Source organism: Euprymna scolopes, chromosome 4 (assembly GCF_053919585.1).
Source record: "Euprymna scolopes isolate OS-2025 chromosome 4, ASM5391958v1, whole genome shotgun sequence".
NCBI classification, from domain to species: Eukaryota; Metazoa; Mollusca; class Cephalopoda; order Sepiida; family Sepiolidae; genus Euprymna; species Euprymna scolopes.
In genome coordinates, this window is record NC_136485.1 from 62376720 (window position 1) to 62448808 (window position 72089).

The 72089-nt window shown below is 38.3% G+C and overlaps 1 protein-coding gene and 1 non-coding gene across 3 annotated transcripts; one reads left to right on the forward strand and one right to left on the reverse strand.

Moving 5' to 3' along the window:
• Positions 1 to 318: 318 nt before the first annotated feature.
• On the reverse strand, positions 319 to 522 carry LOC145275030 (U2 spliceosomal RNA). The gene has a single exon (XR_013867040.1). It is a non-coding gene; the product is annotated as a U2 spliceosomal RNA (small nuclear RNA).
• A 2376-nt stretch (positions 523 to 2898) lies between these two features.
• LOC145267823 (arrestin domain-containing protein 17-like) lies at positions 2899 to 39910 on the forward strand. Of its 2 annotated transcripts, XM_080123328.1 has the most exons (6): positions 2911 to 3229; positions 11984 to 12115; positions 16918 to 17141; positions 30786 to 30968; positions 35164 to 35349; positions 39638 to 39910. In XM_080123328.1, exons 1-6 carry the CDS (start codon positions 3109 to 3111, stop codon positions 39785 to 39787), a joined length of 996 nt encoding a protein of 331 aa, XP_079979454.1. In that variant the 5' UTR covers positions 2911 to 3108; the 3' UTR covers positions 39788 to 39910. The 2 variants fall into 2 exon arrangements, with proteins under 2 accessions (XP_079979455.1, XP_079979454.1); XM_080123329.1 differs by lacking the exon at positions 35164 to 35349 and having other exon boundaries at positions 2899 to 3229.
• The last annotated feature ends 32179 nt before the right edge of the window (positions 39911 to 72089 follow it).

Sequence of the window (72089 nt, forward strand, 5' to 3'; positions counted from 1 at the left end):
GCACATACAGCACCTGGAAGTCCCAAATGGTCACCTATTTAGTATTGACTAGGTTTAACATTTCTTAACTTCGGTGATCCAACGAGAATCAGTGTGTCAACGTGATTATGCCATATATAATTAAGTATATAATTGATATTGTTTTAAATCCTTGGAGAATCGCTATTAGATTTAGCTAATTAATTAGGATTTTTTTTTTTAAAAAGCACAGCTCTCATTATTTTTAGAAACATTTTTTACATCCAGAATTGCAAAAGCATGGGACAAACTGCTTGAATCAGTTGTCAGCTGATGAGACACTGCATCTGTTAAAATTTTCAATATTCCCCAAAATTAACCAAAACTATATCTGGTTTTTGAGGAAGCGGGAATCTTGCTTCCCCTCAAAAAAGGCCTTCTGGATTAATACGAAAATAAGAAGTTATTTTAGAAAGACCTTTTCTCCGACGATTGAGGAAAGAAAATATGAAGTATCAGAACAGATACTACACTGTGTTCTGAGCCAAAAGGCTAAGAATTGCTATTTAGGTATAACATAAAAAATCCAATAAGATAATTTATATATTAGATCGAGGCTTTCTGTAGCTAAAATAACTAACTTTGAATTGAAAGAAGATAATACAGGCATATATTTACTTTATCTAAAGCTCTAATCTTTCATATTTTGTCTACTATAACAACCTTAACATTTAAAAGAAAACATTGCAGTTAACATAAAAAAAAAAAACAGAAAATATAAAAGTGTGCTAAAAACTAAATCTCCATGTGTCAACTTAGTACAACAACCAAACATTAAGATTAAACTGTTTCTAAATTCCTTTTTCTGAAGTGAACAAACACTAGCTTTAATAATACATTATATTATGAGTAATAATCAAACCATTGTTTAAATAGTATTTCTCCCATATAAAATTATTAATACACGAAATTCAGATTCTTACATTTGTCTAAAAATTTGAAACAGTACGGTAACTTCACTTAAATAATTATAATTTGTAAACTGATAATCGAGTTGGGCTCAAGTTTTTATATATGACAGTTGAAGGTTAGTACTTTATTAAATTATATGGATTTTTATTATTATTATTGGTGCCACCTATATGCGAGGCCTAAGACTTATTGAATGGTTTATTAACTCTCAGTATTACTTGGAAAATAACTTCCCCAACTATGGATTTATTCGCTACCCACTGTAACAAAGACAAAGCAAGAAATAGGAAGAAAAAGAAAAAAAACAGTTCCCCTGAGGTGAAGGACAGTAAATCAATTACAATTCACTCATTTGGAACTCCCATCCTGCTCCAAACACTGATCGCCTGAAAACAATCTAGAGACAAGCAATCAACCACATACAGTCCATAAGACACCTACCATGCTTCTTTATTTAGGCTGGAGTTTATTGAAGTTTCTATGTCTAGTATCTGACATGGTAATCACTAGGGCTATGACAACAAAATATTTTTATCATTGTTTTGACTCTCGAGTATATATCCGACACAATTGGACACAGTTAATCGACCGAGAACCACATCACTCTATATAAAAGCATATAAGATATCAATGGATGAGAGACAAAACAATGAAAAGAATATGCTGTTGTCCTAGCCCTAGTAATCATCCATTATTATCAATCTTGCCGCCGTCAACACCAACAACAACAACAACAACAACAACAACAATCTTGAGCACTTTTATAGCTTTCAGTATCTAATACACATGGATATGCCTATATAGTAAAAATAAAGTTATATGCCTATAAAGAAAAAAGTTATATGCCTATAAAGTAAAAAAACTATATGCCTATAAAGTTAAAAAGAATTATATACCTATAAAGTAAAAAAAAGTTATTTGTCTATAAAGTAAAAAAAAAAAAACGTTATATGCTCATATAGTAAAAATAAACGTTATATGCCTATAAAGAAAAAAAAGTTATATGCCTATAAAGTAAAAAAAAGTTATTTGTCTATAAAGTAAAAAGAAAAACGTTATATGCTCATATAGTAAAAATAAACGTTATAAAGTAAAAAAATGATATGCACATAAAGTAAAAAAAGGACATGCCTATAAAGTAAAAACCATTATATGCATATTATGTAAAAAGGGTTATATGCCTATAAAATAAAATTTTTCCTATAAAGTAAAAAAAAAAGTTATATGCCTATAAAGTAAAAAGGTTATGTCTACAAAGAAAAAAAAATTATATGCCTATAAAGTAAAAAGCCGTTATGTTGCTATAAATTAAAAGCATGTTATATGTCTATAAAGTAAAAAAGTTATATTTCTATAAATTAAAAAGAAAACGTTACATGCCTATAAAATAAGTTGTATCCCTATAAAGTAAAAAAAAAAAAAAAAGTTATATACCCATAAAGTAAAAAAGTACAGCAGAAACATTTTTTCATGCTCAGAATTGTTGAAATATGGAACAATCTGCTTGCATCAATTAATGACTGCCGAGGCACTGTGTCCTTTAAACTCTCGTGCTCCCTGTAATTCATAAAACCTACATCTGATACACATATATATGAACACTTGTAAACCATTATGAGTTGTAGTGCAACCCTAGGGCCTTGCACACAATAATCTTCATTATTATTATTAGTTTTTAAATGATAAAAAGAACTCAATTTTTGCTGAGCTGTCCTCTTAAATAGTCGAATTCTTCCAAGTTTCCACTACCATTGCCATTATCTGACATTCATAAACCATTATCCTCGAGTGGCTGCTAGCCTTGATAAGTGATTAATTGTGGTAAAAATAAACAGTAAAATAAAATGAAAAAATTTTTTTTTAAATATTGATATACTTATCTTCAAATACAATAATTAAATGGTTTAAAAAATGTTTAGAAGACGAGATTTCATTATCAACTTAAACATATTGAATAACTCATTAAAATTGCCAGATTAAAATAAAAGAATTTTGATTGCAATCATGTGACTATCGTCAGACTGAAACAAAGACAGACGAGTAATTCAGTTTCATTTTTAAAACAAGTATAAAAATTAATAGCTATTTATCTTTTGTGGAGTTTGAACCGTTGAAAAATGTTAAAAGCATAAAGCTTGTTTTGTTCATAATCATAGGTGGGTGTGTTGTCTTGGTAAAATGAATAAGTTTGAAACATTCAGCATCTTACTGCATAAGAATGCCTCCTGCGTTTATAATGCCGGGGAGAAAATAGAAGGTTCTGTCCGTGTGGTATTAAAAAAATCAATGAAAATAAGAGGTAAGCATTTTTTTTTTTTTCAGATTTTGTTTTTTATTTTCATTTTCTTTCTATTTTTTTTTTTTTTAATCCTTATTTAAATGTGAACACATTCTATGAAAAATGAAGATGGAGAAAAAAATATCCTTTGTCAGTTTTCATACTAATGTTCATTTTTAAATACATTTGTCTTTATCGCCGAAGTTAAAAAAACAAAAAAAAACAAGAACATTTTTATGTACGGCGTTAGTTGATGTAACATCTCAAAAGCTAAACAAAATGTTTTGGGTTCCAAAATAATGTGACCACACGGGTTTGGTATTTGCAAGAACCCGGATCTTTACTTCATCTCTATTATTAATTTAGATTTTGTATCTGTCTGTCTGAAACCGAAACTATATTATTATTTTTTTTTAATGACCAATTCAGTTCAATCTACTATTTCAGACTAATGTACCATCTTTCAATGCTCAATTCAAAGGAAAGTTAGTGTAGTATCTGTTCTGTTATCACTATATCATCCTCTCAGGTATTATCACCTTCTTTTTTAGAAGGAAGGGGGTGTATTATCCGTTCTGTGGTTATGATACTATACTCACAGGGGTAGGATAGTATCTGTTCTCTGATCATGATACCATACTCCCAGGCATTATCTCTTCCTTCGTAAGGGGTTGTAATGCATGTGTTCCGTGGTTATGATACAATACTTCCGGTGATTACCTCTTCCTTTTTGGAGGACAGTATAATATCTGTTCTGTGATTATAATACTATACTCTCAGGAATTACTTCTTCCTTTTTGGGGGGAGTAGTATCATATCTCTTCTGCTGTCATGAGAACATCCTACCAAACATTATTCCCTACTTGGGGGTGGGGTAGTATTATGATATCTGTTCTGTAGTTACGATACTAAACTCCCAGGGATTACCTTTTCTTTTTTTGGTGGAGGGTAGTATAATATCTGTTCTGTAGTCATGATACCATACTCCCAGGCATTATCTCTTTCTTCGTGACTGGTAGTATATGTGTTTTGTGGTCATGATACCATAATCTCAGGGATTACCTTTTTCTTTTTGGGAGTAGTATAGTACCTGTTCTGTGATTATGATATCATACTCCCAGGGATTACCTATTCCTTTTGGTATAGTATGGTATGGTATAGTGTATGTTATTTTGTTATTATACTATCCTATCAAACATTATTTTCTTCTCCTCGGGTATCACCATGTTTTGTTTTTGTTTTTTTCACTAAAATTTTCTGTCTATCTATCTGTGAACTATTTTGAAGTTATCAGACCTAGAACTTGAAATTTAGTAATGATCCCTTAGCCATAAAGATTGTCCTTGTGAGTCATGATCATCCCCTCTCAGTTTGAAAATCGAATTTTAATGAGTTTCAAAACATGGTTATGTTACACAAAATTTGTTATATGAAAGGGCTGTCCCTTTCTTATGTAAAAAAGAAGCAGACTAGATAAGTGAAAATGATATTAGGAAAAGGCTAGAATCGAACCCTGTAGGCAAGTGTTAATGATAATAATGGAAATTGGAATCTTAAGGATTTCGGTCCATTGTTAATTCTATTAAATAGTTAAATATTGTTTATCTTGGAAAAAGAGTCGATTGTCCATTCTTTTAGAAATCTGGATATTAAATATGTCAGTTAAAAGAATGGGCAATATGGGTTAAAAAAAATATTGTTTAAAAATAGGTTAGATATTAAACAATTAGAATTGATTCTTTGTTTGCCAAAAGTGTGTTTGGACAAACATTTGTAAATCCACGTGAAAGTAGTCACGTTGGTAAACACATTTCTGACGTCATAAACAAAGGAGATTTCTCAATATAGGAATCTGAGGGTTCGAAGTTAGAGAGTTGATGAGGATCAGATAATCAGAGCAGATCACACACGGTGATAGGCAGGTGGAGAGTGGGAGCCCTTTAGAGGTGAAGGGAGGAAAGTAGACCATATAGATCCAAATTTGATTTCCTGACATCACCGATCAGCCGGTCGAATAATAAAGGAACCATCTATGTTTGTAACTATTTGTCGCGTGTCGTCACTCCTTACAACGAAAAAAGGTAAATGTGTTTTTATCATCATCTTATAATGAACTCTTGTATAACCCCCTTGCAAGTAATGTGTCTCCATCAACAATAATGTATCTCCTCCCCTTCTATGTGTTAAGAACAGTTGCATCATATCATCCAGTCTGTCATAATATGAAGTCCCCAAGAATCATCCCAGCCAGATATAAATGGCTCTATCTTTATCATCACAGTCGTCATGATGTTCAAAAAACTGTTATAAATGTCCCCCTTAGTATTGTCATCACAATCGTTATATATGTGCCCCTAACATGAATCCCCGTTATACATGTCCCATTATGTCCCCAATAGGACCCCCCACAACACAACAACGCAAATAAGTTCTAAAAAAATTTAACAAATGTTTTACCATTCTTTAAGTTAAAACATTCTATGTCCATAACTTCATGCTTGTAAGCTGTATTTTTACACGGTTTTTACGATATTTCTACTGCATTGAAGTAGTGGGTACACGAAATAATTTCTAACTTAATAGGTCTCATACTTTCTACTAAGTTCCAATCCCTGTCACCTCCCTGCAGAGTTGCATCCCATTGCTTGTATTGGGGACCAGGATATAAATACCCTAACTTGCTATAAAAGAAAATAATGAAACGAATGGAATGAAGGAAACAAAACTCAGTTGCTGAATAAAATAAACATGTTGTTTATTTTCTGTCGAAAATAAAATGGTTTAGGTGAAACACGTGTTCATTCAGGCGTTGACGACTACATGCATGGAAAAGAAAGGAATGAAGTCGAGGACGAGAAATGGCCGTCCCACGCGTAGAAAGTAAATAGAAAGGTAGTGTTTGCCTCAGCAAAACCGTGCGTTCATGATAGCAGTCGTCCACGTGGAAAAGTTTTCAAACTAAGAGCTATGGACGCCGAACTTGCCTGGTTGACGAAACCAGGCAAAAGGGAAGAAAGAGGAAGTTGAATAGTGTGGTGGACTTTTATATCGGGGTGAGTGTTCTGACTGCTCATGTCTAAAATTCCTTTCGGGGGAAGTGACGTTTCCCATGTGTGCGTACATATGCACGTATGTGTGCGTACATGTGTGTACGTTAGCGTGTGTGTGTGTATGCACGTGAGTGTATATATGTGAACGTGAATATATGTACGTGTCTGTGCGTATGTGCGTGCGTACATGTTGGCGTGTATATGTGAGGAAAACATGTTCGAACACTTGTTCATAAAGCACTTCCATGGAATGTGGTCCAATGAACTTCCTGCGCCTCCTAAATGAATATCCGGGAGACCGGCATGCAGTAGTAATAACTTGAATTAATTGTGACATCCCTTTTCTTCTTTCTGTAATAAAAGCATTCTCTCTCTTCAGTTTCTGGTATCTGTTTCGTTGGGTCACTGTAATTTCTATGTCACCACGTGGTGACCGCTGCTATTACATTTAAGAGGAGGAAGGAAAGAACCAGAAACGCGTCCGTTCACGTCAAATACTTTATTTAGACTCCCCCTGATATTAACCAAGGGCAAGTAACTCTTTATTATTACACATTTCCGTTTGTCGAAATCCTTTTTTTCTTCTTCTTCTTTATTTACAAACAGTTTTAACCTTTATTTACAAATAGTAACATTTATTATCTTTGCAAACAAAGTCTTTCAAGTAGTTCGGTTTTTTTTATAATCGTCCTCTGCTTGATACAGTTGTCTCCTGTTTTTGCTTAACTTCGCTTCTTCTGGAGGAGTTGTCTACGTTTTCCAAAATAGGTAGTAAATGTTTTCTGTTCCTTTTTAGACTTTCTCCAGAGTTCAACTTTACTGTATATGTCCTATTTTTCTTATTTGTTGCTGTGACTATACCAGTATTCCTCCACATTTTCTCTTCATCCGTTTTCTCTCGGATTCTGTCTCCCACTCTTAGTGGTTTCAAGTCTTTACTTCCATGTCTTTTATCATAATTTATTTTACTTTTTGTTTTGTAAACCCCATCTCTGTTGCTGCGTTTCTTTTTGTGGATAATTTTGTTTCCATTCGTTTTGTTTTACTGCGTCAACCAATTTTTCCTTCATTTCAGCCATTTGCTGTCTCACTTGTTCGTAGCTGGGTGCTATTTCTATAGCCTTTTCCAAGCTTAGGTCGTCTCTAAGTTGTAGTTTTTCAGATAGCTCTCCACTTCTTAACCCGATGACCAGCCTGTCTCTTATTTGGTTATTTTTGTGTGGAAAATCACAGTTTTCCGATAGTTCGTGAAGTCCCCGAATAAATTGTTCTATCGATTCGCCTTCCCTTTGTGTTCTGAGGTGAAATTTTGCGCGCTCGTGCATAATATTTTTTTTTCGGCATGAAGTGGCCTTCAAATTTGTTCAGTATCACGTCGAAACTCTTTTCATCTTTCATTTTTCTTGAAAGAGAACGACTTATATATCTGTTCGGCGTCCGGTCCCATACAATACACAAGCGTGCTAATTTGTGCATCGGGCGACTCTTCATATAATTTTGTCGCACTCCGAAAACGTTGAAATCGCTCTCGCCATATCCTCCACTGGTTCGGTTGCGTAAAGTCAAAACGCTCTGGGGCTGAAGTCTAAACATATTTCTTTTTTTTTTCTCGTTATAAGGTTTCCTTACCCAAAGAAAAATATTTATCCCAATCCGACACCATGTTTCGTCGGGTCCCTGTAATTTCTATGTCACCACGTGGTGACCGCTGCTATTACATTTAAGAGGAGGAAGGAAAGAACCAGAAACGCATCCGTTCACGTCAAATACTTTATTTAGACTCCCCCTGATATTAACCAAGGGCAAGTAACTCTTTATTATTACACAGTATCAGCAGGCAATTTTATGGCTTTGTTTTTCTTTGGTATCCCCCATTGTTCTGCGAGACTGTGAACATGGCAGTGTATACGAAAAAATCGTCCCCGATAATGTTTTACGTCAAACATCAATGTTAGTTTTATTTTTTAAAAAAAAACAAAAAAAAAACGAGATGTTTTATTTTTTTTTTTTTTACTTACATTATAAACTTTATTTGGACTTTTTACCAAATTTTTGCATACATAAAAAAATAGACTTAATAGATCTTTTATAATATTTTAGATGCATAAAATATATTTTGGGATCAATAGAGGACATTTTTAGGTAAATGTGTAGCAACGTAAATTATTTGACAAACAAAAATTTATAAAAACTATGTTTATATCAAACACATTATTAGACACGAAAGCTGAAATAAAAAAAAAAGAAAAATTAATTTTTATTTTTTCATCATTTTTTATTAGACTAAATGTACGACATTTGAGATCGCTGTATTGCTTTTAACATTTGGCCTTTCTAAGGTTTGACAGATTGGCCTTTTTAAGGCCAAATTTGGCGTTTTTTGCGCTCTTCTTTCAAAAACATAGTTCATGAAAGAGCGTAAAAAGACCCAAATTTGGCCTTTAAAAGGTCAATCCGTCAAACCTTAGAAAGGCTAAATTTTCAAAACAATATTGTAGTACATTTAGTTCCAATCATCAGGGGTCCCTAAGATAAAACTTTTGTGCTTATTAAAAAAAAATGATGCCTTGGATTTTTATACTTTCTGAAAAGTTGTAACTAACTGATTTTTATATAATTGTATCTTTCTGTACTTCACGATAACTCTTGGGTGTGCTCCAGGGGCTCTTTTAGGGCTAATAAAAACACTCCATTTTTGGAACTATTTTACCATATTTATCCAAAATTTTCTGTGTATATCTGTTTAGCAGTTTTGCATGGTGCTGAACTCAAATTTAAATATGTTAAGGCCTTGGACTTTTGAGGCTAAATGGGGGGGGGGCAAATACTGAACTTAGTCATTTTTTATGCCTCGTTCACTGTGCACTTACGAGGACCATGAATACTTCACTTGTTTAAATAGAAATCGCTCATGATAAGACATACAGCCACTTGTTGTAACAAGAATCAAAAATGATCATCTCATCAGGCCAGGAATCAAAAATGATCATCTCATTATAGTTAAAGATTATAGTTAGGAGGAAAACAGTCAGCAGGAAAAGAGTTTTATAAACCTGTAGTTTTTTGAAAAAAGCTACTGAATAGGAAGCTGTATTACAATAGGAAGCTGTATTACAAAACAGCGAATTGATGAAGACCACTAGACAAACGAGTCAAACGAGCTGGAATAAATGAAGCAGGGAATATATCAAATAATTCTCAAGGACACATGCTATAATAATATTTATAGAAAAGACTGAGACTAGCAACATCACGTCTGTGTAAGAGAGAGCAGTCAGAGAAGAAGAAAGGGTGCAACCAATAAAATTACGGATACGTTTCTGCACCTTATTAAATGGGACAAAGATTCACCAGTCTAGATATGACAACGATGTTACATACAAAGTCTGATAGTAGATTTATAGAAATAGAGAATAGCCTCAGGTGTGCAAAAATGTTTGAAGCGATAGAGAAAGAAAACAAATATGTATATAAAATATAAATATATAAAAGAAATATACATAAACAATATATATAAAAGAATAATTTGCATAGGGAATCATACTTATAAAAATACCAATGCTGATAATAATGATATACATTGCTATTGTTATTATTATAGTTAATAATGATATACATTGCTATTGTTATTATATTTAATAATGATATACATTGCTATTGTTATTATTATATTTAATAATGATATACATTGCTATTGTTATTATTATATTTAATAATGATATACATTGCTATTGTTATATTTAATAATGATATACATTGCTATTGTTATTATATTTAATAATGATATACATTGCTATTGTTATTATATTTAATAATGATATACATTGCTATTATTATTATATTTAATAATGATATACATTGCTATTGTTATTATATTCAATAATGATATACATTGCTATTGTTATTATTATATTTAACTTGCTATAATTATAACTTTTATAATTATAAATAAAATCAGTGCCTAAACCTAAACGTAAATTCTATGAACAAAAGCTTCTTTCTTAGAACTGCACACCTGTGGAACTCTCTTCCATTTGCCTGCTTTCCGTCTGACTACAATATGGTCGTCTTCAAGTCCAACACAAGCAAGTTCTTGATGAGCCGTTTCCCTTAAGTAATCCAATTTGCCAAATTTCCACTATTAACGATTACTACATTGTCCCATTGACTACTGTACACTCTTTAACCCTTATCCTCGAGCGGCCTCTAGGCCTTGATAAGTGCTGACTCCTATGTAAAAAAAAAACTATATTACTGTACAATCACAACAAAACATATAGAATAAAACAATCAACACAAAAGATTCAAGTCGACTAATGTGCTGAATGTGAAATAGTTTGCATTGTATGCATAGGAATGTATACGAGAAAAAAATAGATTTAATGTGTGAAGTCAAAGAAAGATTGGATGAAAAAGTTTTGGCATCGATTTTCCGCAAGGGCAGAAAAAAATAGATTTAATGTGTGAAGTCAAAGAAAGATTGGATGAAAAAGTTTTGGCATCGATTTTCCGCAAGGGCAGAAAAGAGAAGAAAATAGACACACGATTGAAAGACACGAATAGAGGCTTTTAGTAATATTAGTTATATATGTTGAGGTGAAAACATGTAGCAGTAGTATTTATTACAACAACAACAACAACAACAATGGCAGCAGCAGCAGAATTATTTCAAATATTTTCTTGATTCGAATACTTTCCACTAATTGGAGCAAATACTTAATTTCGATTTGTTCCCTATGCAAGACGAGCACCAGTTCCAGATAATTAAGACAGTGCATCTACACTTTTCAACCTTTTTAGCGATAAAAGTGCTAAGCTGCTAACCTCCCCACGTCACTCGGAACAACTACCAAATCCCTTTATTGATGCACAAATAAAACCCGCCTTGAGTCTCAGGTTATCAGCATTTCTTTTTTTTTTTTTCATTTTATTATCAGTTTGTTCAATATGGGGATGCAACATCCTATAGGATGCCAAGCCGAGAGATCTTTTTAATATTCTGACCGTCCATTTAAGTGCAATTTTTTGCATCTCTCTTGCACTTGATTCACCGGGTATATTTGCCAGGTAGTTTTTGAAATTCTTTTCCATGAGTGCAGTTAATGATTAGAATGATAGAGATCTTCTTAAGATTCCCGTTTCTTTTAATGTGAATTCAACTTACACAGATGATGATACTAATAATAATCAAATTTACCAAATTTCCACTACTAACGATTACTATTATATTGTCTCTTTGACTACTGTACATTCATTAATCTTTATCCTCGAGTGGCCTCCGGGCCTTAATAAGTGGTGACTCCTCTGTAAAAAAATAAATAAAATAATGTGTTTTGAAACTTTTCAACTACCATGGAATTTCCACAGGTTCTGCTAGTTTTACTAATTTTCATTATATATCACTATTTCTTCTTCTTCTTCGTCTTATTATTATTATTATTATTATTATTATTATTATTATTATTATTATTATTAATTATTTACTATTTATTACTACCTACTTATGTATATATATATATATATATATATATATATATATATATATATATATATATATATATATATATATATATATATATATATATAGTAGTGTTTTCCTTCCTAAATACTGTTGAAAGTTTAATCAGTTTTTAAAAGCAATATTTTAAAGCAATTTTTTTTTTTTTATTTAATCAATGATTTTTTTTTTATAATTTGCTGGAATGGAATTTTCGTTTTATTCCAGGAATTTTAGTGAAACTAACTGGAAAGGCAGAACTTGAGTGGAGTGAAAATAGTGTTCAAATTGGTTACAATCCGACCTATTACAAAAATCATGAAACGTATATTGACTTGGCAATTATTCTTTTTGGACAAGGTAAAAAAATCTTTTTTACATTTTTCACATACAAGTTATTTGTGTATAATATATATATATATATATATATATATATATATATATATATATAAACATCATATTATATATAAAATTATATTATATATTATATAGTATTATATAAAAGGAAATTTGTGTGTGTGTGAGTTCATTCCCTACAGACTCCGCAATGACTGCGTTGGTTTTTATGAAATTTTACACAAATGTACTTTATGCATCTGGCAGTGTTCTTAGGTTTTGTATCGGAATGTTTCTGATAAGTAGTGATAATCGAAATAATCCGATGAAAGAAAGAACAGGCGATTTTGACCAAAGTTAACACCTTATACAGCCTAACATCATAAGTGTATTTGAAAAGTTTATTACGACACAAGCAGTCTTTGATATGATATGAGCACATTTAAACGAGTGTTTCTGTTTAGATCACAATTGAACTACGATACTCGACTTCCACATTTTAAACTTTTATTCAAGCCATTGTATATAAAATAATTTTATAAAATCAACAGTATGTTCTCTACAGTGCAATGTATAATTTATGTTATGTTTTATTGTGGACTAAGTCTCTGCAAGGAGCTATTTGAAGCCTGCTCCTGATGCACTGCGATGGTTATCCAACCAGAAGAGGCAATCAATTGATTTGATGGAAAAATAGGTGAGTTCACTAATTTTGATGACAATAAAAATATGAGATTGTGAAGTATGTATGTATGTATATATATATCTGATTTTAAAAAACCATAAAGCAGGAGACCAGTATCCGCATTAAGATGATCTGCAGTTTAACTTGTTGCTGGCTATCTTGTTCTTGCTTGTTGCTAGATCTCAACATTTTGAACCGAGAAAGAGACTTAGCTGTCATACAAAGCTAAGACTCTGTAACATCGTCTGTGTATAGATACTCCCTCAGGCATTTGTCTATTAAAATGGTTCTGTGGCGATGGAAGTCATTTTTGGGCTCATGGACTTTAAGTGTCTGAGAGTGTGGCACTCGTCTGACAAGACGTTGCAATCATCATATATGTATGTGTGTGTGTGTGTATATATATGTAAATTCATATATATGTATATATATTTTTATATATATGTATGTGTGTATATATATGTATATATATATGTACGTATATATATATGTATGTATGTGTATCTATATATATATATATATATATATATATATATATATATATATAACTACTTAATTTACTCACATAAAATTAATATACGAAAGTACAGATTTATGCGTAAACTTTAATTTACTTCAAAAGTGCTCAATACGTAGGTAGAGCTAGTTAGTAAGTCATAAAATGTATATGGCGATTAAGCTACACTGAATATTCCGCGTTTCATCCACTCTAGGATTCTTCAGGCTTGAATCAGCCTGAAGAATCCTAGAGTGGATGAAACGCGGAATATTCAGTGTAGCTTAATCGGCATATACATTTTATGACTTACTCTATATATATATATATATATATATACATATTTCAAGAGTAATGTTTTCTAGTTATGGCAAGATATTATAATATAATAGTATAATAGATAGTACTATACCAAATATGCTAAATTTGTCTCAATGATATTCAGAGCGTATATATATATATATATATATATATATATATATATATATATATATATATTTTAAATTGGGGATGTGGGGTGGGCATCAGAATCGGAAAAGACTGTGCCTATTCTCCTTTGCTAAAAAACCGATCCCTTTAATTTTTTTTTTTAATTTCTTTCTTCAACTTAATTTTACCATTGTTGGTAAATGTAATGTTCTGAAACAATGAAAATGAGATAACCTTGTGTGTTGAGAGAGTTACGTCCCCTGGGACATCCGGGTTGGGATCTCTGGAAATTTTACCAAACGAAGAAGTACATGTTTATTTTTCTATCCCTTCTTAATAAAAGCCTATCCAGTTGTCCCATTGCGGTAATAACTGATATTTAGCACATATCGATTACCTCATTTACTAAATATGGCAGTAAGTAAAAAGAGGCACTCTAAGTAGGGAGTCGAGCAGCAAGATGGCTGTTCGAATTACATTTATATTCATATATGTTAGTACAGACGGGAAAGCAGGATACAGTGAAGGTGTGGAATTTTACTGCCGATTGGATTAGTCTGGAGTATAAGTTATGGTGTTTTTGTGGGTTTTCTGTTCATACACAAATCGAAACCTGCAATTGATTGACAAAAGAGAAAAGGCAGAGTACACACCTAAAGTAATAGATTTTATAATGTTAAAACCTGAGTTCAAATCTCACATTAGTCTTTCAGATTTTTTTTTTTAACTGGATATATGTTTTATAACCTTAAAGAAATTAACATAACAATCGCTTTAAAATCATTGCATAACTATTTTTTTTTATTTAAAATGGAGGCGGAGAAACCTAGAGGCCTCCATTTTAAATTTCATATTGTTGGATTTTATCCATTTTAATAATCATAAATATTTTTTATAAGCTAAGTGACTTTCTTTATTTTTGTCTTTGTTTTTTTTTTTTGTTGTTGTTTTTGTTTTTTGATAATCCACAAAAAGGTCGACATAAGAGTATTCAGCATTAGTTCAAAGAGAATTATTTTTGTATAAAAGCATAAATTTCTAAGGTTTTTTTTCCCCAATAACAACGTCCATCATAGTTACATACTCTCTCATCCAAATTGTTAGGTCTCAGATATGACCTTAAACTATATCCAATGGTGAGGCCCTAGCTTGCAGGTTTTTTGGGGAGTATGGAGCCACCCTTTAATTGCCATTGCTCCTAGGTCCATTCTGACCCTGAGTGGTAGTACCTGCTAGGGTCCCAACTATGGGTTAAATAGAAACCTACTAAAAAAAAACAAATATACTCTATGAAAAAATTGTTCTTCAAAATCACTGGATTCGGCATTAAATAACCTGAAAAGAGTTGATATGCCGTAAAACGAAACCAACCAACCAAATTGTTAGTAGCAGATTTTCCACAAAAATTTATAATTATTTTTCCCCATACTACCTATAACATGACGATTTCAATGATGCATCTCTGCTACTGATTCACGTCCATGACAGAAGTTGCTTTCTTAGAGTCTCACACAGTCAATATCTGCAACAGAGTGATGAAACTTTCAGTTTATGAATACATCAGTTGAATCATCATAACAATTCAATTTGCTATCCCCTCTGATCCATTCTGGTGGGATAAAAAATAGGCAACATTACTTTTGGAAGTATGTTATTTTGTAATCTTATTACATTATATGTATACTAGCAGTGAGACCCAGCGCTGCCCAGTCTTGAATTAGGATTAATGAATGTTCCATGCTTCCAATATTTTTATTTTCATCAAAATCGGTGAACTTGCCAATTTTTCAATCAAATCGATTGATTACCTGCTCTAGTTAGGGAGTTAATACCATGCATCTGAAGGAAACTTTACCACATGCCTGCTTTCCAGCTAACTACAACATGGTTGTCTTCAAGTCTGATGTAAACATGTTTTTTCCAAGTCGTCATCTTTTAATAATCAAATTCAATCCAATTTCTACCACTACCATCACTATGCTGCTGTCTCGCTGGCCACCACTTTTATTGCCATCAAAAGCGCCTATTTTTCAATCAAATCAATTAATTGCCTGCTCTAGTCGGGACCCACTGTGGTGGATTGCAAGGAAGCTTCACATGCTTCCCTGCAGTAACTTATTACACTATACATCGTAATCTGCATTGCACTGTAGAGAGAATACAGTTGATTTTATAATGTTTTTCATATACTGGCTTGAAGTAAAGTTTAAAATGGAAACGTTAAGTATCATGATTCAATCGTGTTCTATGCAGAAACATCCATTTCAGACACGCCCCTGCCTTATCAAAGCACCCACTGTTGATTCTATATGGCAGTCCCCTCTGCTTGTGCGGTGATAAAACTTCTAAAATGCACTTGTGCATCAGCATGTACATTTGGGTCAAAATCAGACTGTTCCTTCTTTAATCGGATTTTTTTTTATTATCGTGTTTTTTATACTTATCAGTGTAATTCTGAGACAAAACCTATCTAAGAACACTACCAGACACATAAAAGACATTTGTGTGAAATCTTTAAAATAATCGTCCCAGGCGTTTCCGAATCCATAGGGAACTCGCACGCACACACACACACACACACACACACACTCACTCACTCACTCACTCACTCACAAAGTTCCTTTTATATAAGTAAAGATTCTTACTTGTGCCTTGAAAGAAGTTATGCATAAGAAGTTATGCATGGTATGATATTTTGGGAATATTTACCATCATCAGATGTGTGTTCAACTTTAATTCAAGCGTGCATATGGAGGCTGTTGTTTATGAAAGATTTGGCAAAATTTGAAATCGTTTGGAAATTAAGTTAATGTTTTTTTTAATTTTGCTTCCTCTAAACTTACTGCTCAATATTTATATTTTTATTATATATGTTTCTAACTTTGAAATTTTTATTTTCAATTTAATTCTCTGCGTTCTGTCTGGCTAATTTAATTGGTTTCAATTATCTAGTTAAAGGGAGACAATTCTGCCAAGACAAATTATTGCGTGACTATTTTCCTGTTCAAATTAACTTGACTATTTTAATAAAGAGCGGCCATTTTTTTTTAAATTAATCTTGCATTGAAAAGGCTTCTACTTTCAATTATTTAAATATTTCAAACCTATCAATGCTTCTGAGTATTTTTTTAAGTTGTAAATTGATTCATTTATTTTAGTAATAAATTTTGGTATTACATCTAAAAGGTTTTATTATACTTCTTTCTTTTTATCTAGGACCCAACAGTAACAAACAAATCGAGCTCTTGGAAGGTGAACATAAGTTTCCCTTCAAGTTTCACTTACCAGTAAACATTCCATCATCATTTGAACATAAATACGGCAAAATAAAGTATTTGCTAAAAGCGGTCATAGACAAACCCTGGACCTTTGACTACATACGTGAAATTCCTTTGACAGTGAAAAGTGCACTTGACTTGAACACTCAGTATGAAGCTAAGGTAATTTCTCATTTTTGATCTATTTAGGGACAAAGAATGAATAATTTTTTTCTTAATATTTATTATTAATTTTTCTTAGATACTATTCATCCGGGGCAACGCTGATCAAGAAAATACTAACTTTGTGGTTCTTTGCTTTGTCATTCTGACTTTTACTTGGACGTATAAACATACACGCAGACATTCAGATATTCCAACAAAATTCAAGAACGGTATGTCATGAAGGTTCTCAGATTTTCTTCAAATCTTTAGCATCTCAAAGACAATCGATTATGAACTACTAATCTACAAAGATTAGAGTTTGAGTTGTATTTTTTAAATTGCAATATGGGAAACATCTATAATATAAATCTCACCTGTCTGTTTAAATGTATGTATGTATGTATGTATGTATGTATGTATGTACCAAAGGGCGAATGAACCCTTTTTGGGGGTTAACGGCCAACTAGCACCGTGTATGTTTGTGTGTATGTATGTGTGCATTGGGGTGGAGAGGGCTCCCGTAAGCCGTGGTGAAGGCAACCTTTCTAGGAGAAGCAAATCTCTAATTTAAAAAACCATAAAGCGGGAGACCAGTACCCGTATTAAGCTGGTCTGCAGTTTAACTTGTTGCTGGCTATCTTACTCTTGCTTGTTGCTGGATCTCAACATTTTGAACCGAGAGAAAGGCTTAGCTGTCGTACAAAGCTAAGACTCTGTAACATCGTCTGTGTATAGATACTCCCTCACGCATTTGTATATTAAAATGGTCCTGTGGCGATGGAAGTCATTTTTGGGCTCGTGTCTGCGGGAGTGGCACTCGTCTGATAAGGCGGTGCAATCATCATGTATGTACTACTGGGTTACATGGTACCAGTAGCATATGACATGTGGAAAAGTTGTGATGCGTGTAGGTCTGAAATGCTGGAAGCATGTAGTAATTGGTCTGCCATTATTACATGTATCTGTGTATATATATATATATATATATATATATATATATACATGTGTATGTATAGGTGTATGTATAGATGTATGTATGCTTATGTACATGTGTATGTGTATGTGTGTATATCTATGTTTATATGTATGTATATGTGTGTTTGTGTGTATGTGTGCATGTATGTATATGGGCGTGTGTATGTGTATTTATGCATGTGTGTATGTATGCATATATATGTGTGTATGTGTGGGCATGTATGTATATGTGTATGAGTGCATATTTACGTACATGTATGTATATGTAGGTAAGTGTGTGTGTATATATGCATGTGCGTATGTGCACGTATGGATGTATGTATGTATATATGTATATGTGTGTATGTATTTGTAGGTGTGTATGTATGTATATCTGTATGTATGAGTGCATATTTACGTACGTGTATGTATATGTAGGTAAGTGTGTGTGTACATATGTATGTGCGTATGTGTACGTATGTATGTATGTATATGTGTATGTATTTGTAGGTGTGTTTGTATATCCCTTTTTTTTTTCATTTTTCTTAAACTTTTTCTTCTAGGGGATGGGACATCCAACCAGATGTCTGACATTTACCCCTATTTTAGTGAGTCCAACCAAGAGATCTTTTCAGGATTCTATGCATGTGTGTCTGTATATGTATGTTTGTGTATTCATGGTGTATGTACATATATGTGCATGTTTACAGATATGTGTGTATCTGTATATATGTATATTTGCGTTTAAATATATATATATATGTGTGTGTATGCATGCCAATGACCGTCTTGTGTATGTTTATGTATAAGTATGTCTATGTATGCATATATGTAGTGTGTATTTATGTATGCATATACGTGGGTTATTTGTATGTGTGTATGTGCATATGTGTATGCATGCGTGCATGTATGTATATGTATATATACCAGTGACCGTCGTCTTTAGTGTCATGTCTGCTTGTGCGTGTGAATTTTTTTTTTTTTTTTCCAGCAGGACTAAAGTTAAGGTTATCTTCGGGCTCATGGACTTTCAGTACCTGAGGGAGTGGCACTCGTCTGACAAGACGTTGCAATCATTACTACTGGGTTACATGGTACCAGTAGCATATGACATGATCTGACATACCTGCCTCATTGTCGGGTCACCGGCGACTAAACTGGTTCCCCCACCAGACTTGTTTGGTGAGGAGGGTGGCTAGTTTCCCTGAAGGATTAAAAATAAGACCTTCCAAGGGGTGAATGAACCCTTTTTCGGGGTCAACGGCCAACTAGCACCGTGTGTGTTTGTGTGTGTGTATGTGTTGGGGTAGAGAGGTAGAGAGGTAGAAGACAATCTCTGATTTAAAAAACCATAAAGCGGGAGACCAGTACCCGCATTAAGATGGTCTGCAGTTTAACTTGTTGCTGGCTATCTTACTCTTGCTTGTTGCTGGATCTCAACATTTTGAACAGAGAGAGAGACTTAGCTGTCGTACAAAGCTAAGACTCTGTAACATCATCTGTGTATAGATATACTCCCTCAGGCATTTGTCTATTAAAATGGTCCATGTGGCGATGGAAGTAATTTTTGGGCTCATGGACTTTTAGTGTGTGAGGGAGTGGCACTCGTCTGACAAGATGTTGCAATCATCATGTATGTACTAACCATCATTGTTATCATTGAATACTCCTTCATGTATATTCTACATGTATGTGTATGTGTACATGCATATGTATGTACATGTATATATGTATGCGTGTATGTGTGTATGTGCATGTTGGCATGTGTGTTCGTGTGCGTTTTTCTAAATGTATGTTTGCATGCATCTGTATGTATGCTTGTATGTGTACATGCATGTGTTTATTTCCATGTATATGTGGGGTGGAGAGGGCTCCCAAAAGCCGTAGTGAAGGCAACCTTTCTAGGAGAAGCAAATCTCTGATTAAAAAAAAAACATAAAGCGGGAGACCAGTACCCGCATTAAGATGGTCTGCAGTTTAACTTGTTGCTGGCTATCTTGCTCTTGCTTTTTGCTGGATCTCAGCATTTTGAACAGAGAGAGAGACTTAGCTGTCATAGTCTATAAAAAATAGTCCTGTGGCGATGGAAAAGTTGTGATGCATGTAGGCATGAAATGCTGGAAGCATGTAATAATTGATTTGCCATAATTCTATGTATCTCTGTAGATATGTATGTATATGTTTATGCATGTTTACATATGTACATGTGTATGTATATGTATGTATATCTATGTATATATGTATATATGTATGTGTGTATATATATTTATGTGTGTTTGTATGTATATACGTATATATATATGGTTGTGTGTGTATGTATATGTATGTGTATATATGCATATATGTGTGTATGTGTACATATGCATATATATATGTATGTGTATATATGCATATGTATGTGTATAGATGCATATATATGCATGTGTATGTATATATAGGTAAATGTATATGTATGTATGTATATGGGCATATATGTGCACGTATATGTATGTGTATATGTATGTATATGTGTGTATGTATTTGTATATGTGTGCATATATGTATATGTGTATGTATGCGTGTGTGTATGTATATGTATGTATGTGCCTATTTACTATGCCTTCCCACGGGACAGAGTTAGACACCAGGGTCGTTTTTTTAACATGGAGAAAAGGTACAAAAATAAAAATTATTGTCTCAGTCGTGAAGGATTTCTCCTCCACCGAAAGAGAACAAGAAATAGAAGTGCAGCATCTGAAGAACAGATTTTATTTAGTCGTTACGGCCCCGACCTTGGCATTATCTACTGCCAAGGCCTTATTAGGGGTCCGTAACAACTTAGGCACCAGGGCCAGTAGGGGGAAGTGGGGAAAAATAGGGGTCTTTGCTGGTCCTAGGCTAGACTTGCGTTTGATAGCAAGTACTTTATTAAGTAAAACCTATACTAGAGTTTCTATCACGCACTATTTGCATAACCGCCTTACATTCTTACCAGGACCTACTTAAAATAACAGCTCCCCAGCTTACACGGATGGCGGGCGACATTCACGCTGAAAAGATTTTAAAACAAATATGTACAGGAACAAAACAAAACTTATTTATATACAAAATAAAGTTTTTTTTTTTTTTTTTTTTTTTTTTTTTTATTATTAATGGGGGTGGAATGATGGGAGGGGGGCAAACTAGAAAACACCCAAAAAGAAAGAAAAAGAAAGCAAATAAACAAAATGCCTATGGGGGCAGGTTAGTAAGGGACCCTCCCTACCTAATAGCTGGTCTGTCATTGTGAAACGCCCACTGTCTTCCGCTCCTCTCCCCGGGGGGAAGAGGTGAAAGCAAGCAGGTCGTTCCCTAGAGGGGAGTGGAGGACCTAAGGGTATGTGTGAAAAATAACTTGGGGTTGGGGTAAACCGGGGTGGATGGCGTCTTCCAAGATAAAAGTGCGTAATGGGCAAAAATAGGCCGGGGACAAAATAAACAAGTGGACTGGGCATCTTTGGAAGCTCTCTTAGTGCCAATCTAACGAAAAAATAAAAGACTACGGGAACAGGATAACATGCATACTACCCTAGTCTAGGCCCTAATAAAGCATAAGCTATCCACTCTTGGTGGTTAAACACCTACCTAGCCTACTCCTACCCATCGTATAAGGTTGACCTTATATTACTTTACATAAGGGGCTGGGTTCCGAGAAAACCAAACCTCAGCACCTTAGGAACAATACCACTAGGGTGGAAACACTAACTCGAACCTGGCTCCTCGTCGGATGCACAAACTAGTGTTGTGCACCCATCTCCTATCAAAGTCGATGCGGGGCAATCTTTTCCAATCACATCTGATTTTTATTTTAAGTTGATGCTTAAAATAAAGGACCAGATCCTGATCGGAAGCAGATTGCCCCTCATAGACAATGCTCAGACGTGTAACCCACGTCACTAACCTAGCTACAGCCAGTATCGCCAGAAACACCGCCCGTTTCTCCCTGATAAACGGCGGGTCCACATTGTCAACCACGTACGCCAAATCAAGTGGCACCGACCGCTCGGGGTCGATGCGAGCCGTTACCCCTTCGACATACCTCCAGAGACTCCGCACCCCGCTGCAAAGAAAGAACGCGTGTTCACGCGTTTCGTCCTCGTCCTCGTTCTCATCGTTGCAGCGTGGGCACGGGGGAAAATAATAATCGGGATCCCGGAAATCCCTGGCAAGTCGGTCGAAGAGAGGCAACGCATCCCGGACTAGCCTCCACGTTACCGAAAATTCTGAATTATTAATGTAGCTACTGGCGGGCGCCCAACTCCAAAGCGAGAGAACCTCCCCCCTCGACAGATGTAGCCGCTCCACCAGCGGATCGTTCGCGGTACCCTCCACTAACTCCTCATATAGCCTCCACCTAGGCCGTGCAAGGTCATTGGACCCCGGCAATGCCCTAAGGGCGGCTCGACATTCGGTCAGGAAGCGCCCTTCCCCCGCTGGTCGACGGCGACCTTCGGCGGCGGGGTTGGTTAATAGCCGTGGGAAAGCGCGCTGCACGGCCGGAACCCAGGGTGCCTCCTCTATCAGTGTCCGACTCAGGAACGCCAGTCTTTCTGCGTGTTGATGGCTGCGCAGATCAGGCATCCCCAAGCCTCCCTCGCTAAGCTTCTGCGTACAGACCTGTCTACGGACATACGGCTTTCCTCCCTTCCAGAGCAGTTTGAAAAGGAGTCGCTCTAAAGCCTTACAGCGGTCCGCAGGCAGGGGAAGAACAGATAAACCGTAAAGGATCAACGGAAACACGTAAGTGGCGCATGCCTCCGCACGACCCTTCAAGGACAATCTCCTCCGAATCCAAGTCACGACAGACGATTCGATCTTAGTCTGTACTTCCGACCAATTCTTGTCCAGCTGGAGATCCGGCCCGAACCACACACCGAGGATCTTAACCGGGCCATCAGTCCAGCCGAACGCACCTGGAAGCGAGTTTACCCCGGTCCAGGCGCTCAACCGCAGGCCGACGGACTTGCTGCGATTGATCACGGCCCCTGTGACAACTTCGTACTCAGCGATCGCCTCTATCACCGCTTCGATGTCGTTACGACTGGCTGCGAAAACGGTGACGTCATCGGCGTACGCGGACACCCTGGCAAATCGGCCGCCAGGTAGAGCAATGCCGCGTAGGACATAGAGCAGAGGCGACAGCGGACAGCCCTGCCGCACCGACCGGGAGACCCCAAAGGACTCCGACAACCTACCATTGACTTGCACCACCACCGCGGGGTCACGATACAGGGCGAAGATCCACTTGCGGAAGTCCGGACCAAAGCCGGCGGCCTCCACAACAGCCCTCAGGAACCCATGGTCCACCCTATCGAACGCCTTGGACTGATCTAAATTGATCAGCGCGGCTTCTGTGTCGTCTTCTAACCCCTCTATTATCGTGCGCACCAAGTGCAGATTGTTTTGAATTGTTCGACCCTTCACAGCGTAGTTCTGATCCGGTTCGACCAACTCGTCGATAACAACCTGCAGTCGGTTTGCAAGAATACGGGCCAAAATCTTAAAATCTGCGTTAAGCAGAGTTATGGGCCTATAATCATCTAAGTTCCCCCCACCATGTTGGTTTCCCTTCTTCAGAAGCGTGACCACTCCTTTGGTTACCTGCCTCGGGATCGAGTCCTGGGCAAACCAGTGGTTAAACACGCCCGTCAAAAGGGGCACAAACATGGGCGACAGCCTCAAGTACAGTTCGTAGGGCAAACCATCGAGCCCCGGAGATTTGTTGTGGCCAACCTGCTTCAACGCAGTAATGACCTCACGCTCCGTAACCACCCCCTCGCAACTAGCCGCTCGGGCCGCAGTAAGGCGGGGCGAGCCAGCTAAATAGCTGCCAAACTCCTGGCCGCGGAGTCTGGGTAGTTTGGTGAAGTGCTCCTCCAAATGTTGCCGAAACCCATTGCAGATCTCCCGCGTCGACACGAGAGAACGTCCTTCCAGGTTTTTCACCTCCCGAATGTACCCATCCGAGCCGCGTCTTAAAGCGGCCCCACGCTCAACAGCGTCAACGTTCACGGCTTCGTTGGAGACTCTATTTAACCTAGCCCTAACTACTTGACCTTCATATCGCTTGCTAGCCAAGCGACTGAGGTCCCCCTTAATTAGTGGTAGATCTAGGGAATCCCCCCCTGCCACCGCCCGGGTCAATCTATCCTCTAGGTGCTTTTTGGTCCGAGCCCTAGTTAAAGCGAGGCTTTGGCTATATTGGACACAAAAATGCCTAATGGTGACCTTAAGATTAACCCACCACCTACTCCCGGTAACCGCCCCCACTAACTCCCTCTGAATTAGTGTCGTCAGCTGCTCCCGGAAGTCGACCGACTCCAACAAGGAGGCGTTCATCTTCCAGTAGCCAGCCAACCTAGGCCTATTACCTAACTTCAAACGGGCCAACACAAGTTTGTGGTCCGAATGCCCTAACCAGTGGAACGTGGGACAAGATAGAAAATCTACGTCGCCCCTTCTAATTAACATCCTGTCCAAGTATGTACTTGGACTGGCGGCCGCACTAGTATGCCACGTCCACATCTCCCTCCCGGGGTGATCCAGACGGAACCTGTCGACCAGATCGCACGAGGCCATCAGGTCAGACAGGCTGCTTTCACACCTACCCGTCCCACTAGGCCCCCCGACCTTATCTAACTTGGGGTCCAGGATGGCATTCCAGTCCCCCATTAAAACTACTCGCTCCGGACCCGAAGAGAGAAACCCCTCCACCCGCCGAAAAAAGGAAACCCTCTCGCTTTGGATGTTGGGCGCATAAACTGCCATGATCCGGAATGCGCTGCTGCTAACGGCAACATCGACCACGACCAGCCTCCCATGAGCGTCCGCATGAACAAGTGTAACCGTCGCAGATAGGGTGCGACTTACTAGCACAGAAACCCCCCGGCTCTGGAGACTGCCATATGCTGAGTAAACATCAAAATCGTTCACCAGCACATCGCAGTCCCCAGCCCCAACAAAGTGGGTCTCCTGTATTGCAGCTATGTCTACCTCAAGGGCCATGAGGTCCCTCAGCACGCGAGCAGCCTTGCTTCGAGACCTCATGCCCCTCGCATTTAAGCTAGCCAGGTTCAAGGCCATGTTTCCCTAACTAGAAGTATTCCTCAACTAAGGGTCTAAAGTCCTCGGGAGTGAGGACGTCGAAGGCCTGACCAAGACTGCCCATGAGCAGGTCGGACGTAAGCCGTCCGTCTCGAGCCAGGCCCCCCACGTCCAAGGGGAACGTCATTTTCAGTGCCCTATAGAGGGAGGGGTGAACATAAAGCGGGACCCTCCCCTCGCATTGGGTATTAATCTTACTTAGTGAAGGGTGCTCCCCGTCTACTAGTTTGAGGCCTTTAAACGCTGTTTTTGCCTCCTCCACCATTCTCCAGAGCGCCTTCGCTCTACCTCCCCTATTCACTCGGACGAATGTAATTAATGACGGAGCGTCCGGAAAGTTTCTTGGGTCAGTGACCTCCTTTTTGTCGACCTTTGAGAGGCTTTCTAGTTCTTTCAGGTACCTCCTCTGCCTTCCGTTGAGGTCACTGACCGTGTTGCTGATGTCGGCTTCACAAACTCTTTCCCCGGGCCAGAAAGGGAACTTTCTGGTTTTTTCCGCTCTTACTGCCGACTTTTCTTCTACTTTCTTTCCCGGGGCTTCTTTCTCTGCCGTCATTTCAACTTGTTCGGGTGTTTCGACAGGTTCTGGCGTTTCTGCTGGAGCCTCCGAACGCTCCGTTTCGCTTGCTGGTGTGGTGAATAGGGGAGGGGTTGGCTGAACATCCTCTTGGGGGGGTTGGTTTTTTGGAGATTCAGTAGGCTGTTCTTTCTTTTCTCTTTTTTCTTGCTGTTTGTCATCCCCACCGTCGCTCTCTGATTCGGATGACCTGCTACTGATCTTTCTCTTTGTAGCCGTTACTGTAGGTCTTGTTTCTGCTCGTGGAGCCGGTTCCACCTTTCTCCCCTTCTTTGATACCACCGTACTCCATTTTGTAGTGGTATCTACCTCCATCGGGGGCTCCTTCGTCTGGCTCTGAGCTGGTCCTTGTTTACTGGTCTCTGCTGTTTTCCTTTGAGGGCAGAATCTGGCCACGTGCCCTGGTTTTTGGCATTGCCAACATTGTGGTCTTCTGCCCTCCACGATGACCACCATGGACCAACCCTCGCATGTCAATTGGGCGGGAATTTCATGGAACTCCTTCCTTGACAGCCGCATCAGAAATTTATATTCCCCTGTTTTGATATTATGGGGGCCCTTCACCGCTTCCACCTCCTCGACCTCCCCGTACTGGGACATGATGGCCCCCAGCTGGTCTTCTTCTAAGAAACAGGGGACTCCCGAAATTATCACCGCTGTTCTCCTTTTTGACAAATATTCTGGTCTGATGCGGATGTCCCGCCATGTGAGATCCCCTCTTGCCAGTTTCTGTGCCTCTTCTTTTGTCGGTAAGAGGACCTCCCACATGGCATTAAATCTTCTTACGGCGTATTGGGCCGGGATCTTGAGTTCGCCCAGGAGTTCCATCATTCTTTCTTTCGGGACGCCTTTAAGTCCCTTCCCTTTGGCATCCAATGTTAGTAGGGAGACGGAGCGCTCCCTTATTCCTTCCAATGTTTGCGGGACCACTTTGATGTTGTTCCCGTCCACGAGCTCCTTGTATCTCGTTTCAAACAGCTGTTTGTAGTAAGCTGGGGACTTTGCCTTCCTCTCCTTTGGTCCCCAGCTCAGCTGTTCACCCGTGGACTGGACTCCTGCCGCTGCTACCACTGCTTCTGCCACCGTCTTTGCCTGCGGTGTTCTCTGTCCTGCTGGGATCGGTGAATCCGACAATACGAGGGCTGGCCATTCCTCCTTTTCCACCGGCTCCACGTTAGTGTATCCCCCCGTCCCCGGGGAGCACCCTTCTAACCTGAACACCTCCATGGATCTCACCTTTCTCATCCCTTCGACCGATCTATCCCTTGGGCTGCTTCTTTCTGATCGTGACCATTGCTTTGCTCGTCTCCTTCTACTTTTCACCTTCCACGGCCCGCCTGGAATCTCGTGAACAAACTTTCGCCAGGCCTCCACCTCCTCCTCCCTGGACGCTGCTGTTCCCGTTACCGATCCAGGGATGTCCTCCTGGGAGGTCATCCCAGCGCCCGAAACCCAACCGGGCGCACCTGCACTGGGGGTACCCTGCACGGCGCCTGCAACCCTGCCAGACGCTACCGACCGCGACGCAACCGAACACGACCCTTCTGAGTTGGGGGTGGCAACCCCTGGAACCGCACCGGCACTCGACCCTTCCGAACTGGGGGTGGCGACCGCCGAGACCCTTCTCGGCACGAAACCCTTCACGGCACCTACACCTGGGGCGTCCCCCAAGGTGGCAGGAGCAGAGGCCTGCTCAATCTACTTTGTTGGCCCAAGGCCCGGCTAGACACCCGCCGATTCGGAAACCAAGGGGACCTTCACCTAAAGAGGTATGTCAGTTTCCCTTGGCCCTGCCGGCTGCTTAAGTGCTAGCTGGACCCTGGACTATCTGAAAGAAAGGAGAAAACGCAGTTAATGGCTGCCCAGAGTGGGCAAAAAACAACAATAAAGCACAAAAGTCCTTGCGGGTCCAATCCCCAAGAAGGGGCTGGTCCTTGCAGAGAACAAAAGCCGGCGTTGAGGCAGACCGCAGTAAGCACTGAGAACAGATGGTGTTTATTTGCTCCCCCACTGAGCAAATTAGGCACAAGGCCGTTTTTAATGTGAGGTAAAAACCAGCTCCCCTAAAAGGGGTCACTCTGGTTACCAAAAATAATAATTGTCCCAGTATAGAGGGTTTCCCCTCCATTGACTGGTACAAATTATCTTAAGTGCAGTATCTGCCGGAACAGATGGTATTTATTTGCTCCCCCACTGAGCAAATTAGGCACAAGGCCGTTTTTAATGTGAGGTAAAAACCAGCTCCCCTAAAAGGGGTCACTCTGGTTACCAAAAATAATAATTGTCCCAGTATAGAGGGTTTCCCCTCCATTGACTGGTACAAATTATCTTAAGTGCAGTATCTGCCGGAACAGATACTACACTTTGATCTTGTTCCGAAGGCCAATGTGTATGTATATATGTATGTATGTTTATAGATTTGTATGCGTGTATGTATATATATGTATGTATGCCAATGACTGTCTTCAGTATCATGTCTGCTTGAGCATGTGAATTCGCTAGCATGACTAAAAAAGTCATCTTCGGGCTCATGTACTTTCAGTGACTGAGGGAGTGACACTAGTCTGACAAGACGTTGCAATCATCATGTATGTATGTATCTATGTATGTAATCATTATGTATGTATGTATGTATGTATGTATATTTGTGTGTGTGTGTGTGTATATGTGTATTGGGGTAGAGAGGGCTCCCGTAAGCCGTGGTGAAGGCAACCTTTCTAGGAGAAACAAATATCTTATTTAAAAAACCATAAAGCGGAAGACCAGTATCCGCATTAAGCTGGTCTGCAGTTTAATTTGTTGCTGGCTATCTTGCTCTTGCTTGTTGCTGGATCTCAACATTTTGAACTGAGAGAGAGACTTAGCTGTCGTACAAAGCTAAGACTCTGTAACATCATATTTGTATAGATACTCCCTCAGACATTTGGGCTCATGGATTTTAAATGTCTGAGGGAGTGGCACTCGTCTGACAAGACGTTGCAATCATCATGTATGTATGGGTGTCTGCCTAAAACTTTCAAAACAAAGGCAATGGATTTTCACGAGATCAGTATCATTTTGAAGCTCTAACCCTCAGGCGACAAATATAAAACAATTGGTCAAAAACATTAATTCCTTCACCCTTAACTGGGTATTTCTCTACAGGAAGGGGTCGCTTTTTTCGCCGATATTTTCGAAAGTCATCCCCTCTTTTCGACTGACTAGCCTTAATTTAAACCTATGTCACTACTGGTTTGGCGATGGGTGCAACAGCAAAGACGTCACTTTTTTGTTCATGTTCTTCTTCTCCTTCACGGTACAGGCTCGGGCCTGCCTGCCTACTACCACTTTTCTTCTTTTTTATTGCTAAACACACACCACCAAACACCCGGGCAACGCTGGGCACCCAGGCTAGTTAATTATAAATAATAGATTAGATTGCCACTGAAATTTTAAAATAATATAGAAAGTTTTGAAAATATATATGGTAAGTGAGCTACAAAATTTTCCATGTTTCACCCCTGTGAGGATTCATCAGGCTATTGCATGGAGTCAATGTTACTTTGTCTTTTTATATATTCCTGTGGTATGCTAATCAGCCAATCAGAATAAGAAAGAATCTAATTGTCTGACTAGCAAATCCAGTATCTCAGGAATATATGAAAACATGAAGCAACATTGATTCCATGAATACCTTGACAAATCCTCACGAGGATGAATCGCAGAAAATTCTGTGTAGCTCAATTGCCATATATATTATCCAAATTTACTAACTAGCTCTACTTATATATTGAGCACTGTTAAAGTAAATACGGAAAATACATAAAATGTTATGTATATGCATATAATCATAAGATGCAACTACATTATAATAGCGAAATTCGGAAAAACCAAAAAATCGATTTAAAAAAACAATGGCATTTTTTCTTCTTGGTTTTTTTTTTTTACAAAGGAGTCACCACTTATCAAGGCCCAGAGGTCACTCGAGGATAAGGGTTAATGAGTGTACAGTGGTCAAAGAGACAATATCATAGTAATCGTTAGAAGTGTAAATTTGGTACATTGGATTACTTAAGGGGAACGGCTCATCAAGAATTTGTTTATGTTGGACTTGAAGACGACCATATTGTGATCAGTTGGAAAGCAGGAAAACGGAAGAGAGTTCCACAGGCGTGCAGTTCTAAAAAAGAAGCTTTTGTTCATGGAATTTACGTTTAGGTTTAGATACAGATGAAGAATGGGTGAAATTGATAGTGTTTCAGTTAAACAAATGTTTTTCATGAAAGTCAGACCAGAGGGAAACATAGATTGGATCTTAGTCGAGCACTTGTCATGAAAATAACAATAAAGCAGAGACAGGCTCGCAACGTCTTTTCTGTGAGATAGAGATGGCAGGGAAGAGAAAAGAGCATCCCTCACTAGGCATAAAGTCTATTTTGAACTTTTTCAATGCAGGATAAGCCGCTTCTAGCACCTCCCGCCCAGATGTGGCAACAGGACTCCTTTCTTGAACGTACTTGACTCTTATACAGGTAGAGAATGTATCAGAAGTAAGATCTACTACAGCAGTAGAATGATCCAACCATTTTTCCAGCAGCCTTGGCAACGGATTTGATGTATGTGTTCCACCTCAGATTAGGAATAAAGGTCAGACTTAGAAGCTTGTCAAAACATGGAGCCTCCTCAAGATGAGAGATATTTATTTCAATTGATGCCAGATGGGGATCAGAGCGTTGGTGATGGAAAGATAGAATTTTGGTTTTACATGCATTAAAATTAACCAGTCACCTCTTTCCCCATTGCACCATGTTTTCAAGATCAGAGGAGAGAGAATCAGATATAACTTGGTTGTTTACGGCCTTTGAAGTGTTGCCATAGATGGTAGTGTTGTCAGTATAAATGTCTATGAATGATATTGAAGCGGACTCTGTGTTCAAGACAAAGAACATTGTAATGTCGGTAAGTGTGGCTATCTATCATCAGAAGTCTCACATGTTCTTTCTTTTTGTTTTGTTACTGTATTCTTTCAGGCACGAATCGACAAGCGCAGTTCTACAAATTTTGGCTGTTTGTCCTGCAAATCGGGATCTATATCTGCCGTCGTCTATTTGAACAAATCCGGTTATATACCAGGTGATAAAATTAACATCAAGCTAAATATCAACAATTCGTCGAATCAAACAATTGCTTACTCCATGGTAACTCTTGTGAAGGTAAAAACTGTGTCTTTTTTTTTAACTTAATTCAGTCGATATTCTTTTCTGTTTTTTTTTTTACAAAGGAGTCACCATTTATGAAAACCCGAAAGCCACTCGAGGATAAGGATTAATGTGTGTACAGTGGTCAAGGGGAACATGCCATAGCAATCGTTAGTAGTGGAAATTTGATAAATTGAATTACCTAAGAGGGATGGCTCATTAAGAACTTGTTCACATTGAATTTGAAGACAACCATATTGTAGTCAGTTGGAAAGCAAGAAAATGGAACAGAGTTCCACAAGCGTGCAGTTCTTAGAAAGAAACTTTGTTCATGGAATCTACGTTTAGGTTTTAGTACAGATAAAGAGAGAAGGAAATTATTGATAGTGTTTTCAGCTAGATGAGTGTTTTTCGTGAAAGTCAGGCCATGGGGTGGGGGACCATAGATTGGAGCTCAGACAAGCACTTGTCATGAAAATAGTGATAAAGCAGAAACAGGCTCACAACGTCTCATTTGTGGGAAAGTGGTTGCATGAAAGAGAAAAGGGCATCCCCACTAGGTTACAAAGTCTATTTTGAACTTTGCCAAGGCAGGATAAGCTGCTTCTAGCAGCTCCTGCCCAGATGTGGCAACAGTACTCCATCCTTGAATATACTTGGCTCTTATACAGGTTTATTCTGTTTTAATAATCCATTGATTTATAATATGCAATGTATTGTTGATAATTTCACACATATCAATAAATAAAAAGTGGCTAACAGGTCATGGGGATAAAAAGATATTTCATTAATTAATAGGTTGACAACAACAAACTATACAGACAATAAAACAAGATAAATAAGGTTATTCTCGTGAAGTTATTCTAATGAACACTAAAAACCAAATTGCTCTAATTGCTACACTCTTTCTGTCTCCACTTTGCTTTGAATCGCTTTCTTTGTCACTTCTTAAAGTAAGTCAATTTTCACAGGAACGTGTTAATTCAAAGTATTTTCAACCAATTAAAATCGTTTCAAACCCCAAAAATAGCAAGTTTATGTCAAAACAATAAGCTGATTCGAACTTAGAAACTCTTATAAAGTGAGGAAACAAACATCCAAAAGGCAGGTAAATACTTCACTAGCCTGCTGTATGGAAGAACTCAAGAACGCCTACTGAACACCCCTCCCACACCGTGCCTTTGATTGGGGGGAGATGAAAACGACTCAATGATTCATATACATGTGTTTTTCATCTCGCCACACATTTTTACACATAAGCAAGAGTCAGAAAAACTGAAAATAACTGCTACTCACAGCTATACATGCACTAACAAGAACAAGGTAAATCAACACACATACACAACGCCACGCTGCCAAATACTCACATATGTATATTACTTACAAATGTAACATTTTGACTTGTAGCTATTTACTCAGTTTTCTTTACCAATCACGTGTTTTCATTATGAACACTTACTGGCTGAAAATAATGTTATCCATATATTTATAAGACTCTGTGGACCTTGCTTACTTTCTTGCATCTTGTCTTCGATGATCGGGTAATTCCATCTTTTAAAAAAAAGAGCTGTCATTAAATTTATATATACACAGGCAGCAAAACAAGAAAGTCCGCACTTGTAATTTTTTCAAAAACTGCATATTTAAGCTAAATTTAACCTAAATGTTTAAACAAACTATACCTCATTTGATTGGCTTTTTATTCTCCTATAATTTTACCTGTTTATATTTGACTTTTAATTGAAATATTCTAGTGTTCACGTCAATTTTAAAAAATAACTTCAAATTGAGGAGGCAAAAAGAAAGTCAGCACAATGAAAAATTGTTATTTAAATCTAACTTTAGGACATTAATGCAACACAAACACAACAGGAACACAATGAACTAGTTAATATTTAGTAGCATAGCTCTTCTGCAATCTTTTGGGAATTCCTTGAATTAGACTGCAGCAATACTCTGGGGAAAGGACATCCCACTTTTCTTTAATTTTTGTCCAAAGTTCTTCCAAATTTGAAATTTTATCATTGTGAAGCTGTTGCTTGATGTAATGCCATAAGTTTTCGATAGCATTGAGCTCTAGAGATTATGCAAGCCAATCCAAATACGGAATATCATGCTCTTCCAGGAACCTCTTGACATTGCCAGTTGTGTCTATGGAGGCATTATCCTGCATGAAGATGGGATTATCATCCAAATTCCGACTAAAGTAGGGTAGAAAATTCTCAGTCAACATATTAATGTTCTTGGTCGAATTAATTCGACATTGCAAGAAAACTATAGGCCTTGGACCATTGGTACTAATAATGTCCCACACTAAAATTGAACATCCACCAACTTGCAGCGTTAAAACTGAGCACCTAGGATTAAATTCTATGTCTTTCCTCTGACGGACGTACTGCCTACCATCACTGCCTAGCCTATTGAACTTGCTTTCATCGCTAAAAAGCACTTTTGACCACTATGAAGAGTCATGATCTTCATTGCATCTGACAAAGTCCAGATGGTGCTTTCTGTTCTTTACAGAAATCATTGGTTTGCGTCTTGCAACATATCCTCACAAATTAGATTCCTTTAATCTGTTCTTGACAGTAGAAAGAGAGCCCTTTTTAACAAGATTGCACTGTTGTTGGATTTGGGGAGCCGTTTCAAATCTCTTTCTTAGACTTTGGATCTTGATAGCATCGTTTTCCCTGTTAGAAGCAACTTTAGTACGACCAGATTTAAGAACAACAACAATTACGATTTGAGATGCTTTGTTGCCTGTTGGTGGATATTTTAAACTGATTTAGGGGCGATAATTTAAGCTGGTTTTAAGCGAATTTTTTGCTTCAGACTTTCTTTTTGCCTCCTCAATTTGAAGTTATTTTTTAAATTTACGTGAACACTAGAATATTTCAATTAAAAGTCAAATATGAACAGGTAAAATTATAGAAGAATAAAAGATCAAATGAGGTACAGGTTGTTTAAACAGTTACATGAAATTTAGCTTGCATTTGCAGTTTTTAAAAAAATTACAAGTGTAGACTTTCTTTTTGCCGGCACTGTATATATATATATATATATATATATATATATATATATATATATATAAATTCATGTCATCTTCTTTTTTTAAAAAGTGGAATCGCCTGCTCAGAACTACGTCTGAAGGGTCAAGTTTCAAAACAATACCAATCTGGTGAAAATCCGTCAACTCCATGGAAAGTTTTAGGCAGACATACATGATGATTGCAGCAACATACATACATACATACATACATACATACATACATACATACATACATACATACGTACGTACATTTAAAGAGACAGGTGAGATTTATATTATAGATGACCTTCTATTTCTTGTAATCTTCTATGATATAAATCTCACATGGCTGTTTAAATGTATGTATGTATGTATGTATGTCTGCCTAAAACTTTCGACAGAGGCTACGGATTTTCACAATATTGGTTTTGAAGCTCGACCCTTCGGACGACAAATATGGAATAATTGGCTAAAAACGTTAATTCCTTCACCTTCAACTAGGCACTTTTCTACAGTAAGAGGTCGCTTTTTTTCACCGATATTTCGAAAGTCATCCCCTATTTTTGATTGACTAGCCTTAATTTAAACATTTGTAACTTCCGGTTTGGTGATGGATGTAACAGCAAAGACGTCACGTTTTTGTTTTTTTTTCACATTCTTTTCTTCCTTCGCGATACGGGTTCGAGCCTGCCTGCCTACTACCACTTTTGTTTTTGTTTGTTTTTTTGCTCAACACACACCTCGAAACACCCGGGCAACGCCAGGCATTCAGGCTAGTAACAATTAAATGAGAGTCACTCGGAAGAAAAATGATGTAAGTATGACACACAAAATAGTACATACACTATCTTATTAATATATAGATGTTGTTTTTTTATATTTTCATTATTACTATTTAATTATTACTATTTAATTATTACTATTTAATTAATTAAAATTGGTTTCATGTGTGATCTTATTTTTATTTTTTTGCAAACATGCGTTTAAATCAGATGTAATGCGCATCCCCACTACCTGGGTTAAATACCTTAATCGTTGCTATCTGTATACACCTATGTGTCTCCCCATGACGGGGATAACTGGGTAGAGGTTTTATCATTGGTGTTGTCTGTCCACGTCCCCACCTCCACAGTCGTTGTCAGCTGTCTCTATACATTTTATCCTCTTTTTTATTTTTTCCAGAAAATAATATTTCATGCTAAAAAGAAAACCAAGACAAAAAAGATTTCTGAAACATTTGTACGAAGTCGTTGTCCAGTAAAGCCTGGAGAATTTGGTTCTTGGAAAGGAAAATGTCTGGAGATTCCGTCTCTGTGTTCTCCGCAATTAATATATTGCAGTATCATGGATATTGAATATTGGTTAATTGTAAGTTACATTGTTTTTTGTCTTGTTTTGTTTTTGTTTTGTTTTTTTAATTAAAATCCAGAGTCATTTCCTGTCCTCACCTGCTCTATCTAGAATATTGATGATTTTTGGATTACTACCTGCTCTATCCAGAATATTGAGCACTTGGAATTATGGCTCTAAATCAACTCCAACAAAAGGACAAAGGCATAGAAGATATGGTCCTGATCAATTCCGAAGTTTTTGTGCTCACCCCTCTCCATTTCACAATAATACGAAGTAAATTATATTGATAGAATCAATAGTTTGAAGAGTATTAATATGTACCACATATCAAAAATTTTACAATTTGTTACAATTTGTTAATGAAGTCAATAGTTCGGAGAGATTTTCTATATATCCCTTACAAATGTTATACTGTAATTTTACAATTTGTTATCCTGGACAACGCCAGGTAGAACAAATAGTCACAGTTAACTCCTAATTTCTTGCCTCCCCACCTCCATTTCTACATAGTAAGAAGAGACTTAATGTTAATGAAGTCGATAGTTCAGAGAGATTTTCTATATATCCTTTACAAAAAAGTTATACTGTAATTTTACAATTTGTTATCTCGGACAACGCCAGGTAGAACAAATAGTCCCAGTCAACTTCTAATTTCTTGCTCCCACCACTTTCATTTCACTATAATATAATAATAATAATAAATGATGTTGATTAAGACAATAGTCCGAAGAGAGTTAATATATACCAGTTACCAAAGTAATACTGTGATGTTAAAATTTTTTATCTTGAACAACAATGAGTAGAACAAATGGTCCAATCAATTCCTAATTTTTTGTTCCGCCCCCCCCTTCATTGTGCTATAATATTAAGATAAATGATGTCGATAAAGACAATAGTCCAAAAAGAATTAACATATTACCAAAAGTAATCTGTAATCTTACAATATTTTATCCCGGACAATGTCATGTGAAACAACTGGTCCTGGTCAATTCGTAATTTATGCTCCTCTCCATTTCCACATATTAACAAGATATGTAATATTGATGAAGTAGTGCTTTGGAAGTCTCTTTGATTTTATTTGTGTGGTTTCAGTTCCATCTTACACAAGGTGGGAAAGAAGAGGGGGACTCAGAAAGGGTGATTTCAGTAGTGCTCTGGGTGTTTCTTTCATTTTATTTTAGTTGAATTCAGTATATCACCCTGCAAGCCTCCTAAGTTTTCTTTTTTCACTCCTCATTTAAAACCAGTCTTTCTTTATAATATTTTGTACAATAATACGTATTTGGTGTTGCCTACATACTACTACTACTACTACTACTACTACAATATAATAATAAAGTTTTACATTTGATATCTTTTGGCAAAATTGCTCAATACAATAGATGGAGCAGATGTATTTAAAAACGGCATTGCCTGGTAGAAAGAACGTTACACCCTGTGCTTATGATATGGTATACAATAACAGCTACTTGATGTTGCTAAAGAGACAAAATAATAGTACAGTATTACTCCTGTTAAGTAGTATAGCTCATGGCAAACATGCTCAATATAATAGATAGGGCAGGCGAATTTAAACACAGTATGACAAAGGATTTTAAAAAAAAGTTTAGTCATTTTTATTATAATATTGCAGAAAATAAAAGTACTTGCCATTGTCTGGAAATCATTATAAAAAAAATAATACAATATTACTCCTCTCGTCTGAGCTCCAGTCTCTGGTCCCCCCTCGCCAATCTTTCACGATGAACACTCGACAAGCTGAAACCATTGTCAATAATTTTCCCCACTCTTTATCTGTGCCTAAATCAAAACGTAGATTCCAGGAACAAAGCTTCTTTCTTAGAAGTGCACGACTGTGGAACTCTCTTCCGTTTAGCCGTTTCCCACCAGACTACAACTTGGATGTCTTCAAGTCCAACATAAACAAATTCCTGATGAACCGCCCCCTTAAGTAAGATACTTTATTTCCAATACTAACGATTACTACAATACTATTCCATTGATACATGCAATAACCCTTATCCCTGAGTGGTTTCCGGGCCTTGATAAGTGGTGACCACCATGTAAAAAAAAATAATAATAATAAAATATATCTTATGGCAAAAGCTCCCAATACAATAGATTGAGTAAGTGTGTTTAAAGATCACATTGTCCGTGATTAAGAATTTACAGTTTTTTTTATTATAATATTGTATATAAGAAATGCTACTGGCGCTATACAGCAGTAGCAGCGACGACGACGACGACGACGATGATGATGATGATCATGATGATGATGATGATGATGATGATGATGATGATGATGATGATGATGATGATGGAATGGAATGGAATGGAATGGAAAAGTGTGCTTTACTAGGGATTAAAAGGGGGATAACTAGAGACATCAGAGGGTTTGGAACTGTTCAACCTAGAGGAGATGAGGGCGCTTGGTGAAGATGACATATACAAATATTTGAGGGGTTCTCGAACATATACCATCAAAGCTACAAAAATGAAAGTAGATTGGAAAAAAAGTGACTAAGAAGAACAAGGAAACTCTTAGAAAAGATACTATGCAGTCGAAATCTAAAGGAACAAACACCTAGATAGTATTGCTGATAAGATACTCTGGACCATTCATAGGCTGGACCAAAGAATAAGTTATGCATCTTAACCAGAAGACAAAGAAACTAATGACAATGCACATTGGCCGACTCTATATGAAAAGGAACGAAGGGGAAGGAGGAACAGGACTAATAAATGTAGAAGATTGGAAAAGTCAGAACACAGAAAGATTGATAAGCACGACAAGAGACACTGTCGATAAGAACAATATAGAAAACGATGAAGGCAGTAACAAAAAGGCAAGAAAGAAAAAGTAGGAAGAGAAGGCGCTACACGAACAATTTAAAATAATGATGGAAGAAAAGAATCATGAAAACACCTGGAAATCTTGTTTCGTGAATTTAGTTTTTTTATTAGAACTTAAAATTGATTAATGGATCTAATTAAACTTTAGCAAAAAAAACCACTCGACTAGCTATATATGATTTCCCCCACTCTCTATCTGATCTGTGCCTAAATCTAAATGCAGATTTCATGAACAAAGCTTCAAAGAGAGAGAGAGGCAAACAGATAGAGAGACAGAGATGAAGAGGGAAAAGAAAAGAAAAAAAAGGAAAGTTTGTTTTATGTATTTTATAGTGTCACTATTTCGCACTTGCCCTCACTTTTCCCGTGGGTCAATCGGTTAGTGTGCCATATTTAAAGACAGTTGTTTTGTTTTCTAATTTGAAACTTATCTGGGGTATACAGGATGGAACAATAAAATTTTCGCCCTAGAAAAGACAACATGATTCCATTTCCATTTAAGGAAAACTGATATTTTTTTGTTGCAGACCATCAACTAGTTGTATACAAATCTCAAGAGCGATAGGAGCCTTCTCTTATGTTTGAAAGTGATACAATGTTTAATGAGCAAGATTGGACAACTGTAGAATTTATGCTCTCTATTGATCCAAGTTATGACAACAGGACCATTGCCAACATCCTCAAAATGCAAATCTTGACAGTTCAACACTTGAAGGCACATCTCAATGCAGTTTCCAGCCATGGTTATGGTCTTTGGTGTGGTTTTTAGTGAGGGCCACATCATGCCACCTCACATCTTCGAAGTCAGCTTGAAAATCAACACCAAAGTGTATCCGGATGTGCTGAAGAGTGTGGTGAGCCCCTGGTGCAATCAGATGGCCACTGGCAGACCCTGGGTGTGGCAGCAGGACTCGGCACCAGCCCACAAGTCCAAAGAGCCTCAGGCTTGGCTTCAAAAGAAGTACTACGACTTTGTACCATTCTCTCACTGGCCCTGCTTCTCCCCTGACCTGAACCTGCTGGACTACTTCATTTGATCATTCATCGAGAACATCACCAACATGACCTCTCACAACATCAAAGTCAGTCTGATTGCCTCCATCTGCTAAGTATTCACCGAGCTCCCGCTGGCGCTTGTGGAAAAAGGATGCTCCAACTTCTGGACCCGTAGTATCGAGGCGGTGATTGAGGCTGAAGGCAGCTACATTGAATAGGTGTCAGCTCTACTACATAATCAAGTTACATGAATTGATTTTTTCAATAAAAGTATTAAAATAAAGCTATAGTGTTGTTTCCTTTAAGGCGACAATTTTATCGTTCCACCCTATATTTATTTTCACTGATTTCGTCTCAGAATGAACATAAATATTTAAAAACCAGTTTCTTGTAATCTGCATTAACCTTCTTTCTTTCTTTCTTTCTTTCTTTTTTTTTTTTTTGTATTTGGCAGTTTTCTGTTTGCAGTAATTGGCGTACCTTCTTGGAAATACCAATAAAGATTATTATGGGGACGATTCCACTGAAAGAAACAATTCCAGAACAACCAATAGCCGGCTCAACTCCTCGAACTGAAAGCCCCAAACCGAAAGTCTCAAACTGAAAAATTTATCAAAATATCATCAACTCAGAGTGATAAAATTTTTATGAAATTTGATACCCACACCTATAATTTCTTTATTATTTTTTTTAAACAATAATCGACTCTCCTTCCTCAACGAAACAATATTTTATTTCATAAAATAATTGAATTGTAGCATTTTCTTTTCTATATGTGTTAAGTATCAAACCTGCAATAGTGAACATAAAACCTGAGCGAAAGAAGTAACACTGAACTGATTGACACAGATATTTATCTGGTCGGAAGAATATAAATTCAGTTATTTAATGCAGAGACACCTACCAAGAACACCTGCAGACAAAAATTCACCGGTCACTAAATAAGATATAAAATGGTTGGAAGTCATGTCCGATAGGGTCAAGGCGAAATCCTGGAATACATGTGTGGCAGTTGTGGGTGTCCTAAAATGTTATATTAACTCGTCCAAATTGAGATCAGCAGAAAGGCGTGTGGCTAGTAAATTCGAGATTAATTTCCATCAAATCTGAGCCCACTTTACTCTCTTTGACTCTACTTGTTCACAGCAACCGAAAAATAAAAATATATCATTATATATTTTATATATATAAGTGTTTCTTTTAAGCTCAGTAGCAATATACAACATATACATTTTTAATTTATTCTTGCTAATCCCAGATTTGAAAACAATGAAATTGAATAAAATTTGTTTCCTAAAATAATTTTAATTGAATTTGACAATTTTTTTATTTACTTTTTAAAATCTTTGCAATCTTGTTGCGCATCTGTGGTTGTGTTTAATATTTGTATATCGGTTTATCTCTGCTGACTATGTTGGCAGTCACAAATAAAATATAGACTTATTTTTTCTTGCGAATCAATTTCCCTGCTAGGCGATTTGACCACACACTGGCCAAACAGCTTACAGGGCACATTGATTCCATCTGTCCTCTAAGGAACTTCTTTTAGCCTCTTTGGGAATCACTGTCGGTCAGCAGAAATAACCTAGGAAGTATCACATTTCTAAAATGGTGACCCTGACGTGATTTCCAAAGAGACTAAAGAAGTTCCTTAAGTGACAAAAGAACCTCAAACTCCTCTTTTTAATCACTTGTCCAACTTTCTGCCACTTTCATTGTTTTGTTAAAGAAGGTTTTGGTTTTAATCTCTGTTATATTTTCCTTTGTATAGAGTGGTGCATCTCGCATCTCTAAAATATGCCCATTGCATAGCAACCCCTAAAGATTTTTTTGTATGGAAGGAAACCCATCCAGCACCCACAGCTGGCAGGTGACAGTTTCTAAGTGGTTAATGAAACAGATTGACAACCTGGATCTGCCAAAACCAAAATTTATGAAAACCAAACCAAAACCAAAATTTATGAAAAAAAAAATATATATTTATTTATTTATATATATATAAATATATATAAATAAATAAATTTATAAATATTTATAAATAAATATATATAAATAAATAAATTTATTTATTTATTTATATATATATAAATATATATAAATAAATAAATATATATATTTTTTTATAAAGCCCCCCTGTTTCGGTTGAGAACTATCATAAATAATCTCACTCGCTACTTAATTTGGCTGAAAAAATGCGAAGCTCGTGGTTTGTTTACAAACAAACGTTTGAGCACTTCATGAGTGGCGGACGGATGTTTATTTAAATAGACATTCGGACAGATTAGTTGCGAGCACCGCTTCCGTGGTCAAGGGGTAGAACTGCCGACTGTCATCACGACGGTTCTAGGTTCGATCCTCGGCTTGGGATAGGTGTGAGTCTAGCGGCACTGATGAGTTCTGATACAACGAAACAGGACTGTATGTCGATGACTAAAATATATTTTATATATAAATATATATAACTTGAGTTCCTTCAGCTATAATTAAAACCGAAACCAAAACTTATTGAGAATTCTTGATAAAATTATTTATAAGAAAAATAGATTACTGGAGTGCCATCAGCTATAATTGAAATCGAAATCGAAGCCAAAACTTATGAAGAATTTTTGGTAAAATTATTTATAAAAAATAGATGACTTAAGTACCATCAGTTATTAAGTTGGTTCAAAAATAATATCGTTTCCTCACATATGTTACTTTATATATGATTTCTGAATTAATTCATTAATATATATATATATATATATATATATAGCCATGTTCAAAAACAGCTTATAATCACAATTATAATTACAAATACTATTAAGAGTAATAGTTCTGTCAGTTTGAAGTTTGGTAGTTTCCAAAACGGTTGTTCTGGAAAATGTTCGTTTTTATTGAAGAAAATTAGGAAGCAAAGGTGAGGAGAAGTGCTTTCATTCCTTTCAGTAAATTTGTTGCAAGCTCTTCTCTGGAAGGTTCTTTTTTTTTTTTTAGTGTTTATATATAGCCCCCTCCTCAAGTAATAGTGAGTAATTTGCATAAAGTCACTAATGAAAATTGCCCTAAAAATCTTGTTAAAAATATTTCCAATAGAACAATCGTTCATTGATGCCACTAACTGGATTGCATTACTCAATTACTGTAGCCAAGGTCACTCGGCTACTTAAAACAATTTTTTTTTTCGGGTACATGTCAGTTCATTTTGCTGATCAAAAAAACAATACTTTGTATCTATAAGATAAGTTGATCAACAAATCATGTGATCATTAAAAGTCTCGATTGATATCATATCTATTTGTTACCTATTTATTTAAAATCCATTCTTATCTATATACATGTCCATAAGTGTTTACATGTAGATATGCTCATCAAAAATAAACAGTTAGCATTGTATAACAGATAGTGATGAACCGATTCCAATATTTTTCCCGATTATGATAGAATTATCGATTCTGTACTAAATCACTGATTCCGATACAATTACCGATTCTGATAACAATTCTCTAAATATTTACTATAAAATTTATTTTTCTGGATTACCAAAAAAAAAAAAAAGACATGTTAAATCGGCATATATTTTCTCAAACGTAAAAACGCTTGTGGGGAGTGATCTATAAATTGAAAATCAATAAATATTTATTCTTTTATTATTACTATTAGCGGTGGAAGATGTTCTTTTAAATAAAATAAAATAAAAAAAGAAAATTAAAGGAATCGTTTTAGGGCATCGGAAAATAGGCACAACTTTTTCTGATTCCAATACCGATTCCAATATCTCAAAAAGTTCTGATTTTTCCGATTCTCGATTCTGATTCTGATTAATCGTCCCAACACTAGTAGCTGATGTTGCTTGCTGAAAAACTCACTTAACCTCGCCTCATCCTGGTGAAATAGTTGGGGTGAAAGGAATTCATACATTTTCCAAGTTTTATTTTCCTTCAGTCGAAGTTCTCAGAAATCAAGGGGCCCCCTACCTGCGGCTAACACTTGAATTATGAATAAGATACATAGATATTCGAATGTTCCATTAAAATTCTTTATCTTTCAAACACTGAGTTAGTAAAGAAGTTGAGAACATAATTTCCCTCTCCCCAATTAAACATTTTAATATGTTATACTATATCTTTATTTTTAGTCTCTTGCTTTTACTGTATTTCAGAACAAGAATTCATCTAGTCTGGTGGAGTCTTTGGCACTCGAGCATAGTGTCTAGTAAGCATGCAGTTTCTCTTCTATTAGTGTGAAAATGAGAAATGAAAAATTAAATGAGGAAACTATTTAGGTTGTCAAAAATTTTTGTTACCTTAATGATACTATTGGAGCACAGTGAGAAGCAGGTGCTATTGTGATTGCAAGAATTAGGAATGTATGAAGTGGGTTCAAGCAATTTCTATAAGTACTAACCAGCAGAGGATGACAATTGTCGACTAAGGGAAAATCCTAATAGGTATGTAATGCAGTCGTTACATGTTAAGACTTGAGACTCACACGTTGTATAAAGACAGCCACTCGGAAACAAATACAAGAAAAGAATTTGACTCGCTTTTTTTTTTTTCAGTTGAAACAGCAGACATTTATTTACAGGTACTTCCAGAATAATGCTTTGTTTCTTGTTCAAAAGTCTTCTCGTATTCCAATGTGTTTAACAAGACTCTGCTGTATCAAACACGTGGTACTCTTTCTTTATCCGACCATGTTTAGGACACATCTTTACTTGTCACTCTCGGGCCACATGTGTAACATATCTATTTCCATCCTTCACGGGCCACGTTTTTCTTTTTGTTTATAATTTTTTTCCTTCTTCTTCGCTGTGATGTCACCTCTCGTCATTTGCATATGTTGATTGTAGTACAGCTGCTGCTGCTGCCATCCGCGCATCCGCGCTGTGTATGCAGTATAATTATGTATGGAAAGTAAACTTGACCAATGAAGGTTGTATCTATCTGCCAGGCAATTTTTAAATTCAATCATTCTTATCCATACACAAGTCCATAAGTGCTTACCTGTAGGTAGGAAGGTGACTGTGGTTCAGTGGTTAAAATTACAAATTGACAACCTGAGTGTTGAATCCAGTTCATTCCACAAAAATCATTTTCACTTAGGATGTTGGCAACCTTCATGTGGCCCCTCCTGTAAGTACCTGATGTCTTTCGAGAAATAATTCTGACTAAAAAATATCGGGGAAACCAATGCCAACAATAGAATCTTCAGATTCATAGAATATGATGATGATGACCTGTTGGTAAATGATACACATATGCCATAAGAAAATAAGAATTTAATGTCTTCTTCATGACAGTGGGTGTTGCTTGCTGAAAAGCTCACTTAACCTAATTAAGGTGAAATAATAGGGGGAAAAAGTGATTTATACATTTCTCAAGAGTATTAGTCATTATTGCCTCTATTCAGTCTATAAAGACAATGGATATCCTCTGTAAGGGTAGCTGCACGTGTAATTGTGAGACAAGGGTTTCGCAATCCCAACTACACCTTTCCTCAATCTGCACTGCTTGAGTCCAATGGCAATGAGAAGTGCTAGAAAACTGGAAACAATGCAGGGATAAGCGGAGAGAACATACAGCACCTGGTCACCCATTTTAGTACTGACCAGGCTCAATGTTGCTTAACTTTGGTGATCTAATAGGAACCAGTGTGTGAAACGTGATCATGCTGTATATAAGAGTATCAGTTTTTCAATAAAAAAGTGCAGAATAAGAGGGACAAAGTTTCATTCTAACATTTAAAATAACATTACTGAATCATCTTCGTTACCATGTAAATTAAAAAATTAAGAAGAAAGGTTTTAGTACTCGTGACGTAACAGATAAAGTATTACATAATATTCAGTTCTAAGGGAACCTCTTCTGGAAGTTTAAGGTTCAATTTTTAGTGTGGATGATACTAAGAATGCAATTATGAATTACTTAAGACTTCTAGCAGTTCATAGCTGACAGAACGAGAGCATACCCCCATGGATTAAATAAAAGTTTCAGTTCAAAATTCTGTGCACATTCCAGTGTTCGACAGAAAGATTCCCGAGTTTAACAAGACACACCTGAAGAAGGTCGGAGGTTACATCGGCTAAAACCTCAAGATAAGAACAGTGGTTCGAATAGCCCAAATTTTTCCAAGATGTTTGATGTTGACTGTTGATGACATTGGTTGCAATTTTTTGTGCTGGATAGAATTATTTTATTATTGTGGTCATCATTTTTTTTTTTTTTATTTCCCCTACAGACAAGTGATGGACCATAAGAAAAAAATAAAAACAAAATAATGATATTTTTATTGTTTTTCTTTTTTTGTTCAAAATTAAAAAAAATGTGTTTGAAAAGTTGTTAGCCACTGTATTGCTTCATCATTATTTCATCATATCAAAGTCAACAGATTTGTTGGGATTTTATGTTGGATGTATGTCTGCAATACGATTTGTTGCATTTCTTTTGAGATACATTGTAGAATTGGTTGACAAAGTATCATTCTAACATTTAAAACAACTTTATTGAGGTATCACTGATAACATGTGTTCTGGTAGTTACGTCCCCTTGTTATAACTCTGAAGTTAAAAAGAGTTATTACCCTTAGTTATTATTGATTTTCTTGTAATGGCGTTTTATAAATAAAGCATATGCTTATCTAGCTATCATTTTATCCATTCATTATCGGAGCCATTCTATCCGATGAACTCCATAACTTAACATGGTGTCAGAAGTGGGGATATAAGGACAGAATTATACCAAAAAGTTAACGAATTGGAATAATGGCTTAGCCATGATATTTTTTTTTCTTCATGAGAACTAAAAAAACATGTACATAGCCACTAAGCAATAAGGTAAGATAATGACCTCTATACCATAAGATATAATAAGATTTAGCATGGCCGCTTAATCTCAAGTTCCTTCACTAACAATAGATTGTTTCAGCCCAAACATTGCCAAATCAACGGACAAATTTATTCGACAAGGATCTATTTTTATGGTCCCAGGCATGACATTGACATCGGCATCAAGCTTAGATATCTTTTATTATGGGCTGGTGTCGAGGGACAAAAAATAAGTGACACATTTATTTTTCAACATAAAGAAAAAAGGTCCGTCGAAGCGTACATACTTTAGAAAGTATGTGAACCCTTGGTTGAATTTTCGGGTGACAAGAGACAAACTGCTGCAGTCCAAGCAAAATTCAGATGAATCGGTACACTTGTTCTTGAAACGGCTTGTGGGAGTTGAAAACTCTCAGCCTTACTCGATGGTCGCCCTTTAACTCAGAAGAGCGACCTAGCTACATCACTTCCTGTTTCTCATATTTCACCCTCTTTTCTGCTGAACGCTCAACCAGTCAAGATGTGACAAACACCGCTCCGGTGGGGCCATGAGCCACCGCCGCATCCTGACTAGCCAGTCAACCGCAAGTAACGTTACTCATCTTTCAATGAACTATTATTCTATGACTCTTTCCTGTATATTTATGCAAATAAATTGCATTTGTTTCGTTGGTATATAACGGTATATTTTCGTCTTCATTATGCGACCTTTCATCTTTTCAATTCCTCTATTATTAAATACATCCACCATTACACACACATGGGGACGGGGTCGTCTATCACGCAGCAGACCGTCCTGTCCCCAACAGCTTCACCAAATAGCCAAACAGTGTGAATATTACGAAATGATGGAGAGAGACACTCTTATTGTCGATTTCTTCATATTCATCATTTATCTAAAGTCAGCGCAGAAATCCTTAATTAAGGAAGGTAAGGGTAACGATCTAACTATAGTAAAAACACTAGTAGAGAGAGGAGGCAACTTGCAAGTAAGTTGAAGCTATACACACCCCTGTCAAAGAGAGCAGTACACATGTAATCCAGGCTAATAATAATAAAAAGCCAACACAGTGTGGATATTGTGACAAAAGACATCTTCGAGAAGAGTGCCTAGCAAATGTAGAATCATGCAACAAAAGGGACATTTTGTTAATGGTTGCTACTCCAAGATGGGAGATTAAAAAAAAAAGCAAATAACAGAATGACAGAATCACAGTGGCACAAAAATAGGAGAATTAACACGGTGACACAAAATAAAAGTAATGCTACTGGTTCGAGTGAACATATACATTTCCACACAGTTTAGCAGTTAACATCAACTATTAGAGAAACATATGCCTTAAAGTTTAAAATTGGCAACAGACAAATGCAGATAGACGCCAATAATAAGGTCGATAGATATGCTATGAGCAAACTTTTGCCCAAAGAAGTATATAAAAAAAAACTCAAAACGATAGCAATATGGTTAATTGCTTTCGGCGGAACAACAATTGATCAAGAAGGAACCTGGTGGCTAGGAGTAAGGTTCCACAACAGATTTGTTGAAGCAGCATTCCATGTTATAAATTCAATAGAGCCAATAATGATATGGCTACAGACATCACAGGAGTTAGAGTTAGTGACTCTAAACATAGCTGTAGAATTAGTAGCTACAGTTACAAAAAGTCGTCAGGTACAGACAAACGATGATCAAGCATTCCAGCAGAATACAAAACTAGTTCCAATGTTAAGGTCAATTTGTAAAGGAAATTTAAATGAAAATTAAAAAAAATGTTCTGAAATCCAGAATTGATGAAGAGTTTTAAGGCAAATATCAAGAAGCCCCTTCTTTATTAAATGAACGCAAACTTTGGAAATCTAGATTTAATGAAGTTTTTTCTGGTGGATACCAAGAAGCCACTTCTTCCAAAAATAAACAGAATGTTCGGCAATCCAAATTTGATGATGTTTTTGTAGAGGAATACGAAGTACCTCCTCCTCGATCAATATGCAAGATTACAAATGTTCATTCCTATGGTGGTCTCTTCATAGATCAAAGTGTTTCTAGAACCATAGATCTTGTTAGAACTTGCCGAGATTCCGGCTTGCGCGAGCCTTTTCTAGTCTCACACAAAAATATGCATTCACATTTCAAGCTATATTACTTGTCATATACATACACGCACACAAACATACGCACCTACGTCCGCACATATATTCACGTTCGCGTCCATACACTCATATTCACATGTATATACACACACGCTCACGTACACACATGTACTCACATACACGCACGCATGGACAACGTCACTTCCCCTTTCAAAGGAAATCCACACATGCACAAAAGACCACCGGAAACACCTATAAAAGAAAGAGCAATAAGCGGCTTCTTCCTTTTAGGACCAGCTTTCGAGCTGTACGGTCTACGGACCGACAGCATGCCTTTTCAGCATGCGCGCGCACGCACGTGCCTCACACCACTTGCTACTATATGCGACAAAAAGCTAACAGACCATACGTACACTTTATATGCTTTCTCTCTCCATGAACTGGATTGACTTTCTCACTTTCTCTCTTTCTCTTTCTACGTGCCAGACGGCCATTTCTCGTTCTGCTACATTACTCACTTCTCTTCCTATGCGCGAACAAACGATAGTGACCTGAACGTGAGATGAACACACATTTCCTTTTTCCTTCTATACTACCAATCCTGCAACAAACGATGGTTACACCCGCGCGGACACGAACACATGTTATATCTAAAACATTCATTCTTTCAACAATAAATAAACGACACGTTTATATTATTCATCAATTGAGTCTTTGTTTCCTTCAATTCCATTCGTTTCATTATTTTCTTTTGTAACAGGATTAGGATAATATATATCCTAGTCCTCTACAGGCTCATTCATATACCATTTATAACCATCAGAGTAGTATATTGGTGATTATAGCAGAATTGTTAAGAAAGGCTGCAACAATTGGAAATGTTACAATGAAAATTATGGATGATCACCGTCACTTTCTTCCCCTAAAATGATTCGGTTTCTATGCTTAAAACAGAAGATGAATTTTATGATTATTGCCTTTGTTAAAACCCGATTGTAATTTTTTTGTTTAAATAAGACATTTTCAGCTGTTACGTTCACAACTGAACCTTTCCAAAAACAAAGATGACCTTTGTTGACTATTTTTACTACATCGCTTCAAGCCGACTGTGGGGATTTTGTTTTTGAACCCAAGCTACCAGACCCAAATGAAGATTAAGTAGCAAGCTGTGAAGGCCACTAAATTCACAACCCTTGCCAATAAATAGAGTAGCTCTGACCTTATCACTTACCACTGTTTTTCCCCGACTTTTTTTTTTTACCCCAATTTTCTTATCAGTTTGTTTAAGCTGAGGATGGGGCATCCTACCAAATGCCAGACAGTCACCTGCAATCCCATATATTCCAACTGAGAGAGCTTTTTAAGATTCTAACCGTTCCTTTAAGTGCAATTGTTTGAATATCTCTCGCACTTGGTTCACAGGGTATATTTACCAAGTAGCTTTTGAAATTCTTTTTAATGAGTCCAGTTGCTCCTATAATAACTAGAATGATAGAGATCTTCCTAAGATTCCAGTTTCTTTTCATGCCATACGTAAGACGTTGGTATTTTGTTATCTTTTCCCTCTCAGCTCTGTTTAACCCAGCATCATTGGGAGACACTAACTTCTACTAAGGTTGCTTCTTTCTCCTTATCCAATATCACTATGTTGGGTTTAGTAGCTCCGTTTTCAAGGTACGTATGGCACCTTTAAATTTAATATCAAAACACACAATCGGTCAATTATCATGTTCAGAAATGCAAAACAGAGAAATGCATTCAAAGTTTGAAGTAAACTTTATGCATGACAAAATATTAGCTTCGTTGGAGAATGTTCAAATTGAATTGCTCATCGAGAAAATGGAAGAAAAAAAATGGAATTAAAGAGAAATGTTTATAACTGTACTTTTTTAAATGATTTCTTCCTTCTGGGTTTTGGGAATAAGGTCGATGATAGAGAATGTATTCGGCTTTTTTTTTTTTTTTTACAGTGAGGATGGCTTTTTCTCTCTACCAATTTTGTGTTTTTCTCCTCTCTCTCTCTCTCTCTCTCTCTCTCTCTCTCTCTCTCTCTCTCTCTCTCTCTCAGGGGTTTACAAAAAAGCTCAGTTTTTTTTTTTTTATATATCCACCTGTAGGCTTGAAAAAGAGTTAACTTTCCATTTTATTATTTTGAGTGCAGAAACATTTTATTGTTTAGAAAGTAACTTTATAACTATTTTTCTTTCTGGCCGGAAGAATGCGCGGAACCAGGCTGTGCACCAACGTTTTTAAACGTGTTATATTTGACAGTCGACGAGTTAAAATCTGGTTGGGAGTGTACATTTATTTTACTAGTCCTTCACACTATATAATTTGAAGACCTCGATATTTCAACATAAGGTAGACTTTTATTCAATGAATACATAATTTTCCATTTGATAAAATATGAATATATTTATGAGTTCTTTGTTTTTGTCGTTTTCTATTTCTTCCTCCTCTCCATCTTCTGAAATGAATGGCACATGGAAATCTGAGTACGAGCCTCATTTTCAGTTCCAAGTCACGCACACACAATGCGATTTCTGGGTTGGCTGGTGTTAGGACGATACAAAAGTATAATGCAAGGGGAGTAATTCTTTACTACTTTGGCCAAATAGGTACAAGGAAAAGGGAAAGAATTCCAATATATGATTAAAAGAAAGATAAAATGTACGCAAAAAGAAAGGAATGGAAGAAATATACAGCTCAACTGTCGAGGCAAGGCTGAATTAAGGAAAATGTGTGAATTATGCCACGGATTTCTGCCTTTTGAATTACTTTGGATCATCTTCCAATTACGCGACTCGCTTGGATTTTACTTGTGCGAATGAAAATTTAACTAACTTTCTTGGATTCTGCATCTTTAGATTTTACCGTCATTGGATATTTTACCCTTCATCAGACTGTCCATTCACGTGAAATCACTTTTTTATTCACCCTATTCCCTCCGCTTCACTTTTTGTCATCAAGTAAGATCTATGACTTACTTGTAGTTTCATTTAATACTTTTGCAAGTAAAAATTTTGCTAAATCCTAAGAGTGTTTTTTAGTCCATATGGTGAAGGTTTTTATGGCTTTTTTAGGGTTCTTTTTAAAGACTTTCTTTCCCCATGTAACACTCTTTGAAACTAACTTTCACCGGTCACTGTGAACACTTAAAGTTGGAGACAGAACGTCTGAACACTGAACACACGCATCGTATCACTATGAAAAACATATTTAATATCAGAGGAGGCATATCTACAAACTCCCATTTTAAAGAAAAACTTTTTACGAAAATATCTGAAGAGAGCACACCCTAAGCTCGAAACGCGTTATAAAAATATTTTAAAATAAAAATATGATGAAAACCTTTAAAAAAAACCCACAATTGTTGATGGCTACACTCTTTTAAATATATATATATATATATATATATATATATATATATATATATATATATATATATATATACTAGCAGTTCAGGCTGGCTTTGCTTGGACCCTATGTACTGTCCATAACTTTAGGTCTATATGTATATATTAAAATGTTTTACACATGTCCAGGTAATATACATCTAAAATTTCAAGTGTTTAGACACAAAATTGGCGGAGGAGTTTGGTAGAGTCTGCAACGGTCAATTTTGTAACTTTGACCTCTTGGCAGCCAAATTTCTGCCCAAAACTGATTAAGAAACTTGCTGTATGTGTGAATACCCTTTATGTAAAATTTGAAATATTTGACCCGAAATTGGCTGAATAATTTGCTAGAAACTGCAAAGCTAAAATCTTTTGAACTTTACTCCCTTGGAAGCCAAATTATCGGCCAAAAATCGACTAAAAAGCTTGCCTTATGTCTGAATACATTGTATGTAAAATTTCAAATGTTTAGACCAAAATTGGCTTACAAATTTGGTAGAGACTGCGAGGGTCAATTTTTTTAAAAAATTTTTTTAAAAATTGACCCCAATTTTGACTCTTTAACATATTTTATTTGGGCTCAAATCAAATTAAAACAGTTTGATCCATATCCAAGTAAACTACGTATAAAATTTCAAGTGTTTAGAGCTAAAATTGACGGAGGAGTTTGGTAAAGTTTTCAATAGATCAAATTTTGAGTCTGTAGACTTAAAATTGAGAGAGTTATTGCGTAGGGAATTGTACACACACACAGACACACAGACACATACACAGACACACAGATACACAGACACGTTCGCTTTTATAGATATATATCTATATACACAGACACGTTCACTTTTATAGATATATAGATATATATCTATAAAAGGGAACGTGTCTGTGTATCTGTGTGTGTACATTTTCCCTACGCAATAACACTGTCAATCGTAATTTGATATACAGAGTACTGAGATTTGGGAAAATCTGTGTGATCAGTTTTTCGGCCAGAAATTTGGCTGTTAAGGGGTCAAAGTCCAAAGATTTGACTTTTGAGAACTCTACCAAACTCCTCCGCCAATTTTGGGTCTAAACACTTGAAATTTTTGATATAGGTAACTTGGGCATGGATCTAACTTAATAACTTGATTTGAGCCCAAAACAATAAATGTTAGGGGTCATAATAGGTGTCAAAGTTTAAAAAATTGACCGCTTTTTTTTTTTTTCTTTTTTTTTTTTTGCTCAACATACACCTCCAAACACCCGAGCAACGCTGGGCTGAAATGCTAGTGTATATATATATATATATATATATATATATATATATATATATATATATATATACACACACACACACACACACACACACACACACACACACACACACCGGGCTGCAGAGTCAAATATAACTTTTGGGCAGAAATTATCATTTGCTACACTGATGACCGTTTAAGCATGAGACACTAGTATCTGTAAGTAAAAATAATTAATATTTATTTAAAACATATTCTTATAAACCTCCATTAAGAGACTTATAATAACTGCCAATCTTAACGTAATGCAATGTTGCGGCGTCTGCTGTTGAACACGATTATAACATGCCTTTTATATTTGTCTGCTGGCCTGACATTATATAGAACGTAATTCTATTTCTATTTTCTATTGATAATTCAAGGTAGCGGAGGTATTGAATAGGCAGCCTAATCAAAGATAACTTTGTGAGTGGGGTCGAGTCTTTCTTCTGGTAGTAATTATCATTTCCTACGCTGATGATTGTGTGAGCACGAAACACTAATTCATATTTATTTTAAACTGTTGTATCTCTGTTATTATATAAAAGTCACTTTGTGTGTGTGTTCCTTCCTCATAAGTTCCGAAACGACTGAGCCTATCTTTTACAAATTTCACACAAAGGTAATTTATATGTCTGGCGGTGTTCTTAGATATGTTTTGTACAGAAATTCATCCAATAAGTATCGAAAATCGAAAAAAATTTTATCTTAAAAGTCGTTTTCTTCTCTTATAGATAAGAAAGAATTTTTGCAAGGGAATATTTTACGTTACACCGGTGTAATCTTGGCCGATGTAACATAAAATATTCATCTGTAAAAATTCTTTTTTTTTTATCTATAAGAGAAGAAAGGCTATTTTTAAGATCGCCAAGCCCAAATATCAGCTGACGTGATGTTGTAAACAAATAGGCGGAATTTGATGAAAAACATTATTATTATTTTTTTTATTTTTTTTATTTGTCCAATTATAACAATTAATAGAGGTTCGATTCTATTATAATACGTACGCAATCTACATAAAATTAAAATATCGTGTTTAAGCGTATTATACAACCAGGCAATGCCGGGCGTCTAGCTAATACATATATATATATATATATATATATATATAACTGTGTACATTTCTCTACGCAATAACTCTATCAATTTTAAGTCTACAGACTCGAAATTTGATATACAGAGTACTGAGATTTGGGAAAATCTTTGTAATCCGTTTTCGGCCAGAAATTTGGCTGTTAAGGGGGGTCAAAGTTCAACGATTTGACGTTTGAAAACTCTACCAAACTCTTCCGCCAATTTTGTGTATAAACACTTGAAATTTTAGATATAGGTTCCTTGGACATGGATATAATTTAATAACTTGATTTGAGCCCAAAACAATAAATGTTAAGGGGTCATAATAGATGTCAAAGTTAAAAAAATTTGACCTCTGCGGTCTCTACTAAATTACTCAGACAATTTCTGGTCTAAACATTTACTAATATATAAATGTATGTGTAATGTTATGACCCTTTAGGCTGTGATCATAGTGTAGTATCTGTTAACTGTGACAAGCGGGGTCAAGGGTCAAAACATTATTATTATTGTTATTGCATTATTATTAATTGATTTGAGCGACGGATGGTCGCTGGATCAGTTATTGTGAATCGCAAAAGGAATGTGAAAATAGAAAATAGATGTAAACATTATTTTGGGTTTTTGAATAAACAAATAACTAGTTGTGGACATTAGGTTGGTCTGAGACACGTAATTAGGTGACGTAAGAGAACACGTGATGTAGTTAGTTTTGGAGAGATTCAGAGAGTTGAGAATTGACCACCAAAGTGGACAGACGTCTAGACAGGGGTGGACAGGAGCGGGCTGTAAGAATAGAAGATGTAGACGAACTGCGGATCCTGTGAAAACCATTTGAGACAACTATAATAAATTTATATTATAAAAATATAAAGAGTTGTTTCATGGTTTCACAAATAAGAACGTCTTAATTCGATGGTGCTGATCGCTTCATGGTTTGTCACAGAGCAGCAGAAAGATTCAGAAGAACTCTTCAAGAAAAAAAGGTATGAAGCATATATTATTCTTCTTACATATGAACTGTAAAAATATCCCGTGTGATAAGTCTGATACAACATGACTCAGTTTACACGTCAATATCATGTCCTCCTGGCTAAACAACATACATATGATTTATACGTTTATTCTCTGTCTGTTAAAAAACGAGATCTTACATCCACTAGATAACACATGCCACGTTTTAATATATCATCTCTTCAAATATAAATCAATATAAAACATATGTATGCATGTATGTTTGTATGTCTGCCTAAAACTTTTGACAGAGGCGACGGATTTTCACAAGATCAGTATCATTTTGGAGCTTGCCCTTTCAGACGACAAATATTGACAAATTGGCTAAAAACATTAATATTTTCACCTTCAACTGGGCACTTTTCTACAGGGGGGGGGGTCGCTTTTTTCGCCGATATTTTCGAAAGTCATCCTCTCCTTTCGATTGTCTAGCCTACTTTTAAACCTACGTCACTTCCGTTGTTACAGTGGTCGTAACAGCAAAGACGTCAGGTTTTTCTTCTGTTCTTTTCCTCCTTTGCAGTACGGGTTATAGTCTGCCTCCCTACTACCACACTTTTTTTTTTTTGCTCAACATACACCTCTAAACACCCGGGCAACGCCGGGCTGAAGTGCTAGTCATAAATAAAGGTTTTTTTATCACCAAAAGAAATCTTTTATATAAATTTTGAACATATCCAAGCTCGGTGAATATCTTTTTATTGGGTTCCAGAGCATAGTGTAATGTGCATGTTTTAGATAAAGGGGTTAAATGAATGATCTCCTGTACTTGTCACACAATTTAACAGAGAACCAAGATCGTTTACACGTTCTGGAAAAACTCTTTGTCTAAATCAATGGTTCTCAACCGAGGTCCATGTGGACTCCCATGGTACATGTAACGTTAATATCGGTTCAGTTTTCCTTAAAGATAAACTGTTAATATATGTTCTTTGGTTTTCTTTACATTACTAAAAATAAAATAAGCTATAAGGGTTCACCAAAATACATTAAAAAGAAAAGAAAGTCATGATCAAAAAAAGGTTGAGAACCATTGGTCTAAATCAACAGCATCTTCAGATAGACCCATTGAGAACCACATCAAGCATTTCGAGGTACTCCCAACTAAAATTCCTCAAGAGCTCACCAATAACTGTACACCCAGTGTAGGGACAAAGGATACACAAAAACAACATTAATCTCTTAAATAAACGTCCTTCAAAGGACTAGACACAAACACATACAGCAACAATACAACAAATTGAATAACCTGTTCTGAACGTATAATCAAAAAAGTTTAGAGATGCAAGAAAAACAATATTGTAATGGCTACCTTTTGAAAAGTAATAAATGACCAACTGAGAAAACTTGATATTTAGAAATTGAAAAATTATTATATTACACTATATATATATATAAGCGCAAATAGTTAATAAAACATGTTAAAAAACACTTTGAAAAGGAGTTAAAAACATATTTAATCTGGAAAGGAAACACTTAATAAGAGGATAGTCCTTAATCCGCGGAGTTTTGAAGAAATACTTTCCTTCTCATCAGAGGGTAGGAATTAGCAAAATGCGGGATCGGATTTTGCATACAAAAGTATTTGATGAAACTTCAAGTAAGTCAAAGATCTTACTTGATAACAAAAAGTGAAGCAGAGAGAATATGGTGAAGAAAAAGTCTGGTGAAAGGTAAACTATCTAATGGTGGTAAAATTCAAAAATGTAAATCCATTTTATAATGTAAATCCAATTTTATATATATATGTATATATATATATATATATATATATATATATATATATATGCTAGCAAAGATACCTGCGCTTTGCATGGGACTTTGCTGTGCACAAGGATACCCACTTCATGGGCACCCTTGCAGTAAGTGGATGTTGTAAGAGTCACACCAAATATGGCCTTAACCTTCGACCCTGCCATTGAAAAATGGTGTGCACCATCTCTAAGTCAGAAATCATCAACTTGTGAGGTTTGGTCACGATCATTCCAGTGGTGTGGGCTGTAGGAGAGTATATATACATAGGCTATGACCTTGACCTTTGACCTTAACCTTGAAAAATGATGTGTATCATCCTTGGGTGGGGGACCATGATCATGCCAGGTTTGGTCATGATCGGTCCAGTGGTGTGGGCTGTAGGACAGTTGTACACACACACACACACACACACATGAACGCCACTGCTTTATATATATATATATATATATATATATATATATATATCTGTATACGAGGGGCGTGCAATAAGTAATGCCCCTGACCCACTTCCCATAGCAATAGAGCAACGAAACTTGGCACAGTTATTAGTATTTCTCTACATAGGAACCACCCAGAGTTATGTATTTCTCCCATCGTTTGATGCAGCTCTGGAGACCGTTTTTGTAGAACACCCCAGGTTGGTCCTCCAACTACGACGTGACTTCAAAAATCAAGGCTGCATCATCTGGGAAACGCTTTCCTTTCAAAAACAACTTCATGGTTGGGAAGAGGTGAAAGTCAGAGGGTGCAAGGTCAGTAGAGTAGGGAGGATGGGGAAGGATTTCATAACCACATGCCTGTGGTTCTGATCTGGCGACATGCGAGTTGTGGACCAGAGCGTTGTCCTGCAGGAGGAGGGTACCTTTGCTGATCTTGCCCCGTCTATTGATTTTGATAGCTTCCTTAATTTCCTCAAAAGTGAAGCATAATAGGCTCCTGTAATTGTGGTACCTTTTACCAGGAAATCTGTCATCACTAGTCCGTCCTGGTCCCAGAAGACTGTGAACATGACCTTGCCAGTGGAGGGCTGCAGCCTTGCCTTCTTTGGAGGTGGTGAGTCCAAGTGCTTCCACTGCATTAACTGGGCTTTGGTCTCTGGATCATAGTGATGGACCCAGCATTCATCCTGTGTAATCAGTCTTTTGAAAAACTTTGACTCATCTTCTTGGCACATCTCTAAATTCATCTTCGAGCACTTGACACATTCTTGCTTCTGGAATGGTGTGAGCAACCTGGGAATCCATCTGGCAGACATCTTATGCGTATGCAAATGGTCATTAATGATAGTTTCCACAGATCCTGTACTAATCTTGACATCTTGGGCTATTTGGCGAATAGTAATGCGTCAATCTTCCAAAATGGCAGCCTCAACTTGATGGACAGATGCCTCATCAATGGCAGAAGGGGGGGGCGACCGTATCTGGGAGCTGTTTCCACGGACTTCCGGCCATGTTTGAATTCACGATCCAGCATTTTACAAGGTCATATGATGGGGCATTATCACCATAAGTTTCTTTCATTTCATCAAAAGTCTTCTGTGGTGTGCGTCCTTTCAAATACAAAAACCGGGTCACTGCTCGAAATTCAACAGGCTCCATTTCACACCTGACTCAGTTCAGACACCTGTAAAACAGAAACTACAATTAGTTCAGAGCTGTAATTTACCACATAACCCGTAAAGATATAAATTATTGCACATGCAAAATTTCAGCTAGATCAGACAACTGGAAGTGGGTCAGGGGCATTACTTATTGTACACCCCTTGTATATATATATATATATATATATATATATATATATATATACATACATATATATATATATATATATATATATATATACATACATATATATATATATATATATATATATATATATATATATATATATATAGAGAGAGAGAGAGAGAGAGAGAGAGAGAGAGAGAGAGAGAGAGAGAGCGTCATCTTTTGTAGACTTTTTGTTTTACTCCTGATGCTTCGACCATAAAATATTATTGTTGTTTAGGAGGGAAGAACACAGATAGTCTAGTCAAAATGTGGCTAACAAATTGCTAACAAGGGTTTTAAACTTGCATAGTGGACATAAATAACCTCTCTTCCAGATAAAAAAAAAAAGTTTACCACAAGTAACCTTCCCAAAAGGGGTTAACGGCCACCATCTTTAAAATCCAATTTAACAACATTAAAATCTCGAGACATAAATTTCCTGACATTTCATGTCAACATGTCTATTATTCCTGACAAATACTGACAAAAAAAAACATTTTTCCTGACAAAAAAATCTTTATTAAATTAGAAATGAAAAATATTTTTTTGTATAAAAACCCACACAGGGCCCACCTCAAGTCAGCTTGACATTTTCTTAGTGTTTTAAATTGTAATGATACGTAGCTATATGCTTAATAATAAACTAAAACCAGAAAATGACTAGTCCCTGCCATTGTTTTCATGCTTTTTTATTTATTATACAAATATGAATATAAAAGGTAGAAAAACAGACTAAGTAGTCTTTTTCAAAGCAACAATTTTTACATAAATTTCTGACATTTCATAATAAATACATACAAACTAAGTACAATTTACAATAAAGAAATGGTCAATTAGTCGAATGCTGAGACAAGGTTCTTGCATAACCACCACAGAACAAGTTCATGAACGGACCAAAGAACATTCCTTGTCAAGAACTAGTCAAAAGGTAACTTCATCATCATCATCAAGATTTGGCTGTGGTGAGTTGGTGCAGTAGAGGCCTTTGCAATTACAACACAAGTTTGAACAGTGAGTGCCATGTTTCCTGCAACTGCATCTTGCTGTAGTACATCCTGTAGTACAGTTACACCTAATTATAGACAACAAATTTACAGGAGCAGGTGGCAAGTTAGTCTTAATTGGATGTAATTTACCATCTGAAAGTTTCCATCTCCATTCGTCAGGTTCTAGCTGGTTTCTACCTTTCCATTCCTGAATTTGGAAGTAAACTCGAAGGTTGTTGAATTTCATAGCTGGTCTTGTTGGTGGCAATGATTTGGCCTCAACTGAGAAAATGCCAAGCCAGATACAAGTTCTCTAATACAGAGTAAAAAAATGAACAACCTGATGCATATGGACGTTCTGAAACTTTTTGCAAGGACCGAAAAGGAACTAGAAACACTAATAAACCAGGATCTTCAGCCAGAATATCCAAATAGAGTTTGGTATGGAAAAGTGTGCACTACTAGTTATAAGAAAGGGAAAACTTAAAATGACAGAAGGCCTGGAACTACTCAACCAAACAGAGATGAGAGCACTAGAGGAACAAGATGCTTATAAATATAATAAGAGCCAAAAACAATATCGTTTCTCACATATGTTGCTTTTATATATGATTTTTTAATTAATTCATTCATATATAGCCATGTTATCTATCATTTTGAAGAGTGCTTTTCGCTTTATTGAATCGTGTTATTCATTCATTACCATTCTCAATCTCTTTATTCATTTTTTTTTTGCAGGCTTTTCGATAGCACGGACAAAATTCATTTTGTTGTTCCAGTTCAAACTAAGCCAAAATGCTTCCAGGGCAGCTTGTGATATCAATGATATGTTTGGCCCAGGTACCACCAACTAACATGTAGCACAATGGTGATTTAAGAAATTCTCCTCCATGACAACACTTTCCCACATGTTGCTCAACTGACCGTGCAGAAGCTGAATGAATTGGGCTACGAGACTCTGCCTCATCCACCATATTCACCGGGCCTCTTGCCCCCCGATTATCACTTTTTCAAACATCCCGACAACTTCCTGCACGAAAAATGCTTCAAAAGCTGAGATGATGCTAAACCGGCCTTCAATGATTTCATCGCTTTGAGAACTCCAGATTACTATGCTAATGAGAAAAATAAACTTGTTTCTCATTGGCAAAAATGTGTTGAGTCTAATAGTTCTTATTTTGATTAATAAAGTTTATTATGAAAGTAGTTATGATCTTTTGAAGTTGAACGTCAAAAAACGACATTATTTTGCACCAACCTAATACTTGGGAGTTCTGGAAGCAGACACCATCAACTAGCTAGTTCTGTGTATTTGCTCCATTTCTCCTTTTCTTTGATATTCACCCTGTGGTCAGCTGGAACAGCAAAGTCTACGATTTGACAGGACTTTTCTTTCTTGTTAATTATTACAATATCTGGTCTTCTTGCTTGAATGGGTTTATCTGTTTGTATGTCCATGCCTCATAGGAGTTTGTGATTCTCATTTTGAAGTACTGTTGCCGGCTTATGCTTGTACTATTTGTCAATGTATTCAAGATGCAGTTGTTTGCATAATTCCAAGTGTACTGCCCTTCCCACTTGGTCATGCCTGTTCTTGTATTCGTTTTTGGGTCAGTTTGCTGCATTCACTTACTATATGGTTTAGCGTTTCGTCTCTTTGTCCACCGAATTTGCATTTGCTGTTTTCTTGAGTTTTGTCAATCTTTGCTTTGATGTGGTTGGTTCTTATCGAGTTATCTTGTGCAGCAGTTATTAGAGATTCATTTTCTTGGTTTATGTTTCCTTTTTTGCATCCATGTCCAAGTGTTTTTGTTATTCTCATCTTTTGTCATTCTTATGAATCTTCCGTGTAGTTGTTTCTCTTGCCATTTTTCTTTTCTTATCTTATCCTTTGTCTCTCTTTTTTTCTGTTTTGTTGATTTCTTCAGTGTCTCTCGCTGCCATAATTATCCTTTCAGTCCTTTTCACATAAAGTCGGTCAACATCGTCCTTTGGGTGTAGTACATTGTGCATGGTCATAAGTTTCCTGGTCTTCTGATCGAGCTGTCTGAATTCTTATTTAGTCCACCTTATGAATAGTCCAGAGTATCTTACTAGTGATACTGCTCTTTTATTAGGTTTCTACTATATAATTTAGTTTTCAAGGAGTTTTCTTGTTCTAAAGTAATTTTTTTTAATAAATATATGATTTTGTTTTTCGTGTTTTGACTCCGTGACTCTATTCCGTTCCATAACTAATCGTATCCACTTCCGGTTGCTTGATTTTTCCAAACACTGATCTTGGAGATAACCCTTATCTCACTGTATCATTAATGGACTTCAATCTTTTTAATTTCCCCCCCATGGGGAGACAGACCACATTCAAGGACTATGACTTGCACCTATATCACACACAAAAAATGATCTTTTTCTTGTTAATAAAAATTGTTATCTTCTATATAACAAAATGACTGCAGAAAATCCACTCTGAACCAAAGTATCGTAACTTTACAACAACAGATGCTACATACAAATTCAATACGTCTAGGTTATTAGCCACAGTCTTATGTAACTTTCGAACACCATTTCAGATACATTAGGTCGTTATAATAAAATGCTTCATTGCATCCTCAGAGCAACTAGGAGCAACACCATCACAATCGCAACATCTTCAGAGGAAGGAGTTCCTATTTTTAAAAGTAAGTATTTAGTCCTCCCACCACTATCAGTCAACACCAAAGGGAAATCTATGCTTTCCACAGATATTCTGATTTCATCAATCATAACTGACACATAGACGTAACATAATCTTTCAGATTTCCAATTTATAAATAATAATGGCTCCCTTGGCATATTCCACCAATTCTGATTGGTTGAGACCTGACAATACTTATATTCTGAAATAAAAATATTTCCTACATAAATGGACACTTCAAAAAGTTTACAATATGGTTTCACACTCTACAGGAGACAACAGTGCTAAAAAAAAACAAATGCATACATATTAACCGCTCATAAACAGAATTAAATGCTGGTAACCTTAATTACTGGAATATACATGCACAATTAAATATAAATATATGCATAACTTCTTTTTAGTGTTTGCTTGCACATCCAGCAATGGTTTGGGAATGTAAACATGCGCAAAATACCGACACACAATTGCCCCCTCTTCCCCCCAAAAACAGCCCTGAAAAAAACCAACCATTTACGGATAGCATTATTTATTTTTCTGTTTTGGAGCGATTATTGACCCTTACAGGATGCTATATTTGTTTGTTTTTGTTTTTTTTCTTCGCTGTTTTTTTTCTTTTTGCATTTACTATTCTTGTGGACAATTTGATCTACTTTTATATTCTTCACCGATTACTTAGACTTCAGTTTTAACATAAATTTCATTTGTCACGGAAACATTTATTTGTTTCACACTTATGTTTTCACTAATTTTGCTTTTTGTGGAGTATTTTATTTAGTTTTATTTTCCAGACTGATTATCAAGACTGCACACATGTTAAGTTTGTTTTTTTTTTTGTTTGTTTTTGAGGGTCAATTTTTACATTAGGTCCACCTCCACAATTTTCTATAAAATGATGACTTTTGAAGGTTTTCAACGATGCTGATTAAGAAAATCTCATTTAAATTTTGTAGAGACAAGTAATTTTCGAGATATTATGCACTGTAATTCATTAGTCGCAAGGTTTGTATGCATGTGCGGTAAACAAATCTACTTCTCTCCTACCGACACTACCAACCCCCATTTTTTTTTGTTTTCATAACATTTGCAGGTGTGTATGCTAAAAACGAATATTATGATTAAATTTGGGGCAAATATTTTTTCACACCACCCAAAAATGGGCTGTCTATTCCAAAAGCCGTTATTAACATGGGGAGGTTGGGGGGGGTCTATTCCAAAAGCCGTTTTTAACACAGGGAGGTTGGTGATGTCTATTCCGAAAGCCATTCTTAACATGAGGAGGTTGGGAGTGTTTATTCTGAAAGCTGTTCTTAACATGACATTACTCAAGGAAGTGAAAAAGTCGTAATTGTTTTGTTTTACGTGTAAACTCTCCATTTTGGGGACTATTTTACCATATTTGTCCAAAATTTTCTGTGTATGTCTATTTAGCAGTTTTGCATGGTGCTGCTGAAGTCAAATTTAAATATGTTAAGACCTTGGGGATTTTAGGGGCTAAATTTAAATATGTTAAGGCCTGAAACTGCACCGTTTGTTTATTTTCACTGGGATTTGACGTCCCTGGGGACTTTTGGGGCTAAATAGGAGGGGGGCTGAACTTAGTCGTTTTTTATGCTTCGTTCACTTGTTTTTTTGCTTTTTTTAGAATCAAACAGTACTTGCAGGTTATCGACCCAAATCAGTACTAATCACCAGTGGAAGCCTGATTATTTGATTTCAGCCACGGCTGCCAGTGTCCGCAATTGCCCAGGGACGGCAGTGGCCACCAGTCCACCACCACCAAAAGCAACAACGGTAGTTTAATTTTTTACGAGGCGGGGTGGAATGTGTCATGCTTTCACCGGGCAACGGGTCCTGATGGTTTTAAATGTTTGTAATTGTTCACGGGTCGTCCCTATTTGCTGACTTGATTTTGTTTGTTTTGTCGCGGCTTGGCCGCTAACAAACAACAACAACAACAACGACGGCATTACAAACGACCAGCAATTAATAGACTCTACCAAAAATCAGCAGTAGCAAGTAAACAACAACAACAACAACGACGGCATTACAAACGACCAGCAATTAATAGACTCTACCAAAATCAGCAGTAGCAAGTAAACAACAACAACAACAACGACGGCATTACAAACGACCAGCAATTAATAGACTCTACCAAAATCAGCAGTAGCAAGTAAACAACAACAACAACAACGACAGCATTACAAACGAACAGCAATTAATAGACTCTACCAAAATCATCAGCAGCAGCAATGTCGGCGGCTGTCACGTGATTTCAGGGCCCCGTTGTAGAAAAGAAATTTAAAAAAAACATCTTTTCTACAACAATAACAAAAACAACTCGGGACCAACACCACTATCGCTGGTAGTTGAGACCTTCTCTTTTCATTTGTTGTTGCATGTTGTTTTTTCTTCGTTTCGGTCTCACTTCTCGAGACTGGGATGGTCTAATTTCTCACCACTTAATTGCCTGAGCAGCACTCTGACCTGCCAGGCCCAAACTTTTGTCTATCTTCGCTGCTCTCCCAGTGGATCGAGCAGACAGGGCTTTCTTTCTCGCTTCCGTTGGGGTAGTTAGTGGGTAGGGTGACGTGGGGTAGGGCGGGTGCTTCGTTTCTGCTCCCCTCTGTGGGCAGGGATGCCTATCCCCTCTCTCTCTTAATTGCGACGCGGCACTCTGACCCGCTAGCACCCACTGCGTCTTTCTTCTCTGCTCTCCCCCCTCGCGGGGGGATCTGAGCTGCTAACCCGACATCCCCGTGAGGGGAGGTCAAAAACACTATTCTCTTCTGAGTCCGCTTCACCCCCTCCACTCCCCTGGGTTTTCTTTTCTCCCAGCTACACTTTGGGCAGCGGCCAGTGCTACCGCCACGATGCCAGGCAGGAGGGGCACGTCACCCCAAATGCGCAACATCTCCCCCGCAGACGACTCCCCATGTGAGGGAACCAATGCATCTCCCGGCAGGAAGGCGCCAGAAGACAAGGTAGGGCCCCAGCGCGCGGCGACCTTGAGAACAGATCAAGGGGTAGGGCCGCAGCCCGCGGCGACCCCTGGAAAACCACCTGCAACTGCTGCTCCCCATGAGGGCAGCCCGTCGAATTGCGCAGATGCCGGAAGAACGGCAGGGGGAAAAGCAATGGAAGCTGCACCTACAGCATCCCTAGTTCCCCAACAGGCGGACGGGTCTGCGAGACCATTGTCTCTGGCTCCCCAACAGGGCAACTCCCCCTCACCTGAAGAGACAGAGGTAAACAACGCCGCCGGAAAAACAGAGGAGCTACTCGATGCAACCCTAGCCTCTCTAAAAGCGCTGTTCGAGGAGGAAACCATCATCCCACCCAGCAGCACTCCCCAAGAGGGTAATGACGGGAAGAGGAATACCCAGGTGGGGGTAAACGCATTGACCAGTTCCAACAAACGTAAACTGGTAGCAGCACCACCCCCCACCTCTGCGACTGCAAAAGCCGCTGCTGGGAACACATCCCCAGGAGGGGAGGCACCTACAACTCCGAAAGCCATCCAGCAGAACAAGAAACCTAAGGGGAACGACCCGGAAAGCAGAGTAAGCCAGCACGCGAGGACCAATGCGGACTGGCCAACTCTGACTGGTAAAGGTCAAACCCCAGGCGCTGCAGGCACAACAACGGGCACGGAGCGGCCAGCTGCCTCACCTACAACTCCTGTCCCCGGACCAGCAAACACCCAACCGGAGGGAGGATCAGCATGGGGCCCCAAAGCACAACCCAACAAGAAGAAGCCGGAGGACTACAAGAGGCTCTTTGACTCCAAGTACAAAGACTATACGGAGGGGAACACAATCAAACCCCTCCCAGGTCAGGTCGAAGGCTTGGAGAAAAGAGTCCTCTCCTTCATCACATCAGACACCAAGACGAGGGGTCTGACGGGGGTCAACAAAGACACCATGTTGAAACTCCTGCTGGAGCAGAACATCCCAGCCAGTTACGTCTGCAGACGGAGCTACGCACAGTGGGATGTGCTGCTCCCCACGCCAGAAGCCGCCGACAAATTGTCCAGGACTGTACACCAGAGCAGGAATATCAAGCTGCAGCCGGTGTACCTGAACAGGAGAAGGACAAACGTCTCCGCCTTGAACGTCCCCTGTTACATGGATGCAGACCAACTGGGAGCCATCCTCAGCCAGTACGGGGACGTCGAGGAGGTAACTCCAGTCCGCGGTCAGAAGAATATAATGACCGGGGACTACAAGATCCAGATGGTCCTGGACAAGGCCGGCTTCTTTGGAATCCCGGCGACGCTGAAGTTCGGGGACTGGACCCTCTCCCTAATAGTGGAAGGGAGAAAGCCCCACTGCTGGCAATGCCAACAACAGGGGCACATGGCTAAAGACTGCCCCAAGAAGACCAGGAACCCGCCCAGGGCAACCGGAAAGGTAGGAGTAGCAGCACCAGTCAAAGCCTCCGCTCCTGCCCCGACCACAAGCCTCCCAGAAGCACTTGCGGGCTGGGTTACGGTCACCAAAAAAGGGAAGACCCCCCAACAGTCATCCCCACAGACGGTGACCAGAGACCAACCCGAAAAACAAGAGGCCATGGAGACACAGGCACCCCCCTCCTCAAACAAGAGGAAATTACAAGAGTCTGAGGAGGAGGTAGTGTCTGAGGAAGAGGAGGCAACGGCAGCTCCGTCCAAACTGAGCGCCACAGAGATCAGGAGGGCCAGAAGGAGGAAGAGCAGGAAGACACGAGCCGACCCCCCAACTCCTACTGATAAAGACACCTCAGCAGTCCCGCAAGTTAAGCAACCTGCCACCCCACTACCTCAGCAGCCCGAGCAACTACCCCCCTCCCCAGATCTCCCCAAAGCCCCAAGAGACCTTTCACCACCCCCATCCTGTGATAAACCACCCCAGGAAGAAACTGTGTCAACTACCCCCACTCCACCCCCCTCCCCTCACCCCCAACCTAAAAGCCCCCCTTCCCCAACAAGGCCAGTTCGCACGGAAAGAACTAAAAAATTACCATTCCTGCCAGGGGGCAGAATATGCGAGCTGGACCCGCACCACACAACGCCGGACCTCAAAGGACAGCAAAAGGTCCATTATAACAAGCTGAAGGGTCTCGCTTACGTTGATGGCGACAGCGTAGCGGACCCAACAAAATTCAAGAACGCGCCGATGTTGACCACCTTTGTGAGGATCAACAAGGACACTAGGACTCAAGCCCTCTGGGCCATGATAAAAGCAGCGAAGGATGCGATCCCGGGCCAGCAGCTGGTGGACAGGGACCATCCTTCACTGAAAAACTTTTTCTTTAAGTGTGAGGGCAGAGTCCCTGTGTACATACACCCCTCATTCTACAGGGCACTCAAACTAACCTTCCCCCTGGACGTGGGAGGTGTGGCCAAGGACGGAGTACCCTCAGCAGATTTACTTACCGGCAGCCTCGGCCAGGCCTGCCACGTCCTCACTGCCAAGGATTTCAGACCCGTCTGTGACACTGAATAAGGTAAGTGAGCATGGCTTTGAACTTGGCTACATGGAATGTGAGGGGCATCAGGTGTCGAAGCAGGGCCTCGCGCGTTGTGAGAGACTTGGTGTCCCTTAAGGTAGATATCGCCGCTATCCAGGAGACCCACTTTATTTGTGACGAGGATTGTCAGGTGCTGGTGAACGATTACGATGTTTACTCAGCATATGGCAATACTAATAGTCGTGGAATCTCCTTGCTAGTGAGTCGCACCCTGTCAGCGTCGGTGAATGTTGTTCACGCAGGCGAGGACGGGCGGCTAGTTGTTGTTGATGTTGCCGTTAATAGTAGTGTGTTTCGGATTGTCGCGGTTTATGCTCCCAATTCTGCTGTAGAGAGGGCATCCTTTTTTCGACGGTTGGAGGGCTTCTTAGTGGATCCGGAACGGTTAGTGCTAATGGGTGATTGGAATGCGATCCTTGATCCCCAAATAGATAAGGTCGGGGGGACTAGTGGGTCGGTGCGGTGTGACAGCACTCTGTTCGACCTGATGGCCTCGTGCGATCTCGTCGACAGATTCCGGCTGGACCATCCGGGGCGGGAGATGTGGACGTGGAATCTTGGAACGCCTTCCCATCCGAGTACTTACTTGGATCGGATGTTAGTTAGAAGAGGTGACGCAGACTTTCTATCGTGCCCCACGTTCCACTGGTTAGGACACTCGGACCATAAACTCGTTATGGCCCGTTTGAACTTAAGTGCTAGGCCTAAACTAGCCGGATACTGGAAGTTCAATAGCACCTTGTTGGAGTTGGAGGACTACCGGTTGAAGGTTACAGAATTAATTCAGAGGGCTTTAGTGGGGGCGGTTACAGGGAGTAAGTGGTGGGTTAGTCTTAAGGCCAAGATTAGGCGCTTCTCTGTCCAATACAGCCAACGCCTCGCGTTAGATAAGGCTAAGGCAAAGAAGCGCTTAGAGGATAAGCTGACCCGGGCGGTGGAGAGGGGGGATCCCCTAGAGGCAGCACTAGCTAAACAAGACCTCAACCGCTTGGCTAGCGAGCGGTATGAAGGTCAAGTAGTTAGGGCCAGATTAATGAAAGTTTCCAACGAGGCTGTGAATGTTGACGCTGTTGAGCGTAAGGCTGCTCTAAGGCGCGGTTCGGACGGGTACATTCGTAAAGTACATAACCTGGAAGGACACGCCCTAGCTTCGACTCGGGAGATCTGCGAGGGGTTTCGGGAGCATCTATCGGAGCGCTTCACCCAACTACCCGGACTCAGGGTCGATGAGTTTGGCAGCTATTTGGCTGACTCGCCCCGCCTCACGGCGGCTCGGGCAGCTAGCTGTGATGGTCTTGTTACTGAACATGAGGTCATTACTGCGTTGAAGCAGGTCGGCTACAACAAATCCCCGGGGCTTGATGGTTTACCCTACGAGTTCTACGTGAGGCTGTCGCCCATGTTGGTCCCTATTCTGAAGGATATGTTCAACCATTGGTTTGCCCAGGGTTCCATCCCTGGACAGGTGACCAAGGGAGTGATCACATTGCTGAGGAAAGGTCAACGGCATGGTGGGAGGGAAAGCTTTGATGATTTTAGGCCCTTGACTCTGCTAAACACAGAGTTAAAGATTTTGGCAAAGATTCTTGCGAATCGCTTGCAGGTTGTCATCACTGACTTGATCGAACCGGACCAGACTTATGCTGTGAAGGGGAGATCGATTCAAGACAATTTGCACTTGATACGCTCGATCATAGAGGGGACAGAAGACGACGCCGAAGCCGCGCTGATCAGTTTGGATCAGTCCAAGGCATTCGATAGGGTCGACCATCGGTTCCTAGGATCTGTGCTAGAGGCCGCCGGATTTAATCCGGACTTCCGCAAGTGGATCTTTGTCCTGTATGATAGGCCGACGGTAGCGGTGCAGATCAACGGTAAGCTGTCGGAGTCATTCGCTGTCTCTCGGTCGGTGCGTCAGGGCTGTCCGCTGTCGCCTCTGTTGTACGTCCTGGCGTTGGAACCCCTCCTTCGCAAGTTAAGGGACGAGGCGGCTACACCAGTCCTGCGCGGAATAGCCCTCCCTGGAGGCACACGAGCCAGGGTTTCCGCGTTCGCTGATGACGTCACCGTGTTCGTGTCTTGCCACACGGACGTTCAAGCGGTGGTCGAGGCGCTCGCTCGATACGAAGAAGTTACAGGGGCCATGTTCAACCGCAGCAAGTCTGTCGGCCTGCGGTTGGGGGCCTGGACCGGGGTAAACTCGCTTCCAGGTATTTTCAGCTGGACCGATGGACCGGTCCGTATTCTCGGTATCTGGTTTGGACCGGGACTTCAGCTGGAAAAGAATTGGTCGGAAGTATATGGCAAGGTCAAATCGTCGGTGAAGACTTGGATTGGAAGGAAATTGTCCTTGAAGGGTCGGGCGGAGGCGTGCGCTACATACGTCTTCCCGCTCATCCTTTACCGATTGTCTGTACTTCCTCTCCCTGCAAAACGACTAACCCGCTTACAAGGGTGCCTCGATTCACTATTGTGGAAGGAGGGTAAGCATTATGTCTGCAGAGAGGTCTGTGTCCAGAAGCCGAGCGAGGGAGGCCTGGGTCAGCCCAGTCTCTTGTGTCATAGAAATGCCGAGAGATTGGCTTTCTTGGGTCGTTCGCTTGAAGAAGACGCTCCTTGGGTCCCTGTGGTTGAGAACGCGTTTCCCAATCTCAAATCCAACTCCTCGGTAGAAGGTCGTCGTAGGCCGAGGGGGGAGTCTAAGTTCTTCTCCGAATGCCGGACCGCTCTTAGAGCTTTGCCGGGGACCAGTGTCCTCGATCAGCCAAGAAAGAAACTATATCGGGAGCTAGTGGAGGGGACCGCGAAGGATCCACTTTGTAGGCGGATGGGATGGTCGATGGGGGTTGTCCGCTCTCATTGGAGTTGGGCGCCGGGACGGGAGATTCTGAACAACTCGGAATTTTCCCTCACCTGGCGACTGGTCCGTAACGCGCTGCCCCTTCTCGACGTACTCCGCCGGTATAAAGAAAATACAAGTGGCTTCTGTCCGCGCTGTGACGAACGCGAGCCCGAAACGATCGGGCACGCGTTTTTTAGTTGCAGCCGGATCCAGCCCTTATTGGAGTACGTCGAGGGGGTAACGGCTCGCATCGATGCCGAATGTCCGCTCGATCTCGACGAAGGGTTTTTTGTGTACAACATGGAGCCGCCGTTCCCCAGGGAGGAAAGAATGGTTTTCCTGGCGATCCTGGCAGTAGCGCGCATGGTGATTTGGATCACGCGCCTCAAGTTGGTCCACGAAGGGACATCTGTTCCAGATCGTGATCTGATCGTTTACTTTAAACATCAGCTTAAGGTAAAGATCAGATGCGATTGGAGGAGGTTGCCTAGAACGGATTTCGACAAGAGGTGGGTGCACAGCACTAGCTTGTGCATCCGTCGAGGAGTCAAGTTTCAATACGTGTTCCCTCCTTAAGCATGGCACGGGCGGTGCTGGGGCCTTCGGAACCCACCCCGCTTAGGTTCTAGCTAAGAAAAACTTAAGAAGACTCTTGACTGGTGGTATAAATGAGATCCTGTTCCTGATTTTATTTTTTGGTACTAGAGAACCTCTGAGTCTGCCCATCCCCTTTGTGCCACATCCTTGTTTTTTCAACATCCCCGGTCACTCCCCTACTCAGAGGTCACCTTCCAACCCTCCTCCACCCGTCGCTTTGTCTTCTCCCACTGCCATTAAGATATTTTCCCCAATCCCCAATTAGGGATGCCCTGCTTGTTTTCGGTTCCCCGGAAAACAGTGGGGGGTCTAGTCACCTAGATTAGTACAGGGGGGTCTCACTAACAACTCTGTAGGTCGTATTGTTTGTTTTTCATACGAACACTTTTAGTTCTTTCCCCACTCCACGAACAATCTTCTCCCTTGATTCAAAAACTTTTTTAATGAAATTGAACTTTCTTTTTTCACACATGCACACACACACCTTTTAAAAAAAAAAAAAAAAAAAAAAAAAAAAAAAAAAAAAAATGCATACACAAACATACAGACAACTTTTCTTCAACTGTAAATATTGTTTTCATTCTTAAACGCTGGGGATTTATTAGTTAGTTTAAGATCCATAGAGTGAATGAGGTATTTTGGTAAATGTTGCCAGTCAAGAGTAAGACTCCAAAGTCTACATTCATTTCCTTTTTAATTACTTTAGTCACAAAGACCCTGAACCCTTCCCCTCCCAAACGTCGAGTAGGGCCTTGTGCCTAATTTTGTTGTTTTAAAAATTGTTTGTTGATTTTACGAAGCAATAAAATATATATTCTCATGCGAAGCTCTGTCAAAGTGTAGTATCTCTACTAAACTTGACCCACCACCGGGCTCTCGGGCTAGGTTAAGGTGTTTTTTATTACTAACCTTGGTTAGTTAGGACCGACCCCCTCCTTTGGGGAGTCAGGACCTAGAGGACCGACTCCACATTTGTGGCAGCTTGGACCCGGAAACCGATCCCCTCTTTTGGGAGACTGGAATCTCGGGACCAACACCACTATCGCTGGTAGTTGAGACCTTCTCTTTTCATTTGTTGTTGCATGTTGTTTTTTCTTCGTTTCGGTCTCACGTCTCGAG

What these genes read in the sequence shown, in the direction of transcription:
- LOC145267823 (XM_080123328.1), top strand. Translation starts at nt 3,109, where the DNA reads ATGAATAAGTTTGAAACATTCAGCATCTTACTGCATAAGAATGCCTCC. An exon ending in AATTATTCTTTTTGGACAAG is followed by an intron (nt 12,116 to 16,917) that starts GTAAAAAAATCT and finishes CTTTTTATCTAG; the next exon opens with GACCCAACAGTAACAAACAA. An exon ending in ACACTCAGTATGAAGCTAAG is followed by an intron (nt 17,142 to 30,785) that starts GTAATTTCTCAT and finishes GTATTCTTTCAG; the next exon opens with GCACGAATCGACAAGCGCAG.